This window comes from Cervus canadensis, chromosome 9, assembly GCF_019320065.1.
Source record: "Cervus canadensis isolate Bull #8, Minnesota chromosome 9, ASM1932006v1, whole genome shotgun sequence".
Taxonomy (NCBI): Eukaryota; Metazoa; Chordata; class Mammalia; order Artiodactyla; family Cervidae; genus Cervus; species Cervus canadensis.
This window is the reverse complement of record NC_057394.1, coordinates 63,412,127-63,484,215: the sequence shown is the minus strand read 5'-3', so window position 1 is coordinate 63,484,215 and position 72,089 is coordinate 63,412,127.

Sequence of the window (72,089 nt, the reverse complement as noted above, 5' to 3'; positions counted from 1 at the left end):
TGATGCAAAAACTGACTCAGTGGAAAAGACCCTGATGCTGGGAGGGACTGGGGGCAGGAGGAGAAGGGGATGACAGAGGATGAGATGGCTGGATGGCATCACCGACTCGATGGACATGGGTTTGGGTGGACTCTGAGAGTTGGTGATGGACAGGTAGGCCTGGCGTGCTGCGATTCATGGGGTCGCAAAGAGTCGGACACGACTGAGCTACTGAACTGACCTGAACTGAACACTCAGATAGGACTTTTCAGGTGGCTCGGTGGCAAAGAATCTGCCTGCCAATGCAGGAGACTCAGGTTCGATCCCTGTGTTGGGAAGATCCCCTGGAGAAAGAAATGGCAACCCACTCCAGTATTCTTGCCTGGGAGATCCCAAGGATAGAGGAGTCTGGTAGGCTATAGTCCATGGGGCCTCAAAGAGTTGAACATGCCTTAGCAGCTGAGCACGCACAACACTCAGATAAGGGCTTCCCTGGTGACTCTGTGGTAATGATCTGCCTGTCAATGCAGAAGACACAGGTTTGATACCTGATCCAGGAAGATCCCCTGGAGATGGAAATGGCAACCCACTCCAGTCTTCTTGCCTGGAAACCTCCATGGACAAAGGAGCCTGATGGGCTATAGTCCATAGCGTTGCAAAGAGTCAGACGCCACTGAGCAACTGAAGAAGAACGACACTTTGATAAAGCCCCTATCTGGTATTTTCCAAAAGTTTTCCTTAAGGAATAGAGGAATAAAACCCCTATTCAGACACGCTCCAAAAGTTGTATTCAACCCTATTATTTAAGGCTGTATTAAGGTTGTATTGCTCAACACAGCATTGAGAAAAGGGAGTGTCTGTTCTCAAAAATATTTAGTATTACGACGGAATCCTCTCTGAAACTCTGCTTGCGAAATCACCCCAGAATCTGCCTTCCCACCCAGACCTCGGTCATCTGAATTCTGACTGGTTTTGGTTTTCATTTTTCAGGATCTGTTCCTTGAGTGTAAATAAACAATCCACGGCTGGGCCTGTGGAGGCCTTCCCACGAAGGAGGGCACTCTCCCCGGGAGCTGGAGCGCAGACAAGGAGGCCCAGGGCGCCCGCCTGCGCCCCGCGCGCCTCAGAGCCTCGCGGGTTACCTCAGGGAGGCCGCCCGCGGACGGCGCGGCCCAAGACAAATAAACGCTGACCCTTCTCGCTCTGAAATTCGGGGCATGAGGCCTCAGGAGAGGAATGATTCCTCACAGGCTGGGAGGTCTCCTGAACGTGTCTGGTAGCTGGCTTCTGAGAGACGGGGAGAGAGGGAGAGAGAGAGATGGAGAGGTAGACACACAGAGACAGAGAGAAGAACGGGGCGGGGGGAGAATGGGGAAGAGAGGGCGGGAAGGACAGACAGACAGACAGACAGTGAGAGACAGGGAGGAATGGAGAGAGAGAGAGGAGACGGAGGGAAAGAGACAGACAGACAGAGGGAGGGAGAGATCTGTTAGTTCATCAGCCCCCACAGTTTTAGAGTCTGCACAGCATATCCTATAAAGAAAGAAAAGAAAGAAAGTGAAGTCGCTCAGTCGTGTCTGACTCTTTGTGACCCCATGGACTGTAGCCTAGCTGGCTCCTCCATCCATCCACAGAATTTTCCAGGCAAGAGTACTGGAGTGGGTTGCCATTTCCTTCTCCAGGGGATCTTCCCAGCCCAGGAATCGAACCTGGGTCTCCTGCATTGTAGGCAGACACTTTTATCATCTGAGACACCAGGGAAGTCCTTGCATATCCTATAGGAACTCATCAACTGTTACTTAATCAAAAGAATAGTGGAATTCTAATGATGGCCATGACTCTTCCTACCATTCTCTGTTAGTTAAGAACATGTCATCAGATTTTTTTTTTTTTTTTACTGTCACTGGTTATTTCTACTCAGGAGTAGAAACACAAATCTTATGTTTTAAGATGACAAAACTGCTCTCCATTCTCTCCAGCTAGTGGATGTAAATGAGCTGAGTCTCTGTTTCCCCATCAGGCAATTAATATCTCTATCTCACAGCACATCATTTAAAAAGCAGGATGCATGTATAGGATACTTCTGTCATTCTCGTCACGCGTGAAGAGGTTGGCACAGACCATTTTCCTGGTCCTGTTGGAAGTTAAGCCAATCAATTTGCTGCCTGACAAAGCCGTGTGCCCATCACCTTGTGTGGCAGGGGCAGAGATGACCCAACAGGCTGGCGTCTGATCAATTTTTTCCATTTGTGTGAGTAGGGGAAATGATTCGTAGCTAAGAAACCTGACCCGTCCCAGATGTAAGACAGGCTGGATTTCCTGGGCTACTTAAACCAGACCAGGACTCTGCTGACGGGGAGTACAATGGCTGGGGTAGAATCCTTACCTATCATGTGTCCTCGGGAAGGTCAAGCCCCTCTGCAGAGCCTGGGGTCCATTCTCCTCTTCATGCTTGGCCGCCCGGGTGCAATTTGAGGTCCCCTCGGTGACAGTTACCAACATTCATTGAGGAAAACAGACTCGTATCTGTCCCCTCCTTCTCCCACCGGCATCACTGGCTGAAAATTGTTCTTCAGGATTCCCGAAGCTGGGGTCAGCGCCCTCAGCACTAACAGTGGGGCTGCCAGGCACCAGGGGTTTCAGGAACACATCTGAAAACCCGTGGTGTTTTTATTCAGACAAGAGGTGGCCACTCCATTTTGGAAAAGCTGGCGGGCGGGGCGGGAGGGGGGTGCGTCTGAGAGCACACTTCCTATAACCTTCTTCAAGAGTACATCTTGGGGACTTTCTTGGCAGTCCAGTGGTTAAGACTCTTCAGTGCCAACACAGGGGGTGCAGGTTCGGTCCCTGGTGGGAGAACCAATATTCCCACATGCCGTGGGCCAGAGCCAAAAGATTAAAACAAACAAACAAAAAGACTAGAGCTTGAAGCAACACTGCGCCCTGAGATGCAGAGCCTCTGAATTGAGGAATAGGCCTTTCTCCTAATACTCCTGTTTGCACATCTGCCTTTAAGGAAGGAGCAGCTTTTCCAAGCCAGGAATTCGATTTTATGGTTGTCAGCAGTGGTCCTGGAGTGGAATGTGGAGGGGGAGGGAGGCTGGTGGGTGACAGTGAGCATGCTTGACTTTCCCCTTTGAATGGTGCAGCCTGGCCATTTCCTGTTCCGTCTTTATGTGGCCACAGGATGGCGATGTTTGGGAATGTTCTTTTTTTTTTTTTTTCCCCCACACTGTGCAGCATGTGAGATTTAGTTTCCCCAACCAGGGATCAAACCCACGACCCACCCCTCCCCCTTGCATTGGAAGTGCAGAGTCTTAACCACTGCACCACCAGGGAAGTCCCCTCAGGACGCACTATTACCTCTCAGCGGCTGTTCACATCATAAATTGGAGCCCCATCAGGGCACATGCAAGTGATGGATGATATGTGTAGGACCAGGAGCCTCCAAACCAGGAGCAAGAAGAAAAGAGGAAGGGTCATTTATTATGAGATTAAGCAAAAAAGCCAAATAAAAATATTGTGAACTGTATGCCAAAGTGTGTGTAAGTAAAAATGGAACATGGTTGAATCGACCAGGAAGCCATGCCCTGGGTACCCACTGTCATCCTCAACAATGGAGCTCATGCTGAACGCTGGCGGATGCAGTGGTTCTTTCTCCCAACCTGGGAAGCTCTCCTGCAACTTTGCTCACGAGGCTAGTTTAGAACTTCCACTGCAATATCACCAGGTCTGAGTCAGTAGGTTTCCTCACTAGACTGGAAGCCCACTGAGGGCAGGAGCCATGCTATCTTTTTTATTTTTATTTTAACTAAAACAATTTTGGCTGCCCTGAGTCTTTGTCACAGTTTGCAGTACACAGGCTTTACAGTGTGTGGACTCAATAGTTGGGGCACATGCTTAGTTGCCCGCAGCACGTGGGATCTTAGAACTTGAGCCACTACATTGGAAGGCGGATTCTCAACCACTGGACCAGCAGAGAAGTCCCCCAAGCCATGGTTTTGTTATCTGTTTCCTCAGTTTTGAGGACACAGTGTAAACAACCTGGGCACATTGCAAGTTAAATTAATGACTCTTTGAAGCAGTATCCCAGAAACAAAAATTCCAACAGATCAACTCGTCTGAGAATGAGCTCCAAAGGTGAGATTTGGCCTGAGTTTTGAAGAAGACTCAAAGGAGGGAGGGCTGAAGAAGGAGTGGTACACAAAGCCCCCTCCCCACTTACCCCACCCAGACCAGAGCATGAGGGGTCTGGGAGAAGTGGAAGCAAAGACACATGGACACATGAGAGGTGAGTTCAGGGCTGGTTGCCACATGAAAGGAAAAACAAGGGATTATGGTTAAGGAAATGGCAACTCATCCTAGTATTCTTGCCTGGAGAATCCCTTGAACAGAGGAGCCTGGTGGGCTAAGGTCTGTGGGGTCACACAGAGTCGGACCCGAGTGAATGACTGAGCACACACAACTGCAAAAGTGGATCAGAGCCTTGGATTTGAGGAGTTTTGAAAAAAATGTTAATAAGGCCTTTTTACTTGATTCTTATCATTTTTTTTTCCCACCAGTGACTGCCTGAACTTGGGGTTGAGAAGTGTGAAGTGGCTGTGTGCTTGAATCCCCCAGGAGACTGTGGAGATGAAGGAGACGAGGTGATCCTCAGGCCCCAAGTTCTGGAGGCAGGAACGGGTGTCCTGGCCTGCTCTGGCCACCCTCTTCTCTGCTCCTGTGGCTCCAACAAAGTCTCCTTCCAGCGCCACTGCCTGCTGCACCCTTTCCCCTCAACACCCCAGTCTCCATCATGGCTTCAGGGGGCTGGGAGGAGACCGCACAGATTTGTTACTTCAGAACAGGAAGGAGGGGGCGCCGGTAGGGGGACAGAGGGATGGAGCTATCCTGACCAGCAGGAGTTGGCTAGATCAGACAGGGCCCCTGGTGAGGCTGCAGCTGAGTATGGCTGAATCCAGAAGCCAGCAGCCCCCTGGGAAAGGTGCTGGGCCCAGATCAGACCTCTCACATACACATTCACAAAATGCTTTTACTTGGGTTTACAGCATAGACATCCCTTGGTGTTGTGCAAGTTCAGCGAATTACTGGGGATCTAGATGCCTCTTTTATTCCAGTTAATCAGATTATCTTGACTGATTAAATAGGATTTGTTAATAACATTCATGTATGAGCCGTGGAGAGCTTTATTAATAAGTCATTATGTTGGGGACTTTAAATACCTGGCCTTCAAAAGCAATTCCAAGTTGTTTTTGTCTCTTAGACTTCTGGACTCTCTAAGAAAATGGCTTATGCCTGGTGTATTACATTCCTGCAACACTCAAAGACCTCATTGAAAAAAAACCCAGGGCTATGTCCCAAGCCTTGACAAAGCAAACTATTGCTTTGCTCTGAAAGGTATGTTCTTCAGTTTTTCTTTGTGTTTTTTCCCCCTGATCTTTCTTTAGAAGACTTGGAATCCTGAGTGGTTCTTGGTGAAGAAATGCATAACAATACACAAGAGGCCCCTCTGGGTGATAATGGATATATGTGGTCCCTTCTTCTCATTTTAGAGACAGGATCCCATAAATTGCTTGCCTACTATGCTCCCTCATTTGGAGGGAGGAAGTGAATTAAGGAGCTGAGTGAGCAAGTGTTAGAGTCCAGAAGCCTCAACGTTCTTAGTTTAATTATCTCTGTAATTAACTCCACAGTTGATGGCGGCAAGTGAGCTGTGCTGTGACGATCCAATGGAGGCTTGAAGTGGAAGAGGTTGATGTCCTGGCTTTTCCACGTGGTAAACCTGGCCCAGCTGATGATTCAGTGCCTCGGTTTCCTCATCTATCCCCACCTGTGTGTTTTAGGATTAAATGAGTTATCATGTGTGAAGTGTTTAGGACAGGGCCTGGCACACCTTAGGATCTCACTGCACGGTGGCTTCTATAATGTCCGGCTGGTTCCTGTTACCGCTCTGATGGACACAGCCGCAGGCGGGCACCTGCCCTGAGCGCTCCCCCGCCTCTTCAACAGCTTCATTATGTGGTGGACAAAGGACACGGGAAACCATGCTTGGGGGGGTGGGGGCGCACACGGAATCAGGCAGATGTCACCTACTCACGGGCTTTCAAAAGCCAAGCAGGCCACTTCCGCTCTGAGAGAAGTGGAGGCTCAGACAAGGCACGTGGGAGCCGCAGGCGTTGAAAAGGGCAGATCTGTCTGAAGGCATTCAAGGGCAATGTTAAAGACACTCTGTTGGGGACTTCCAGGGGTCTAGTGGTTAAGTCTCTGCCCTCCCAGCATAGGGGCCTGGGTTCTACCACTGATCGGGGAACTAGATCCCACCTACTGCAACTAAAGTTTTTGCTTGCCACAACTAAGACCTGGCGCAGCCAAATAAATAAATATTTATAAAAATCATGAAAGAAACAAAAGCAGCAACAACAAAAAACATTCTGTGGGCTGTATAGCCTTTCACACACTATCCTGCCCAGAGCTGATGTAATTACAGTTGCCTCTCTGAATCCAGGAATGTGGAATTGTGTATAGGGAGGGCTGACTATATTCATTGTACGATACAATGTGATTCTACGAGAGACTTGAACATCAGTGGATTTTCATGTCCGAGGGGATACTGGGGCCAATCCCCGATGGATCCCAAGGGATGACTGTACTGAGTTTTGAAGTGAAAAGGCAGGTAGGATAGGTCAAAACCAATGAGAGAGGAACTGAGGAAACTATATTATGGCCAAAATGAAAGGTGGAAACTCCTGTCCTTTGGACCTGGGGTGGTCTATCCAGTCCTCGGGGAGGTGGGGGGAAACCGGATGTAGAGCCCTGGATAACACCGGGAGCCTCTCCCCATCAACTGGTTAGCTACGCTTACCCAGGATAACACTGGGAGCCTCTCCCCATCACCTGGTTCTCCATGCTTACCCAGGATAACACTGGGAGCCTCTCCCCATCACCTGGTTCTCCATGCTTACCCAGGATAACACTGGGAGCCTCTCCCCATCACCTGGTTAGCCACGCTTACCCAGGATAACACTGGGAGCTTCTCCCCATCACCTGGTTAGCACCCTTGTTTTATCTATTTCCTCTTCCTCCATTTCTTCCTGCCTCCCTTTTCATTTCTCTTTATCTTTTCTTCCCAAGTTTGTGTCCTTCCTTCTCCCCACCCAAGGCCTAGCATGGTGCTCAAGGCTGCCTAGGGCCATTGTGAAGAGTCAGCGGTAGCATTCTGAACTGGGGGAGGAGGCAGTGTGGGCTCATGAATCTTCTAAGGAACCACACTAATAGCAGAATATTAGTATCTTAAAATATTATTTCTGGGAAGAGGCATTAGCAAAGCAAGGAGGCCTGAGTAGCAAAATATGAAACCTCAAAGAAGAGTTGAAGAAAAAGTATAAAACCAGAGTGCCAATGAACTTAATTTCTGGTTCTTCCCAGCAGGCACCAGAAACTACTCAGGGACAAAAACTCATTTTCTGTGCTATAAATAATGCACAAAAAGAAGTCATTTCTTGTTCTTAGCTAGTAATCCATTGTATTTGGTTAAGTCATCCCCTGCCCTTATAATCTGCTAAATTTCTCAAAGCAAACCATAAAGCAGTCTTTGGATGAAGTTACATTAGCCACAAACATCAGCAAGAACCACACCCTGATCATCACATGGAAGAAATGGATCTTAACTAGCTGGAGAACAAGAAGTTAAAGGGAATAAACCAGCCTCCCAACAAAGGAAAGAAAGCAAATAGCCCAATAAGGAAAATAAGAAATATGAGACACATGACTGTGAGTGAGACTGAGGTTGTGAGGAAATGTGGGGAAAATATGGATGGCTGGTCCATTTTAAGTATAATATGAGAAATACAGTCTATGGGTATCACATTATGAATATGACCCCAGGACATAACTTTAGTGTCAGGATGCCATCTGAGTGCATGCTCAGTCATGTCCAACTCTTTGCAACTCCGTGGACTGCAGCCTGCCAGGCTCCTCTGTCCATGGGATTTTCCAGGCAAGAATACTGGAGTGGGTTGCCATTTCCTTCTCCAGGGGATCTTCCCGACCCAGGGACTGAACCTGAGTCTCTTGCATCTCTTGCAGTGTAGGTGAATTCTTTACCACTGAGCCACCTGGGAAGGCCAGTGTCAAGATGACTGGAACTCAAAGTCTGACTCTCTTTGTATCTCTATAATCTTAGATGTGCTAATTTACCTTCTTGCGCATTAGTTTCCTCATTTGGAAAATGAGTATGATAGCATCACGAAGATCACACGAGTTAATGTAAGTGATTTATCTAGACCAATACTAGGACTGAAGCAAATCTGAAAATGGTAGCTGTTTTTATTGGTTGGAGCCGATAAAATCACCTACCATAATAAAGTTTTCTCCAAATCTAATTACCTACCACGAGGTGTCCCCTCTTCCTCCGTGATTCAGCTGCATTCTGCTTCACTCTTTAGAAGAGAGAGCTAAGCGTGGAGCATCTTTCTTCATACTCTTACCCTCCTCTCAGTTTGTTGCCCTTTGAATTTTTGGTATAATAGTTGCTCTATCGCAATTTCTCTTCCTTAAAAGTACTCACTGCCTCTAGAAATATATGAATCTCTATTTCTCCCTTTGAGATCCCAATACAATGACAGTATTTAAAAAAAAAAAAACTGGAGGAGAACTGCTTTACAACGGTTAGTTTCTGGCATACAACAACATGAATCAGCCATAAATATACACATATCCTCTCCCTCCTGAACCTCCCTCTTGCCCTCCACCCCACCCTACCCCTCTAGGTTGTCACAGAGCACTGGGTTGAGCTCTCTGTGTTTACAGAAGCTCCCCGCTAGCTATCTATTTTATATATGATAGTGTGTATATGTCAATGCTACTCTCTCAATTTGCCCCCTCCACTCCTTCCCCAGCCTTGTCCACAAGTCTGCTCTCTATGTCTGCGTCTCTATTCCTGCCCTGCAGACAGGTTCATCAGGACCATTTTCCTAGATTACATCTATATGTGTTAATATATGATATTTGTTGTTCTCTTTCTGACTTACTTCGCTCTGTATAATGGGCTCTAGGTTCATCCACCTCACTAGAGCTGACTCAAATTCATTCCTTTTTATGGCTGAGTAATATTCCATTGTATATATGTACCACAGCTTCTTTATCCATCCATCTGAATGACCTATGTATTTCTATATGACATAACCCCAACAGAAATGAAAAGATGACAGCAACAGGTTTTGGAAGCTGGTAAGCACTTGGATGAATGTTGGCTAACTTGGCTGACCCAAGGTGGCAGAGTCCTAGGCCAATGGTGGGCAGAATAGAAAAGCAGCCCAATTTTTTAGAGGATAGTCAAAGGCTCAGGAATTCATGATACAGGTATTTAGAGAACTGGATTTGAAGGTGAGGCTAGAAACATGAATATTGATTAAAAGTTCATCTGAGTGGTAATTTGATTCCTAAACATCTTCTCTTGCCTATGTAGCCCAGGGATTATTCTATACCCATTCCTGAAGAAGATGAGTGTTATTTTCTTGAGATGGTAAAGCAGGGGGAAATGTCAGGCACAGCTGACAGTGGGGATCCTCTAGAAAGGGGGACTTGTTCCCAGCTCTTTTTTCTCACTAAGCTTCCGGAATATTGACAGGAGAGCAGATAATCCTTTTCTGGGAATTTTGATGTGCTTAAGAGAAAAGACCTAAAGATACTAATATTAGAGTTTTCCTAAGGTGATGGCCCAGTCAGACCTTCTTACACTGAAGCTCAAATCAAGTAAGCCCCATCCATGTGCTATGAGTTTATAAACAGAGCTGAAAGCTTTGCTCTTAAATATGAGTAGACAACTAAGGATTACTAGACAATTGAGGTAAGCATTTAAAAACAAAGGTGGAGACCAAAATAAACAAATGGCAAAAAAAAAAAAAAAACTTGGAGAGATAGAGACCATGTGAGAAAATACTTAATATTCTCAGAGAAAACATCCATGAAACAAGAAGTGGATGCTGTAAAAGATCAAAGAAATAAAAGAGAGTTTTTGAAAATTAAAACCATTATTGCTGAAATGGAAAACTCACTAGAGGGGTTGGAAGATAAAGCTGCAAAATATCTCAGAAAGTAGGCCACCAAGGTGGGAGAGAGGGAAAAGAGAGAAAAGATAATGGCTAGAAAAATAGACGGGATGAAATCATCATTAATTCAAGAAAAGTTCACAGAATGAAATGCCTAGGACAATGGGTGAAAATAATCCCACCTTAAGGTATATCATTACTAGGACTTCGCTGGTGGTCCAGTGGTTAAGAATCTGCCTTCCAATGCAGAGGACGCAGGTTTGACCCCTGGTCAAGGAACTGTTATAAGATTCCACCTACTGAGGGGCAACTAAGCCCCTGTGCCACAGTTACTGAGCTGGGGAGCCATAAGGAAGACCCAGCGCAGCACCCCACACCAAAAGCTCATCATTGTTGGTTTTCAGACTACTTCAAGGGAAGAGACCATAGGCTTCCAGAGAGGAAAACCAAGCCACAAAGGATTGGAAATCTGAGTGACTTTTTTCCTCCATAAGAATTCTGAAATATAATAATGGATTGATGCCATCAAAATTCTGAGGTACAGTTGCATCTAGAATAGGGCTCTATATATCTAGTCAAATCCCAACCGAGAGGGTAGTGTAAAAACATTTTCAGGCTCATAAAATGTTTAATTTCCAAGCACTCTTTGTTGAAAATCTCCCAGCAGAGTTAATCAAGATAAAGGGCGACCTGATTTTGGGAACAGGAGATCTGAGTGAAGGGCCTGCTTCTGGATGAGGCGGAAGCATCTTTATGAGGCATGAGGAAAACCAGATGGATTGGAGTAGTTGAGGTTTCCAGGAGAGAACTTTCAGATGAAAATGACACAGGAGTTGATACATCTGAATGTCTTGATTCAGACAACTGAATGTCTGTAGATAATTCTTGACTAAATTGGTGGACAGGTTCAGATTGACTCAATAGCAATACTGGCAAAATCAAGCAGAGAAAATAATGATGATCACTTGGTCAAACATTGTGCAGAAAATAATCAGAGAATAATATTATTATCCTCATGCAGTCACTGATTACTGATCTAACCAAAGTTACACATGCACATATAGACAGACTGATAGATAATATATTGAGAGGATATACGAGTGAATTTTTTCATATCTTTTTTTAAATTGATGCATAGTTGATTTGCAATGTTCTATTAATTTCTGCTGTACATCAAAGTGATTCAGTTATATATATATGTATTATATATAACTTTGATGTACAGCAGAAATTAACAGAACATTGCAAATCAACTATACTTCAATTTTTAAAAGATGTAAAAAAATTCACTCATATATATATATATATGTATACATTCTTTTTAACACTATTCTTTCCTGTTATGATTTATCATAGAATATTGAATAGAATTCCTTGTGCTATACAATAGGACCTTGTGGTTTATCCATTCTGTGTATAATAGGTTTGCATCTGCTAACCCAAATCCAGTATTCTTGCCTGGAAAATCCCAAGGACAGAGAAGCCTGGCAGGCTACAGTCCATGGGGTCGCAAGAGTCGGACACATCTGAGTGGCTAAACCACCACCACCACCAACCCCAAACTCCCATTCCATCCCTCCACCAGCCCCCTCCCCCTTGGCAACCACAAGCCTGTTAGATGTATGAGTGTATTGATGGAATATAAGAGAGCTAAATTCTCATCTTTCATAGTGGAAAGACAATGTAAGTGTTTTCATCTAAGAAAAAAGTAATCTTAGTAACTGGGCTGAATAAAAAGCTAGAAAAATATTAGATACATAATTAGAGAAATAAGCTATTAGGGATATGATGATGGCAAGAGAATCAGCTGAAAAAGTAAGAAAGTAGTTGCCTCTGGCAAGGAAAAAAAGTGAAGAGGATGGGTGTGACTGCTACGGTTTCTGTAGTAAGCCTTGTAAAATGATTTCACTCTTTAAATATATGTGTGCTCAACGTGGATAGAAAGAAACAAACAAAAACATAGATGTGACTGTCACATCCCCAACCATTTTATCTTTGACAATTTAATCTGTACGTATTGCTGCAGTTTTATGTATTACTCACTGGAAATAATGCATTGTTTCTGTTCTGAGTACCTGTGCCTTTCCTAACTGCGTTATACCTTCCCCATGGAATTTGCTTTTGGATGTGTTGGAAATTCAATTTGAAATTTGTGTTTCAAATTGTGTTTTGGTTACTCCTCTTGAATCTCCCCATTAGCATCAGCAGATAGCTCATTTTTTCTGGTTGGCTTTTCAGAAAATAGCTCATCTCTAGTCTGTCCTCTACAAGTTTCTTTAGCAAACAACTTTAAGGTTTGATGTCTCTGGGTCTGCGGGAGGCATGTTTATTCCTTTTGCCTTGTATCTACATTAGTGCTATTTTTTGGTGGTGAAATGACTGATAAACACATAAAATCAAAAGAAGAACTTGAAGATTGCCTATGATTAGAAGTATGTGTTTATGTTAGTGATAGGAATTACACTTTTAGGATTGTTCTAAGAACAACCAGAGATGAAGTTAAAGATGTTCCTATGAAGATATCCATCAAAGCCTTATTTATGACAGAAAAACATTGTAATGTACTTAACATCTAGCTTGAGGGGATTACAGTACATGCAAAGGACTGAGCTGAATGTAGCCATTAGGAAACATATTAAGGAGACTATTGTTATGGAAATATAATCTGTTGCTAAATGAAATAAATAGACCAGCAGACCAAAAGACCTTGTGTAGCAGTGCATAGTTTTTGTAAAAAATTTTCTATCTATGTAAATGTAAAAGAAAGGAAAGTCATATATCAAGATACTTACAGTGGTTGTTGCTGGCAAATGAGACCTTAAGTGACATTTACCTTATTGTGTTGTTCCCCAAGCTTTCTCCATGGAGCATGAATACATCTTGTAATTAGGGGGAAAATGCAGTTTAAAAACAAAGTCAAATGAAACATAGAGCCAGCCTTATTTTTCTTGCCACTGGGAAGAACTGGCTTTGCTGGCACTAAGATGATGGGGGAAAGAGAGTAGAAATCCTTTTGATCGATGCTATCTTTTCCAGGGCTTTGGATTTGGAAGGTTGACATATTTGGGGCCGGTCGTGTTATTTGTTCTGGCAGTGTGAGTAGACTTGTTTCTTATCTTACCCTGGATTCTTCGGATTACTGCCATTTTAAAGTAGTTTATAACAGTATGGCTACTCAAACCATTCGAAGGTATCAGATTTAATAGATTTGCTACTTAACTTAAATCAAAGGCTCTCTAATTGGAGAGTTGAGTAACCTGCCAGTTCCTAGGCAATTAAAAGATTAGCCTCCCTATATGTTTTTCCTCTACTTGCTTAGACAAGAGGCTTTTTGTTACTGTATAAATCTTTAATGCTACACTTGAAGCAGTGGTTACAAGAATACTGAAATTTAGTAAAACGCTCACACTAGGCCGTGGAGGGCAGGGTGCAGAAATGGTATCTATAACAGCAGTTGAAACGGTGCCATTAGAAGTGGATTTGAAATGACTGGTAACACCTGTAGAACTGCTTGCGTGATGCCCATGCCCCGAGTTGGCTGGAGAACAGTCCAGGGTGGCAGGCAGGCAGGAAGCTGATGGTGCCCTCCGTTGTTATCCCAGCCCCCAATTTTAGACAGATAACTCAGTGAGGTAGAGGATGGTAGCTGAATTTTAGAGCTAAGTCATCTGAGCCCATAAAAACAAATCCCTTTGAAACACAAGGCCATGTCTGTTCACCAAGCATCTGTGGAGACACCTATGGAGTGATATTGAATCAGTTGAGAACCTCACAGGACAGTGGTGTATCTGAAAGTTTAAAAACAATCCCAAGAGTGATTTTCCATCCACAATCTCATTGAAAGAGTTGGGTTTGTGAGGCCTTGGGAGAGGCGCTCAGCCACAGGTGAGCTCTCCAAGTGTGCAACACAAGGAAGAAGGCATAGATGTTGGACTGGAAAGTGAATCCACCAGGCCACAGGACAGACACCAAGAAGTGTTACATTGTGAAGGGACGCCCCTGGTGGCCCAGGGGCTCAGACCCCATGCTCCCGATGCAGGGGGTCTGGGTTTGATCCCTGCTGAGGGACTTAGATCCCACCTGCCACGAAAAATTCTGCAAGCCACAACTAAGACTTGGTAGCAGACAAATAAAACATTTTTTTAAAAAGCTACATCTTATAGCTACCAAGAGGATAAGTGCTTTCAAAGGGTGGTAAGTGAAAGAGCAACCAGTCACAGTAGAATGAAAAGGAAGTGCTGAACTTTTGGGAAATTTCTGAATATCTGTAGTGTTTCTGATTGGATTCACCCGACTCTTTAACTTAGTATCTCCTGATTCTTGGAAGGATTGAAGGCAAAAAGAGAAGAGGGCGGCAGAGGATGGGATGGTTGCATGGCACCATCCACTCAATGGACTTGAGTTTGAGCAAACTCTGGGAGATGGTGAAGGACAGGGAAGCTTGGTGTGCTGCAGTCCATGGGGTCACAAAGGGTTAGACATGACTTAGCGACTGAACAACAACAATTGGAATCTCTTTATCACTAAACATTGCTAAACTGCTTTTTATTTCTTCACACTGTGTAAAACATCATCTGCATTGTCTGTGAATGTTTTTTCTTTTGCTATCTAGATTCCAGATCCCTGATCTTGTTGCTCCAAATCCATGAAGGGGCATCATAAGATTCAAGAATTCCCTGGAAATTCACTGTCAGATTGTGTATTCATGGATGTGACTCTCAGAGGGATCCCTAACTCTAAAAGTACCAGAGCCACTGGCCACTCTGGGTTCTCTGCTTGGTGAGGGGAAGAACCTCATCTTTCGTTTGCTTTGTGCTAATATTTAATGTCCATTTGTTGGAAACTGACCCAGCACCATGCTTGGTGCTTTTGTATATACTCTAATTTAATCCCCACCCAACCTAAGGAGAGTTCACTAGTGCTTAGCCATGCCTGACTATTTGTGACCCCATGGACTGTGCCCTGCCAGGCTCCTCTGTCAATGGGATTCTCCAGGCAAGAATACTGGAGTAGATTGCCATGTCCTCCTCCAGGGTATCTTCCTGACCCAGGGATCAAACCCTAGTCTCTTATGTCTCCTGCACTGGCAAGCAGATTCTTGACTCACTAGTGCCACCTGGGAAGCCCTAATATCATCTTCATTTGATACCAAATGAAAATACCAAAGTCACAGTGGTGAAGTGACTCATCAAGGAGCTCACCAGTAACACATGTCAGAGCTGTGTGGTATGGTTGGGCCTCCCTCTCCCCTGGAAAGCAAGACCTGGTCTTCCTCAGAACTCAGTACGGAAGATGAGGCATGACCCAAGGCTCTCTACACCATCAGTGATCAACATGCATTAATTACCTGATGGCAGCATGTGACAGTGGATACTGAATACAAGTGATGGTAATATATCCATAAAAAGATTTAATCTCTGTAGGCTTTATGAAACTTCAAACCCTAAATGTCTTCCCCACCTAGCCTTTGTCGTTGCTCAGACGCTAAGTCTTGTCTGACTTCAACCCCATGGACTGCAGCACACCAGGCTTCCCTGTCCTTCACTATCTCCCAGACTTTGCTCAAACTCATGTCCATTGCATCAGTGATGCTATCGAACCATTTCATCCTCTGTCATCCCCTTCTTCTCCTGCCCTCAATCCTTCCCAGCATCAGGGTCTTTTCCAATGAGTTGGCCCTTGCTATCAGGTGGCCAAAAGCATTGGAGCTTTCGTTTCAGTATTAGTCCTTCCAATGCTCTCCCTCATATTGTAAGGATCCCTAAGAGGACTGTAATTAAAAAAGACAACTTATGGGACTTCCTTGGTGGTCCAGTGGTTAAGAAGCCAGGTTTGATCTCTGGTCCAGGAATCAAAATTCTACATGACTCAGGGCAACTAAGACCAAACTCTAGAGTCCATGGGCTGCAACTAGAGAAAGCCTATGTGAAGCAACAAAGAGCCCATGTGCTGCAATGAAGACCCAGCACAGCAAAAAAAAAAAAAAAGGCAACTTGTCATATCATTCAGGCTTAGAAAGGAAGAAATTATGACACAAGCTGCAACCTGGGTAAATCTTGAGAACATTAGGCTAAGTGAAATACACCAGTCACAAAAAGACAAATACTATATGATTCCACTTATATGAGGTATCTAGAGTAATCAAACTGATAGAGATAGAAAATTAAATGTTGGTTTTCAGGGGCTGGGGGAGGCAGAGATGGGAAGTTATTATTTAATAGGTATAGAGTTTCATCACTTTGCCAACAATGGTCTGTATAATCAAAGTTATGGTTTTTCCAGTAGTCATGTGCAGATGTGAGAGTTGGACCATAAAGAAGGCTGAGCACTGAAGAAATGATGCTTTTGAATTGTGGTGCTGGAGAAGACTCTTGAGAGTCTTTTGGACAGCAAGGAGATCAAAGCAGTCAATCCTAAAGGAAATCAACCTTGAATATTCATTGGAAGGACTGATTCTGAAACTGAAGCTCTAATATTTTGGTACACCTGATGCAAAGAGCCAACTCATTGGAAAAGTGAGTTTCTAATGCTGGGAAAGACTGAAGGCAAGAGGAGAAGGGGATGACAGAGATGAGATGGTTGGATGGCATCACAGATTCGATGAACAAGAGTTTGAGCAAACTCCAGGAGATACTGAAGGACAGGGAAACCTGGTGTGCTGCAGTCCACGGGATCACAAAGAGTTGGACATGACTTAGAGACTGAACAACAACAACAAATAGAGTTTCGGTTTTGCAAGATGAAAAGAGTTCTGGAGATTGGCTGCACAACAGTGTAAAAGTGTTAAACACGGCTGAACGACACATACGCTTAGAATGGTTAAGATGGTAAATTATATACGCATCTTACCACAGTTAGAAATAAAAAGGGAAATTTAAAAAATATATTTAAAAAGACAGCTCGTGAGCTCACTTGGAGTGAAGGTCTGTAGATTCATTATTCTGATCGTGCTGATTATTCACCCCTGTCCAAGGAAGAGAGTCGAAACAGTAATTCCCTGGGAGACATGGGTGTGATTGTGAGGCCCACGTGGATAACCTATCCACAGGCCAGTTCCTGGGTCTGTGCTTACAGCCTGAGAAGTTATAATGGCTTCCAGTATCCTTGCATTCAGGTTTGCAGTTCATCTGAAAAGAGTGAGGAACTCTGCTATGTTCAGTTGCTCGATTGTGTCCGACTCTTTGCGGCCCCGTGGACTGTAGCCCACCAGGCTCCTCTGTCCATGGGATTCTCCAGGCAAGGATACAGGAGTGGGGTGCCATGCCCTCTTCCAGGGGATCTTCCTGACCCAGGGATCGAACCCGCATCTCTTGTGTCTCCTGCATCGGCAGGTGAATTCTTTACCATTAGCGCCACCTGAATTCCTGTCTCAAACTCTGCTAAAAGTTCTACTCTTTTCCCTCTAACGACTTACAAAGCAAAAGCAGTGTCTTTCTCCTGGCACAGGCTCCAAGAGCAGGCACCAAGAGGAATCCTGCCAGGTCCCCTCACTTCCTACACCAAGGATGCTTGCTCCCGGAACCCAGAAATCCTCTCCAAAAGTCATCCGACCCCCTGGCAGGCCAGGGCCCCTGAGCCACCTCAACCCAGAGAGGAGCGAGGTCATCAAAATGAATTGCTGATTCTCAGGATTTGAAGCCGGCGGTGACCGGAGCCCCGTGGGCAGGGCCACTCTGAATGAATTCACAGCTGCGCCTGGCCAGCCCGGGAGCTTGGACTCATAACAGCAGTGAACTGGGGGTGCTCCAACCCAAGCAGATTTGTAGCAGTGGCACAGGCGTCCAGGACTGCCAGGGCAGCATTTGGGTCCGACAAATGAGGCCTCTGTTGGGACAAAGGGGGCTCTTAGGACTCAGTCTGTTTTGGCTGCTTTATACGCAATGAGAGCCAGGGGACTTCTTTTGTCCGGACAGGGAAAACAAAAGTGATTTATTTCATCCTGCGCCCGCGCCACGGTCTTTGTGGTCAACTAATGCAGGGATGCTTGGTGGCCAGCGACCCTTACAGACACTGCTTATTGAGGGCCTACTAAGAGCCAGGGACTATTCTGGGTACCAGCACGTGCTGCCTAACTTAATCCTCCCAACAATGCCGTGATGCAGGGATTATCCCCACTGGAGTCATGTGGGGACCGAGACATGGAGAGGTGAAGGTCACACAGCTAGTTAACCGTGGAAGAGCCAGAATTTGGACTCAGGCTCGGCTTCCTCCCAAATGTGGCCCTGTTCCAGGTGGCTGATAAGCGGAAGGTGGTCCTCTCCTCCCTGCTGGAATCTCTGGGAATGCTGATCCATCTGGAAGGCCTAGAACAATCTTGATGTTCCACAAATACTTACAGCAAATGGAGCCAAACCTAAAAAAGAGATGAGGGGGCCTTCCCTGGGGGTCCAGGGGTTAAGACTTCGGGCTTCCACTGCAGGGGGCATGGGTTTGACTCTCAGTCAGGGAACTAAGATCCCACTTGCTATACAGCAGCACAGACAAAAAATAATAAAAAAATTAGTCAATAAATAAAAAGATACGGGGAGGGGGGTTGAAAATCAGAGATTTTCTTTGGAAAGCCACAGAAAATGTCCCTGTTTCAATACAAGGAGGCTGATATAAGCTTTTTGTATTTATATAAACATGAAAATAAAGAGAGTGTTAGTCACTCAGTTGGGTCCAACTCTTTGCGACCCCATGGACTATAGCCCACCAGGCTCCTCTGTCCATGCGATTCTCCAGGCAAGAATACTGAAGTGGGTTGCCATTCCCTTCTCCAGGGGATCTTCCGACCCAAAGATTGAACCTGGGTCTCCCACACTGCAGGTGGAATCTTTACCATCTGAGCCACCGAGGATGAAGAGAAATGAAGGTGAAACTTGCTGTTCATAGTTGAGCCAGCAGCCCCCTGTCTCTCACATATGAGGACCAGAAGCTCCAGCTGAACACAGTCCTCTTGGTTTTCACTGCTGATTAGCTCCAATCCCTGGTAACAAACTTCATGTGTCCTAGTATTTAGTCCCCTTTCCCCATCCAGATGTACCAATTCAGCATTTGTGGCTTTTCCTAAAGAAGGGCCCAGGGCAATTGACCACTCCTTTATCATTTCATTATGGGCCTGGAAAATGAGACGGCCTTTCAGCACAGCTTGTCAGCACGTTAAAATGCCAAATGAGAACCTCTCTGGCACAGTGTACATGAATCCATAATTCCCCTCCGCAAGGCTGCTTTATTCTCTGTTGTGGCTTCTTCATGCCAGATGGGATGTACTGCTAATTTATCAGTTCGCTGACTTTCATCCACAGACGTCTCCCATCTCACCATCCACTTGTGTTGCATTTTTCCACTGACATTTTAGGCAGAATCCAAACACCGACTTGGGGAACTAGGTATATGAATGCTCCAAATTTTCAATTCTAGTTCTTTTCAGGGGTGGGGATGGGTAACTGTGTCTAGATCATTGTCCTCTCAGTTCTCTTTCCCTGGGGACTCTTGGGGACAAGATCATAAACCAAAGGTTGAAGAGGCAAAAAAATTGAAGAAAGGAGTGGAGGGCAAGAGTTACTGGGGAGAGAGTGAAGGGAGAGTAAAGTTATTCCCCCTTTGAAGCAGAATCTATTCCCCATCCATCATCCTCTTTTTTTTTTTCTGCCAACAAATTTTTACGGAGTATCTACTATTTTCCAAAATGTTAGATACTGGACATGCAGTAACATTTCCATCAGGGTCCCAGCAGAAAATCAAATGGTCCACTCGAAAGTTCATGAAGAAAATACTTGCAAAGTTGTAGGCAGAGCTAAAGGAATGGGTAGAAGATGAGGAAGATGCCAGTTTAGCAATAACAGGAAGTTATCACCACTGCCAGGGCTTCCCAGGTGGCTCAGCTGGTAAAGAACCCATCTGCCAATGCAGGAGGCATGGGTTTGATCCCTGAGTCGGGAAGATCTCCTAGAGGAGGAAATAGCAACCCACTCCAGTATTCTTGCCTGAGAAATTCCACAGACAGAGGAACCTGGCAGGCTACAGTCTGTGGAGCTGGGAAGAATTGGACACGACTGAGCACACACACACACACACACACAAACATATACACACACTACCACTGATAAGCCTAGAGAAGCAAGGGGAGGCAAAGCCTAAAGGGACTGGGTCAGAAGTATAACTGTAGGGGTAGGGCTTCCAGAAAGCGACTCTGGCCTTTGATGGAGGAAAGCATTTACTGATGTGTCTTGGCTCAGTGTTGAGGGATCCAGGGTAATAAATGGAAGCCAGAAGGTAGGAGGTCAAAGATGAAGTTCTTAGATTTCTTTCAGATTGGGATGTAGAGCAGGGTGGATAATGGATCAGGTTGGGCGTGGGGTTGGGAGGCAAGCAGAAAACATTCAGCATGAAGTAGTGAGCCAGACTGAGATGTTCGTGGTCAAGAGCTATGTATAGGAACCTGGGGCCAAGCCTACCAACACACCAAGTCAAGGGTTCTTCATTTTTATTGATTGATAGATCTTTTTAGAATTAATTTTACTGGAGTATAGTTGATTCACAGTGCCGTGTTAGTTTCTACTCTGCAGCAAAGTGAATCAGCTCTACATACACATATATCCCCTCTTTTTGGATTTCCGTCCCATTTAGGTCACTGCAGAGCACTGAATGGGCTTCCCAAGTGGCGCTAATGGTAAAGAACCTGCCTGCTAGTGCAAGAGACGTAAGAGATGCAAGTTCGATCCCTGGGTCGGGAAGATCCCCTGGAGAAGGGCGTGGGGCATCCCTTGGACAGAGGAGCCTCATGGGCCATAGTCCATAGGGTCGCAAAGAAACAGACACAACTGAAGTGACTTAGCAGGTACACAAGCTCACACAGAGCACTGACTAGAGCTCCCTGAGCTATACAGTAGCTCCGTATACAGTAGACAGTTAAAACAGTTAACAGTATACAGTTAAAACTTTGGTCTTAACAGCAAAGTCTACGTAAGTCAGGAACTCTTCTCTGAGGGCCTCATTTGCAGGAAGGCCTACAGATGAGCTTCTCTGGATCCAAGAATGTCAGGTCACCTGACTCTCTGGGCCTGGGGCCCTCCCTGGGCTAAACCTGATAGCTTTGACCCCTGCCCTCTGACTTTGGCTCAGACTGGCGGATTTTGCACCAGTGACCTTCCCTGAATTGAGGTTCTCTATAAGCACCATCATTCCAACAGGGTAAGCAAAACAATAGAGGGAAATTCTTTTCATGAATTAGAAAGCAACTACTTTCAAGCTCACATGGGGGATTTACTATAGACAACAGAAAGCTAATTTCAAAACATACTTATTTATTCATTAAAGTAGATCCCCTAAGGGTTCTCTCCCAAGCAATATTTTGTTGGCACACTTTGTATTTCATTTACACTTGAAAATCATAAAATCGCAACTTTAAGGACATCCTGTAAATCCTTGGTTTTTTCCATTTCTTCCTGACATTCTCTAGGTTCAGTCTAATTAGCTCAGATTTCCTTGAATACTTCTACAAAATAGGGAAGTATATGGGGCCGAGGTACCAGAGGGTAGGGACTGAGCTTTGTTAAGCGAGGACTCTGCCCCTCAGTTTTTCTTGCAACTCTGTGGGTCTCTTTTGGGAAACATAGAACAACTGAGAAACGTCAGAGGACAGGAAGGTTTTGAGGTTTGAACTATCTGCTCTTTCAAGGAAAGGGGGGAGGAATGAAATCATGGGAAAAGCTTTGGCTTTGGAGTTAGACATGGGTTTGAATTTCACCTCCGTCACTTACCCTGGGCAAGTATTTAATGTTTCTACGTGCTCATTTCTTTCTTTCTTCTTCTCCCCTAATACTCACTTATTTGGCTGCATCAGGCCTTAGCTGTGGGCCCGGGATCTTCACTGTGGCAGGTGAGATCTTTGGTTGCTGCACACAAACTCTCTAGTTGTGGTGCTCAGACTTCAGAGGGCTCAGACCAGTAGGCTCAGCAGTTGCGGTGTACAGCATGTGGGATCCTCGTTCTCAGATCAGGGATTGAACCCGAGTCCCCTGTATTGCAAGTGTGCATGTGTGCTGAGTCACTCAGTTGTGTCTGACTCTTTGAGACCCCATGGACTGTAGCCCGCCAGGCTCCTCTGTCCATGGAATTCTCCACGCACGAATACTGGAGTGGGGTGCCATTTCCTTCTCCAGGGGATCTTCCCAAATCCAGGGATTGAATCCATGTCTTCTGCATTGGCAGGCAGATTCTTCACCACTGAACCACCTGGGAAGCCCCTGTATTGCAAGGAGGATTCTTCACCACTGGATCACCAGGGAAGTCCCACTATGTGCTCATTTCTCAAATGAGGAGAGTAACGTATACCTCCTAGGGGCTGCCTGAAGGTTAACTGGGATGAGGAATGCAGAGCATCTAATACAGAGGCTGGTACTTTCACAAACTGTCAGTTCTTTTTCTTTTCCAAAAGTAGAGGGTACAGGGTCCTGGGAGATCTCTAGCAATACAGAGACCCCCTAGTTGGGAAAGATGTCTCGAGGGGCTGTTTTAGTTTCCTGGGGCTTCTGGAACAAAGGACCACAAACTGGGTGGCTCAAATGGCTCAACTCTGTTCTGAATGCTCAAACTACTGCACAATTGCACTCATCTCACATACTAGCAAAGTAATGCTCAAAATTCTCCAAGCCAGGCTTTAACAGTAGGTGAACTGTGAACTTCCAGATGTTCAAGCTGGATTTAGGAAAGGCAGAGGAACCAGAGATCAAATTGCCAACATCTGTTGGATCATCAAAAAAGCAAGAGAGTTTCAGAAAAACATTGGCTTTTGCTTTCTTGATTATGCCAAGGCCTTTGACTGTGTGGATCACAATAAACCGTGGGAAATTCTTAAAGAGATGGGAATACCAGACCACCTGACCTGCCTCCTGAGAAATCTGTATGCAAGTCAAGAAGCAACAGTTGCCCCAGACATGGAACAACAGAATGGTTCCAAATAGGGAAAGGAGCCAAGGCTGTATATTGTCACCCTGCTTATTTAACTTATATGCAGAGTACATCATGAGAAATGGCGGACTGGATGAACCACAAACCGGAATCAAGATTGCCGGGAGAAACATCAGTAAGCTCAGATATGCAGATGACATTACACTTATGGCAGAAAGCAAAGAAGAACTAAAGAGCCTCTTGATGAAGGTGAAAGAGGAGAGTGAAAAATTTGGCTTAAAACTCAATATTCAGAAAACTAAGATCATGGCATCTGGTCCCATAACTTCATGACAAATAGATGGGGAAACAATGGAAACAGTGGCAGACTTTATTTTTTGGGGCTCCAAAATCACTGCAGATGGTGACTGCAGTCATGAAATTAAAAGACGCTTGCTCCTTGGAAGAAAAGTTATGACCAACCTAGACAGCATATTAAAAAACAGAGACACTACTTTGCCAACAAAGGTCCATCAAGTTAGAGCTATGGTTTTTCCAGTAGTCTATGTATGGATGTGAGAGTTGGACTACAAAGAAAGCTGAGTGCTGAAGAATTGATGTTTTTGAACTGTGGTGTTGGAGAAGACTCTTGAGAGTCCCTTGGACTGCAAGGAGATCCAACCAGTCCATCCTAAAGGAGATCAGTCCTGAGCATTCATTGGAAGGACTGATGCTGAAGCTGAAACTCCAATACTTTGGCCACCTGATGTCAAGAACTGACTCATTAGAAAAGACTCTGATGCTGGGAAAGATTGAAGGTGGGAGGAGAAGGGGAAAACAGAGGATGAGATGGTTGGATGGTATCACTGACTCAATGGACATGAGTTTGGGTAAATTCCGGGATTTGTGATGGACAGGGAAGCCTGGTGTGCTGCAGTCCATGGGGTTGCAAAGAGTCAGACACGACTGATTGACTGAAGTGAACTGAACTGATGGTCACATAGCTCTGGAGGCTAGAAGTTCAAAAATCAAGGTGTCGGCAGGGTTGGTTCCTTCTGAAGCTGTGAGGGAGACTCTGCTCCTAGCTTTTGATGGCCTCAGGCAATCGTGGAAGCTGGTGGACAGACCTACCTGAGACTAGCTGTTGCCTATCATGAAATTGGGTCTGAAGGTCCCCAGAGGTCAGAGGCTGGAATCCGGAGGAAAAACTGAATAGAACCTAGGAAGGGGTAAGGGCGAATGGGAACCCATTAGTGAAAAATGAAACCTTTAGGAACAAAGTGGACCCCAGGAAGTGGTCACTTACCACTTCATGATCAGTGACAATGGTGGCCTGCAGAACAGGGGCCCTTTGCTTCCGAACTGCACATACACCTGGCCCTGAACTTGGAGAGGCTGAAAGATGGGAGCTGGCAGCAGCCGGGGCAGCAGGCCAGGCCAGTAGCCAGGAGATCCAGCTGTGAGCCTACAGTGGGGCCTACTTTGACCTTCAGAGCATAACAAATGGCTGCCTCCCCTTATCCTTCCAAATAAGATGCAAACTTCTCTTGTGGGAAACCCTAACCTGGACCCTCTGGGGAATGGAGTTGGGAAATGTGGTTCCAGATTAGCTGAGTCGACTCAGGAAAAATCCATCACAGGGTTGGACTGCAGAATTATAACTTTATCTATAGGCACTGGAAACATAGGCGGTTTTAATGACGGCATCTATTAGATAAAACTGATATTTCAAGGAAGATTAATCTTATATTGTATATTAGGGGTTAGAGGAAGATAAAAATGGAGACAGTGTAGATAAAAGTTTATTATAATGGTCTGGGTATGAGACTATAGAGGCCTGAACAAGAGCCGCAGGGGGAAAGATGGAAATTAAGTGCTAGACTCTAGAAACATTATAAAGAAGGAATTAATAGAGCTTGCTAAGTAGCTGAATTAGAGAGCAAAGGCCTAGAGATAGATTCCAGAATGCTTCTGAACTATTGAGCCTGGGTGATGAGGAAGATTGCGGTCTTTGAAAGGAAATTATTCGTTTTAAAGGCTATTCTAACAAACTAGACATTCTACTCTTTTTAAATGCAGTACTGTATTCAGGGGCTTCCCTCGTAACTCAGTCGATAAAGAATCTGCCTGCAATGCAGGAGACCCAGGTTCGATCCCTGGGTCAGGAAGATCCCCTGGAGAAGGAAATGGCAACCCACTCTAGTATTCTTGCCTGGAGAATCCCATGGACAGAGGAGCCTGGTGGGCTGTAGTCCATGGGGTCGCAAGAGTCAGACACATCTTAGTGACACCACCACCACTGTATTCAGGGTTTGGAACCATTAAACAGTTTAGAACTATAGGACAGCAAAGGAGTGAATGACTCTTTTGAAAGATTGATAAGGAGGAGAAGGAAGTTCTATTGCATTGTTAGTGAATTTGGTGGCCAAGTACTCCTGGAAATATAAGTACCCATTCTAGATATCACCAGGTAGCTTTTATCTAGGGTAATGACACTGTATAGAAATTTGAAAATAATATTACTTATGATAGTGTTTGAGAAGTAAAAATTTCTTAAACCAAACAATACTGTTTGCTATCCATGTTTCTAGACAGTTATTAAAATCTACCCCTTATGCATCATGTGACAGAGAATTCCAAACTATTTTCTGCAAGGGCTCCAATCTGTTTCTGGATTCTCTATGAAAAGAGTCACTCCTCAGAGAGCTCATATATTTACTTGAACTTTAGATATAAGAGGTTCATTGTATCTACATGTTCCCTTCTGTGGGAGAATGAGGAAGTGAGGAATTTGAGCTACTATATCAATTTTTAAAAATTAGGACAGACTTTGGAGTTAGAGAATGCTGGGGTCGAAATCTAATTTGCATCATCTTATTGGTTGTATTATCTTGGGTAAGGTATTAATTAATTTCTCTGAGCCCCAGTTGCTTTATCTGTAGTAAAAGTAGCTTCCTTATAGATGGTAGGGAGGACTCACTGAAGTCATGTTGTAAACGTCTAGTAGAGTGCTTGGTACATATTGGTACACAATGTCTATTGGTTCTGTTTCCATGTACAAAGAGTTTTAAAAACAATACCCAGTGGAAACGCAGACATAGTGAACAGACCTGTGGACACAGTGTGGGGAGAAGATGGGACGAATTGGGAGAGTAGCACTGAAACATATACATTACCACGTGTAAAATATTATAGCTAACTGGTGGGAATTTGCTGTATGGTGCTCTGTGACAACGTAGAGGGGTGGGATGGGGTGGGAGGTGGGAGGTGGGAGGGAGGTTCCAGACAGAGGGGACATATGAATACATATGGCTGATTCATGCTGATGTACTGCAGAAACCAAAACACAATATTGTAAAGCAATTATCCTCCAATTAAATATAAGTAGATTTTAAAAAAAAACCCAAGACTTAAGCAAGGATATTCTAACAAATATGGACCCCTCCATTTTACTACAGTACAAAGAAAACTAGCTCAGAGGCATCTAGTTTAGAAAAAAGAAATAAAGGACTTAAGCAAAGATAACACAAAACTGTTGGTCTCTGGGTAGAATTTGGTACAATGTGAAAATCTGTATCTGGAAAAAAAATGTGATCTCAAGTAAAGGACTAATCGTACAACCAAAGCTAATATTGACCAAGAAAGAGTAAAATTCAGATCATGATTCATATTTCCAAAAACTCTATAAAAATGATTAAAAAGCTAACTTTTCATTACCCAGAACTAAAAGTTGGGAACTATATGTTTTTGTTTGTTTGTTTGTTTTAATTTCATCCATCCTAGGTCTCACTGGCTGAGTAACTAGAGAAATTTCTTCCCTTTTCTGAACGTTCCTTCCCAAATGGGGGAATGAGGGATTTATTTTATTTTTCTGGGCAGTCAATGCCATGCGCTTGGTGATTCTTGGATGTTAGACTGAGTACATCTGAAATACTATTGTTGACGGATTTAAATCAAACTTCAAAACCTCCAATGCTCTGCTCATCACTTCCCCCCAAAAAAGCTGTGTAGGATGTTTCAGGTGAAATATAACACGTAACCTAATGCAGATTTCTTACAAATTATTTTCATAGGGTGAAATATTGTTTCGTTGTGACTGTCACTCCGATTTTAACATTTTCCTTGGAAGACAGCCTTCAAACCTACCAAGCAAAATACAATTCAGTTGCTCTCTTTGGGTAGTTAAAAAATAGAAGAAGCAGGAATAAAGACAAAAATGACCCAGGGAGAAAAACCACCGGCTACCTTCCCAGATCTCATTTGAACTCCCTGAGCTGCAAACAGCAAAGATTCCCAGAAATGCTGGGTCTTCATGGCATTTGTGGGGTGTGGTCAGATGGTTCTTTTTTCTGGAATTGGTTACTTCAAACATAAAACCTCACACACTTTTTACCAAAAAGCAGAGAAAATGAAAACAAGGAAGCTGTGGCTTCTCTTTCTCTACACCAGCCTCCACCTCCCACCCCACCCCAGCAGAGAAAGGCCTTGAAAGCCGAGAAGGCCATCTTGAACATGTCAATATGCACAGGGACGCGATATTGAGGCCACCCCACAGCCCCAGACCCTAGGCACTTAGGGCCAACGTCCACTTGGCAGAGCATCTCTCCAAGAAACATGTCCCGTTTATCAGGCCAACAACACGCTTCCCCAGCTGTGGAGCCCACCATGAAGACAGAAGACAAAACCACACATTGATCAAGGATGACCGGGCCAGCAAGCAGGGTACAAAGAAGCTGATGTCCAGGCGATGAAACAAAAGACATTAGACACAAAAACATCAGACTAGCCCTGACTACATCACACTGGGTGTCATCAACAAAGATACTACTGACACACCTGATTGGTCCTAAATATGATGCATTTTCCCCACTGGGAAAGTGGGGGAGATTACCGCCAACAGAGACTCCCACAGTAAGATAATGCTTCACAGGCTGGAAATTTCCCATTGCTGATCGAAGTGAGTGGCCAGAAATTTCAGGAGAAAACTGGCCTGGGCTCCCTTACATAGCTTCACTGCTATTTAGTTAACTGTAGAGAGACTATAGCTTTCAAAGTCAATGTCATTTGTCCAGAGCTGATTGAATGATAAGCTAGCTAAAAAGGCAGTGGAAAAAGCAGTCAATGTGATCTGGGGGCCAAAGCGGGGAAGGCCAGAGTTCCTGAAACTTTCTAGTCAAGTATGGCTAGTGACAAAGTGACCCAGAGTCACAGATCTGCCTTTCCATGTGTCTGCTCCTCCAGACATTCTTAGTCACTTCTTAGCACAGTGCTTTTCTCTTTTAGGGCTAATATTTCAAAGCTACCTGATTAAGTTTCAGGGCCCTAGAGGTATGCTTTATATGCGTGATCTCATTTAGTTGCCACGGTCACCTTGTGAAGTAGGTATTATAATTAATCTTATTTTAAAGATGAGGAAACTGAGGCTAAGAGGAAATAAGGCTCTCACTTAAAGTGGCCAACGTAAAGGGGATAGATCAGGGGCCCCAACCCAGATCTGTTGGTTTTTTTTTTTTCCCCAAAGCACATGCTTTCAACCTTAACTCTGTACTGCCTCCCACTCACTGCTCCTTAATTCTGAATTGAAATGTGATCCAAAGCCAATGAAAATAGAACAAAACAGCTGTGAGCGTGCATGTGGAGTTTAGGGTTGTTAGTGGGCTGAGGGGTGTGAGGGAAGAGGCAGGTGGTCTATGCGAGATGATGCCAGAGTGATTTTCCATGTCGACCCAGGAGGAATCACTGTCACGGTCAGCTGACATCAGAGAGCTGCTGGCCACTGCAGAGTGAGCTGTGAAAATCAGGGTCGGGACCTCAGATGCCAAGGGCCCTGAGAAGTGGTCCTTTTTTTTCTCACTGGGAGAATAATGTCTCCTTGGGCTGCCTTCTTCTCCAGTTTGAGCTTGGCAGTTCGGGCTTGCCCCCCAGCTCTGTTTGACCACATCCAATTTCTCAGTGATCATCTCCATGGCACACAAGTGGTCCAGGACTTGCAGGCATATGGTAGCTGCCTTTAGACCCATCCCTGCCACTTACCCAGCTGTGTGTCCTGGGGTTGGTGTCTGGATCTCTCTGAATTTGTCTCAGTATCTGTAAATGGCAACAATAATACCTACCTGCGGGGCTGGCTGTAAGGTCAAGTAATAAAATGAAGTGTTTGGAGCACAGTGCCTGGCACATAATTTATTCTGAACCAGGTAGCCATTCTTACCGTGTAGATTAAAAACAAGATTTACAGTTTGTAATATTTTTTTTTCTCTCCACCACAGAATTCCCTACTCAAGAATGGGTTGTGTGCCTTCTGATGAAAGAGGCACATCTATGCATCAGTTTTTCCAGGCCTGCGGTAACTCGGTGCCACAGACTGCGTGGCTTAAAAAAACAGAGGTTTATTTTCTCATAGCCCTGAAGACTGGAGGCCCAAGTTTAGGGTGTTGGCTGAGTTGCTTTCGACTGAGTCCTCTTTCCTTGGCTTACAATGGCCCTCTTCTGCTCTGTCTTCTCATGGTCTTTCCTCCGTACTGAGTCTGAGCCTAAATTTCCTCTTCTTATCTGCCTGCCAGTGCAGAGGACATAGATCCCAGGTTCCATCCCTGGTCAGGGAGCTAAGATCTCACATGCCTCAGGGCAACTACCGAAGCTTGCCCTAGAGCCCGCACTCCACACAAGGGAAGCCTCTGCAATGACAAGCCTGCGCACCGCAACAAGAGAAAGACCTCACCCGGCAATGAAGACCAAGTGCAGCCAAAATAAATAAATAAAATTAAAAAAAATCTCCTCCTCTTTTACACTTCTTAGTGGATTAGGGCCCATCCTTATGACCTCATTTTAACTTAGTGACCTTTTTGAAGACCTCCATCTTCAAATACAGTCAGTCACGTCCTGAGCTACTAGGGGCTAGGACTTCAACAAATTAACTGGGATGAGGGGCACAGTTGAGCCCATGTAAATTTACAAAGTGTTTTTTTTACCAAAAATCAAACCTCAAGTCAAGGAAATACAGGACACAGAGAAGCATGTTTAATAGGGAAGTTGTTAGCAAAGCCTAGGAAGGAAGAAACTCCAGACAACAGTCTGGTTTCTTTTTTAAATATCTTTTATTCAAGTATGGTTAATTCACAGTGTTTGAGGTATACAGCAAATTGATTCAGTTATAATACATACACACACACGTGTGTGTGTGTGTGTGTGTGTGTGTTGTTGCTGTGCAGTCATCCAGTCACGTCTAACTCTTTTGCGGCCCCGTAGACTGAAGCCTGCCAAGCTTCTCTGTCCATGGGATTTCCCAAGCAAGAAAATGGGAGTGGGTTGCCATTTCCTTCTCCAGGAGATCTTCCCGATCCAGGGAATGAACCCAAGTTTCCTGCACTGGCAGGCGAATTCTTTACCACTGAGCCACCAGGGAAGCCCATGTATGTGAATATGTGTGTGTGTGTACACACACATACATTCATACATACATACATATATACACATATATATTCATACATACATACATATATATACACACATATATTCATACATACATATATTTATATATATACACAGATATATTCATACATACATATATTCTTTTTCAGATTCATTTCCATTATAGGTTATTACAAGATATTGAATATAGTTCCCTGTGCTATACAGTAAGTCCTAACAGTCTGGTTTCTTGAGCAACTATTTGTAATAGCAAGAAAAAAAGAAAGGGAGGTAGAACCTAAAGACCAAAAGAAATTTGAGAGCTATCACTGAAGGTAAGTTATGGACTGTGCTTGGATCTTAATGGGAACAAATCCCTTTTTTGCTATTGATGATGTGTTAATCATTATACACAACTCTTTTATTTTTCATTTTTAAATTATTAAAATAAGATAAAACATTTACAGGTGACTTAGAAAATACAAAACAAGGTTACATACAGTTCTACTATATATTACAATTTTTTAGTTGATAAATTAAGATTTTTAATTGGAGTTTCAATATTAAACTCTCAAAAATTCATAGAATGAATATACAGAGAAGTAGAAGGATATAGTAGACCTGAAAAGCTCTGTGAACCAATTTAACATAATTAAGTTTTATACAATTTTCACACAACAGTAGAATATAAATTCTATTCAAGTTCCCATAGACTGTGAAGTAGGAGACACTGGAACATATCCCCAGGGACATAAAACCAGGTGCAAAAATTTCGTGGTCTAAACATATTGAAATCATACAGAGTATGTTCTCTTATCACTGTGGAACTGTGCTAGAAATCAATATCAAAAGATATTTGAAAATAACCCACATATTTTCAAGTGCAGTGTGACATTTACCGAGAGAGATCTTCAACTTAGCCATCGAAAGTTTCAATAAAACTCAACTGACAAAAACACCGAGGGTGATTGCAGTACACAACTCTATTTCTTTAGAATAGATTCCTCAAATTGAAACTACCGGGCCCAAAGTTAGGCTTATATTTAAGGCACTGGTTTCACGTTGCCAGAAGGTCCTTCATTGGTAATGACCCTTTGGTTTCTTTTTTGGTGACACAGTCCTGGGCCTCCTAGGTATGAAAGACGTACCCACCAGGCTCCAGAGTTGATCCTCCTATAAGGCTGTCCCAAGGCATCTCCTGAAGGTCCCCTGAAAATGTCCCACATTTGCTTGATTTTTTCTTGTCCTAAAATGTGCTATAAATGTGACTGATGGTGCTCTGGCTTTGATCTAAAACCTTCATCATGAGAATGGTAAATCAAACAACTACCTGTCAAGCCTCTCTTTTTGATATGACAAGAGGGTAGGGGGAAAGGTACAGAAGGGATGGTGCTTAATAAAGAGGTAGGGGGACTAGACAAGAAATTGTTCAACAAGAGCAGAAAGCACAAAACCTGGTGTCAGCCTAGAGAACAATAGGAATTGCAAACCCCAGCTGAGGGGGAAAAAAAAGCAAGAAGTGAAATATTGAAATAATCTATTCTCCAAGTCAGACAATGACTCAGCCCCATGACCCTGTTGGTTCACTCTGTTGGCTGAAGTGCCTTAAAGAGACAGATCTGAAACCTCCTTCATACACCTATACCTTTTTTATGTATATTTTTTCTCCTTTGTACTTATATGCTTTCCTTGGTGTTTCTTGATAGTGCAAAAACCCAGAAGAAAACCTAGATCATGAGAGTATGGGAAGCTGGAACCAACCATGGACCTGGGTGTCTTTCAGACCTAAACATGAGTCAATCTATGCTCCATTAATTAGCTTTGTGACCTTGGCCAAGCTATTTGACAACTTCAGGCTTCAGTTTACTTCTTTGCAAATATGAATAATAAAGCCTACTTCTTGTTGAGTGGTGGTGAGAATTAAATATGTATAAACTGCTTAGCACTGTGCTGGGCAAGTAGCAGATATCCTAAAAATGCTGACACTATGATGAACTATTTTAAATTAAGTTTGTCTCCTATGTTTCCATGAGCATTTTTCCAAACCGTCGTTAAAGCCCTGTGTGCATTGTTTTATAATTACTTGTTTTGGTGACATTGTCTCACTCATCTGTCCTCAGGGGCACATGCCTAGCAAAATTTTCTGCTGACTGAATAAATCTCAGATTCCAACATCCACAATAGTAAATATCTAGTTATTGCCAAGTGACCTAGATATTACAAGTGAGTTCAAAGAGTTCATTCATGTCCAGCTATTCAGCATCTAATTAATCAAGAAATGTTTGTTTGTTTTCTTTTAATTTGGGAAGCAATATCCAAAAATGGTGGAAAGCAGGGGGTCCAGGATCAGACAGACTGGGGTTTCAGTCTGGGTTTTGCCTTTTACCAGCTGTGTGATTTGGGACAAATTTTATAAATTTTGTAACTTTGTTTCCACATCTAACAAATAGGTCTAATAATAGTGCCTGCCTCATTTGGTTAATGTAAAGATTAAATGGGATAAATGCGTCAAAGCATTTAGCATATATTATCCTGGCATATCATCAGTGCTCAATGAATGTAACATAGTGCTATTTTGAAAATGTGCTTACTGAAATATTACTATGGGGGAGGAACTGAGCTAGATGTTCTGAGAGTTGTATGTGACATGATTTTTGTCCTCAAGAAGATGGCAGGTTTCTTTGGAAGATGAAACAAACATAAGTAACTAAATAATAAATCTAGTCAGTCTGTGGTTAAGTGCTTAACTAGTAGCATAGACAGAAGTTCTCAAGTCTGGGGCACTGATCAGTGAAGGGATCAAACCTTCGTCCCTTGCATTGCACGGTGAATTCCTAACCACTGGACCACCAGGGGAGTCCCTGTTTTTAATTTTTTAATGGACAGTTTTACAATGTTATATTAATTTCTGCTGTACAGCAAAGTGATTCAGTTATATCACACATATGTGTGCCCTTCAGGAGTGTCCAATTCTTTGCGACTCTGTGAACTGTAGCCCGCCAGGCTCCTCTGTCCATGGGATTCTCCAGGCAAGAATACTGGAGTGGCTTGCCATGCCCTCCTCCAGGGGATCTTCCCGACTCAGAAATTGAACCTGCATCTCTTATATTTCCTGCATTGGCAGGCAGGTTCTCTACCATTAGTGCCACCTGGGAAGCCCTCATATTACATAAATATATTCTTTTAAAAAATATTCTTTTCCATTATGGTTTATCACAGGATATTGAATGGGATTCTACTGAATCCCATTGTTTGTCCATTCTCTACATAATAGTTTGCAACTGCTAACCTCAAACTCCCAATTCATCCCTTCCCCACCCTCCCTTCCCCTTGGCAACCACACTTTTGTTCTCTACGTCTATGAGTCTATTTCTATTTTGTAGATAGATTCATCTGTGTCATATTTTAGATTCCACATATTACAGATATCAAATGGTATTTGTCTTTCTTTTTCCTATTTACTTCACTTAAAATGATAATCTCTAAGTCTATCCATGTTGTTGCAAATAGCGTTATTTTGTTCTTTTAAATTGCTGCATAGTATTCCACCATGGGCTTCCCTGGTAGCTCAGACGGTAAAGAATCTGCCTGCGATGCAGGAGACCTAGGTTAGATCCCCGAGTCGGGAAGATCCCCTGGAGAAGGGAATGGCAACCTACTCCAATATTCTTGCCTGGAGAATTCCATGGACAGACCATGGGTTCAAAAGAGTCAGACATGGCTGAGTGACTAACACTTTCACTCTTCACATTCTATTGTATATATCCTGGGCAAATATCTGAAAAAACTATAATTCAAAAAGATACATGCACCCCTATGTTCAGACAGGTATTTTTTATGGCAGCTTCCACATTTTTGACTATTCCACAATAATTGAATTTTGGTTAGGGAAGCTTTCAAGAAGATAGTAGGATGAGCTCCATGTTATTAAAAGAAGAACAGGGTAGGCAAAGAAAGACAGCTTTTCTATGTCACATTGTTCTTATCTATTTACAGGGTTTTTTTTTGGCAAGAAATAATCATTGCAATGTCCTTTAAAATTGCAATCAATTGAGGAGCTAATATTCTGGTTTCTTTTTCTGGCTGACTTTGCCTCAGTGAAATTAAAATATGTAATACAATAATAATGTCCTGAAAAAGAACAGAAGTGAGATGAATGTGGCCTTGCTTGAACCTTGCCATATGCATCCCAGGAGGATCCCAGGATAACTAACAAGCAGCGAATATTTTCTGATCTTTCGCTTCGTGAATATTCATGACACATTTTGCCAGAAGTCATGTAGGAAACTGCCACTGTCTTGGATGGAGCTTGGAACTGAATAGCTACCCATCTTCTGAGCTGGCTCAATAAAGTGTACAACTGTAGTATCTAGGTGCTTTCATAAAATTTCCAAGGAAATTTTGCTAAGACTTCTTACACTGAGGGGCTTCCCAGGTAGTGCTAGTGGTAAAGAACCTGCCTGCCAAAGCAGAAGATATAAGAGATGCAGGTTCGATGCCTGGGTTGAGAAGACCCCAGGAGGAGGAAATGACAAGTCACTCCAGTATTCTAACCTGGAGAATTCCATGGAGAGAGGAGCCTGGTGGGCTACAGTCAATGGGGTCACACAGAGTTCGACATGACTGAAGTGACTTAGGACTCACTCACTCTTATACTGAGAGTGGTATAAGCAAATGTTTTGTTTGAGTTTTCCAGGAGCATATTTCTACAAGGAAATGTGCAGCTTGGCTCATTCAGCTGGCACTCTGGTAAGCAGGGTACCAGAAAATCAACCAGCCTAACTAACCAGCAGGCATTTAAGCATGCATCAGATATACAAAGGTACGGTGAATTTAACAGGTTTCTGAGATTACAGCCTAGCCTCCCAAGGTGTTTTAGTCTAGCAAGGAAAGCTAATCAGATCTAACCATCCCTCTATTTATTTTTCTATCTGTGGAGCTACACACAAATAATAAACAATTGAAGAACAAGAGAGGACAATACATGATTAAGATTCTAAATCTTTATTCTTGATAATCACCCTAACCAATATTTTTAACAAGACAAACTTCTAAGACCCTTAAAACTACTTTGAAAATACTTTCTTCAGCAATTTACACACACACACACACACACACACAAATAAACTGCCAGGAGTATATTTGAACTCTTGTTCAAATCTTAAATATCTTAAACAGCATCTTAAAAATGCAGTGTGCTTATGTGAAGCTGCACATACAATAAAAGTGCACAGAACTATCTACAAACACACATAGAAGAGTACGGTGAAATGCAAATTAAAATGGGACTATTAGTGGAGGCTGGGTGAAGGGTGACCTTTCAGATATCCCTGAAAATTTTGCAGGTCATAATTTCTTATGAATCTACAATTTCCCCCAAAAAGTTAAAAAGAAAAAAAAAAAATCACACCAGAAAAAACTGGAGTTAGTCTCTACCCTCTGGTAAGGAAAAATCTCCAAGATGTTTGATAGGTTAAAAAAATCCAAATTATAGAAAAATATGTAGAGTATAAAACAATTTATGTGAAAATGTACAAAACAACTATATAGTCATATTTTTACAAACACATTATAAAAAGATCTCAAATGAAACCCATCAGACTGGTAATAATGGCAGTGGGGGCGGGGGATGTCAGAAGTAGAGGGTGGGGATTGGCTAAAGCGTAACTTTCACCTTACATGATTAACTTACCTAAATCTTGTATTTGAGTCAAAAGTCTTTGGACATAAAACATTGATCTTTGTCCCTAGCACTTTGGAACTCTACAGCAGTAGAGTTTTATTATAAAGTTTTTGTTCCCTCCATATCAAGTTAAAAACTTTGATTTGTGATTTGGATCTTATTGAAGAAAATGAAATTGTTGATCTTCTGAATATTCATAGTCAATGTGGGGGTTTGGAGTTTACTCCCCCTATAACTTCTTATAGGAAAAAAACATCTACTGTTCCATTCTATTTGGCTCCACTTGAAAGAGACCATCTGGTTGTCTGCTTCTCTGTGCCAACCTTCGCGAGAGTGGTCATTTCTAACTGGAAGTCTCTGTTGATAACTCTTTCTGATTTTCTTCTCAGTTTCCTTCTTCAGAGTACATACGTTTGGTTGTGGTTGTTGTTGTTGTCCTATATGGACCTTTGTTGGCAAAGTAACGTCTCTGCTTTTTAATATGCTGTCCAGGTTTGTCATAGCTTACCTTCCAAGGAGCAAGCGATATGTTTGGTTAGGACTACTAATTTAAGTGGTGCTAATGGTGGCTCCTGCTAATGCAGGAGACACAGAGATGTGAACTCAATCCCTGGGTCAGGAAGATCCCCTGAAGAAGGGTGTGATTTACCCACTCCAGTATTCTTGCCTGGAGAATCCCATGGACAGAGGAGCTTCATGGGCTATAGTCCACAGGGTCACAGAGTCGGACATGACTAAAGCAATTTAGCACATACTAATTTAGGATTATTAAATAATCCATGTAAGCTTCCAGATGTTTTGGGTGAGATCGCAATTGGGTTAGGACTTTTCATCATTTGAAAAATTTAAAGTACATTTAAGTGAACAGTTTCTAAATAGAACTTTAGATGTGGTTCTCTTGTTAGCTTTCTGACATGCAGTGCTTGCATGTGTATTTTGTGTGTGAAACTAACCACAGATACATGTGCTAGGTATCTCATAGTCTGATGTCAAGTGAAGTGAAGTGAAAGTCGCTCAGTCGTGTCCGACTCTGCAACTCCACAGACTATACAGTCCATGGAATTCTCAGACCAGAATACTGGAGTGGGTAGCCTTTCCTTTCTCTGGGGGATCTTCCCAACTCCAGGATCGAACCCAGGTCTCCTACATTGCAGGCGATTCTTTACCAGCTGAGCCCATAGTCTGATGTAGCCAAACTGAAAATAAACAAAACGAAAATCCTGGAGAAAGTTCTTTGATTTGGAAAATTCTGGCCTTTTCAGACTTATTTCTCATGGTTTTTTCATTGGCAGTGGTTAGAATTGTGATGGTCTTAATAGTTGCCTGCACTGAATTTCTTACTTTTTCTTTTTTCCATGTTCTACTTTCACAGTATTTATCAAGCCACAGTCTGCTTATATTGGGAGGAGAGTTCAATTTTTATATTCTGATGACAAAACCACTTCAGGCATTCCTGGGACTACTGACATTGGATGTGAGCTTCATCTCACTACATAAAAAGAATCTTTTCTTTTTTAAAAATATATGTGAATAAGGCACAAACTCAAAAGTAAAACAAGAGTTTCTTAAGTCTGTGCACAGACTCCCCAAATCAAGATGGAGTAATAGCTACTTCTGTAATTTCTGCCAATTAACCCACCCCCACACCACAAACCAAAGATTCCAAAGTAAGTTAAAGAGCAACACTGGTGACTCAGACAGCATGACTTCACCCACATGGCCCCTCTGCAGTGGTTTCTCAAGTGGCCACCGCGATTTCCCTTTGTACTAACACTGACATTTACCTGGGGAGATTGATGGGGGAATAGATGACATTACCTTCCCAGCAACCCCTCTGGTCAGAGTCCTTGGCCTCAGAAGTGAAGGAAGCAAACCATGCCTCAGGGGATTGGGACCCATGACCTCATGCTTTTCCTGGTTGAAGAGTTTCACTGGCTCCCCACAGGTACAGAGCAGTTCCTACAATAAAGCAGGACAGTTATGGCTTTTCTTGATGATCTGCCCTGGTCTGCCTTTCCAGCCTCCCCTTCGTTATTCTGTACCATAAGCTGAACAAACTGAATTATTCTAGTTACTCCCCAAATGTCACATCTTTTTTTTGGTGGGGGGAGCTTCCTTCTCTGGCTCATGTTATTGTCCCTGCCTAGACTGTCTTTCTCTTTCCCAGCTCCAGAAAAGCCAAGTCTTATTCATCTCTTAAGGCCTATGAACCCTTTCTTATTTTTCCAAAGATATGCCCCTCTTCAAAGTATTCACCCCTCTCTGCTTTGTAATCAGATTGTTTACATTTGTTATAAGCTCCAGCTGGCTCAGTGGTTAGGAATCCATCCACCTGCCAATGCAGGAGACACAGGAGATGTGGGTTTGATTCCTGGGTCAGGAAGATCCCCTGAGACGGAAATGGCAACCCATTCCAGTATCCCTGTCTGGAAAATTCCATGGACAGAGGAGCCCAGTGGGTAGCAAAGAGTTGGACGCGGCTGAGCACACACACACTCATACCTTAAAGGAGAGATCTATTGCTTATTTGTCTTGGTGTGCAGGACTCTGTTCAGCATTGTTTTTACAGGGATTCTGTGACTACTTCTTGACTTGAATCTCAAACTTAACGTGTCTGAGCTCAGCACCTCTCCTCTCTGCACTCACCCAATCTCATCCTCCTGAATTTCCTGCCCTGGTGATGGATACCCCATCCATTTCACTGCTTGTGCCGGAGTATTTATTTAACTGGAGGATAATGCTTTATTGTTGTGTTATATATATGTTATATATATGTTGTGTTATTTTCTGCTGTACCAAATGGTGGATCAGTATATGCACACACATATCCCCTCCCTCATGACCCTCCCTCCCACTGCCTCCATCCCTTCCCTCTCACCAGACTGTTTAATGTGTTCTTTCTACTTCGTGCCTCAGTCCTACAACCTCCATCTAATCAATCACTGGGTCCTGTTTACTCTGCCTTTGGAATAACTCTTAAATTAACACCCTTGTTCCTTCTGGTCAAAGTGCTGTGACTTTTGTTTTGGCCACCACAAGCCCTTGCCGGGACGACCACAGCACCTTCGCACTGCTCAATCATCTCTCTCCTTTCCCTCCCCTTTGCCTCCACCAAAATCCACTTTTCAAAGTCCACATTGAAGCCGGTGTGATCGCTTTAAAATACAGAGCTGATTATGTCATTGTCTTGTTCTTGAGTCTCAGAAGCTAGTTCAAACACTTAACCATGATAGAGAAAGTCTTTTATAATCTGACCTTTTCTTTCTCTTACCGTTCATATATCTCACTTCAGATGTGTCCGACTCTTTGCAACCCCATGGACTGTAGCCTGCCAGGAACCTCTGTCCATGGACTTCTCCAGGCAAGAATACTTGAATGAGTAGCCATTCCCTTCTCCAGGCGATCTTCCTGACCCAGGGATTGAACCCGGGTTTCCCACATTGCAGGCAGATTCTTTACAGTCTGAGTCACCAGGGAAGGCTCTTTAGGAGTTCTACTCATGTTTGATTCCAATGTGTGTTTTAAATCTATTTTCCTTATTTAAAATACTATAATTAGAAGTATTCCTAAACATGTATTCTATACCACAGTTCTATGTATTCAGTTCGGTTCCGTTCAGTTCAGTCGCTCAGTCATGTCCGACTCTTTGCGACGCCATGAGTTGCAGCACACCAGGCCTCCCTGTCCATCACCAACTCCCGGAGTTTGCTCAAACTCATGTCCATTGAGTCGGTGATGCCATCCAGCCATCTCATCCTCTGTCGTCCCCTTCTCCTCCTGCCCCCAATCCCTCCCAGCATCAGGGTCTTTTCCAGTGAGTCAACTCTTTGCATGAGGTGGCCAAAGTACTGGAGTTTCAGCTTCAACATCAGTCCTTCCAGTGAACACCCAGGACTGATCTTTAGGATGGACTGGTTGGATCTCCTTGCAGTCCAAGGGACTCTCAAGAGTCTTCTCCAACACCACAGTTCAAAAGCATCAGTTCTTCAGTGCCCAGCTTTCTTCACAGTCCAACTCTCACATCCATACATGACCACTGGAAAAACCATAGCCTTGACTAGACGGACCTTTGTTGGCAAAGTAATGTCTCTGCTTTTTAATATGCTATCTAGGTTGGTCATAACTTTCCTCCCAAGGAGTAAGCATCTTTTAATTTCATGGCTGCAATCACCATCTGCAGTGATTTTGGAGCCCAAGAAAATAAAGTCTGACACTGTTTCCAATGTTTCCCCATCTATTTCCCATGAAGTGATGGGACCAGATGCCATGATCTTAGTTTTCTGAATGTTGAGCTTTAAGCCAACTTTTTCACTCTCCTCTTTCACTTTCATCAAGAGGCTTTTTAGTTCCTCTTCACTTTCTGCGATAAGGGTGGTGTCATCTGAGTATCTGAGTTTATTGATATTTCTCCCGGCAATCCTGATTCCAGCTTGTTCTATGTATTAAGAACCATCAATTCGGATGATCAAGTTAATTCTGCGGTAAAAATTTCTACCTTTTTGGTGAACATACTTGAAGCTCTTGTGAGTGTGTCATTATTTTGAAAAGTTGGTAGTTTGCACACTTTTTTTTAATTAGGCACTCCTGATCTGCTTAAGTACAAATTGTTCATCATTACTACAAAGCTCAATTGAATAAGACACAAAGCTAAGGCTCATAGCTTTGGCACATGTATCAAAGCATCTTATTTTACTAGAGATATTTTAGCACTTACTTTATGGTTGGGGTGTTTGTTGCTGACTTTTATATCATGAGGGGACATGCAAGCCCTTGATAAATATTGCTGTGGTTATGTTTTTTTATTTATTTATTCATTTTGGTTATGTTTTTTTTAAACTGTGATTGTCAGCCATTAGATGCCTTCTCAGAAGAAGTTATGGGATGTTTTAAATTAAATTAAATTAATTTATTAAAAAATTGTTTGGGGCCATATCAAGCTAATATGTGTGATCTTAGTTCTCCAGCCAGGGATCAAACCCATGCCCCCTGCACTGAAAGCAGAGTCTTTACCACTGGACCACAAGGGAATGTCTGTTGTAACTTCATTTTGCAACTAAAATCTCTTCAATCACTTGCCTAAGTTTTTGGATTCATTCATTTGAAGCATATACCCTGAAAGGAGAGCTGTTAAAAACCCATACTTTCCACTTGCATCTACCTCTCTGTGTGAATTTGGATTTTCCAGTTACTTCAAAATGCATAAAAAATATTAAGGCCAAAGGCAATTGAAATAAATAATTTGGGTGCAGAAATCAAAATAAAGCTAAGCATAACACTTAATTTCAAGTATTTGTGTTCATCATAATGCTTAACAGCAGTTATCTTCTTATTATTGATTGATAAGTGTTAAAAATATAAATATTCAAAATAAATTTATATTAGTAAAATATCATATTTATCTGTTTTATAAAATTGAGCTCCGAGACAAATTTCTTTTAAAAAGACATGTTATAGTGCTTAAGAAAAGAAAAAAGTGAGAACCTTTGAGGTCTTAGCTCAGCCTCTGTCTCTCTCTTAGTCCTAGGAAGGCACTCATAGTGTGTCCACTTGATGTGGAAGAGAAAAGGACCACTCAATGCCCATGCCCACATTTTCTGTCCAAGCCTAGGATCAACTTTAAAAAAAAATTTATTATTTATTTGGCTGCACCAGGTCTTAGTTGTGGCATGAGGAATCTTAGATCTTTACCACAGCACTGGGGATCTTTAGTTGCAGCATTTGAACTCTTAGTTGCATGTGGAATATAGTTCCCGGACCAGGGATCGAACCTGTGGGACTGGGAGCTTGGGAGTCATAGCCACTGGATCACCAGGGAAGTCCTTAGGATCTGTAGCCTCTGGATCACCAGGGAAGTCCCTAGGATCAGCTCTGATTCCACTGGAGAACTGTCCCTTTCCCGTTGGCATGCATGTTCTCGGGGGAACATACTAAGGTTGACCTCCTGGTAGGATGTTCCTCTGTCTCCTCTCACCCCCTGCTTCTCATAGAGTTCTCCCTCTGGGAAACCTCTGGGCGTTGAGAGCATGGACACGCATGTTACTTCCTTTTGCTGTGCTTTCTCTGACCTCACATCTCATGATACACACACGTTTGTACTGGATCCAAACACTCCAAGTAACAGAACTTGCTCTGCAGAACTCATGAACTGCAACAGCGTCAGAAAATAACTTGCTGCGCGTGTTTTTTTCAATAAAGAAATCACCATACCTGCATGTGGGAATATATAATTTCTGGAATTTTAGACTTTTCCTTGGTCAGTAAGAAAGCGTGTTAGAGTTTATTTTTGCTGGATCTCGCCTCCCCAAGGAGTGCTAAGTTAGTGGCACAGTTGGTGCTTGTGATTGGTGAGCTAGATGCTAGCTGGACTGCTCATGGACTACTAAATTCCAGCTGAACCCATAAAGACGTGGGTGATGGCAATGCTAATTCCACTGGGTTAAATTCCAACAAGAGGACAGGTGCTCACAGCTGCCCAGAATGGCATTGAGAAATATGAGTTTGTCCTTGTCCTTTTGACCACTGGTTGGATTCCTGAGAGCTTTAATTATCCCTCTGTGAACAGAGCTGGTCGTTGCCGTGGTGTTTATCAGCTCCAGAGCTGAGGAAATTGGGCTTTATCTCTTTCAGATTAGATCGCTACAAGCCTCACTGGGTAAGGTTAGTGGAAGGAGCTGAGTAAAGCCCTTACTCCTTTTACACAAAATGCTTCTGCAAAGCCCCTACCCCTTGTGGACAAAGCCCCAGGACTTCCCCAACCCCCACCTCCCCTCCCCCCAGACCAGCTCGGACAACTGGGTGGAGGGTTGGGGTGTGTGTGTAATTATTTACTTCTTTGCAGGATCTTTTAATTGGTAAACCTTTCCTTTAACTAAAACGCTGATCTCTTTCAAGATAAGGTACTTTGGGCCTCAGGTTTCTACATCTCTTTTTTCCATTTCCTTCAGGTCTTATTAACTCTGTTGCCAGGCTGGGGGTGGCAGCTGCAGGATGGGGTACCTGGCTCACTAAGCAAATTGGTACCTAAACTGGTACCTACCCCTGCCTGCTAAGAGATTTCACTTGACCCCCTACTCCATTCTCTTCTTAAAAAAAAAAAAAATAGGAAAAAGAGAAAGATAAACAGGCTACCCTCCTCAAAGAATCTGCTTGCCAAGGCAGTGGATGCAAGAGACTGGGGTTCGATCCCTGGGTCAGGAAGATCCCCTGGGGCAGAAACTGGCAACCCACTCAGAATTCTTGCCTGGAGAATCCCAGGGACAGAGGAGCCTGGTTGGCTACAGTTTACAGAGTCGCAAAGAGTTTGACGTGACTGAGGGACTGAGCACATCCATACATTAACGGGAAAGCTTTCCTCAGGCTCGCAGTTGGCCTGGGTATTCCCTCGGGATGGAGAGTTGTGGCCCCCGGGGATGCTGCTTTGGGGACCTGCATTCCACAAAGTTTGCAGACGCTGTGGCTGCTTGGCTTTGACTGAGCGCCTCTCTGCGCCTCCTGAAAGGCTCTGACTCTGCTCACCACTCACCGTCCCTCCACCCTTCAGCTCTGTCCTTTGACCTCAGTAACAAAACTACTTTCTGATCATCAGTGCTGGGCCCCACTCTGGTAGTAACGAATCTGCCTGCCAGTGCAGGAGATGTAAGAGGTGAGAGTTCAATCCTTGGGTTAGAAAGAGACCCTGGAGGAGGAAATGGCAACCCACTCAGTATTCTTGTCTGGGAAACCCCATGGACAGATGAGCCTGGTGGGCTACAGTCCATGGGGTTATAGAGTCAGACATGGCTGAGCACGCACACATGTGCACACACTTCAGGCCCCACCTAACTCTCTAGCCAAGACCCCAGCCCCAAACTGCTCCCGCTTCATTAAAATTCAGGGGTCGATTCAACTGTGAGATTACCTCCCTGGACACATTTATCTTGAGGGCGAGCAGGCTACATTGGAGCGCCTGGTTATCTTTTGCCCTTTTTTTTTTTTTTCAAATCCATGCAAAGGTTGTGAAAGAAAAATTCAATCCTTGCTACTTTTATAGTAGCCAGTGGCAATGTGGGCCACATGTCTGACTCCTATACATTAGGGAAACCAGGGCCTTTAAAGGGAGGTGGCCAGTAGCTAGACATAGAGGAAAAAAAAGATCACAGGATCTCTGAAACTCAAGTCAGCTGCATTCAAGAGCAAATCGGCACTCTCCCGGTTCTTGACCTCCTTTGGGCATTGTGAGGGCTGGTGAGCTCACGCTTGTAAAGAGTGCAAGCCTTTAATTGAAGTATAATTAATAATCATCTGATAAGTGAATAACAATAATAACGATGATGTAATCCCCTTCCCCCACAGCCCCACCCCCGCTTCCTTGGGTAGCAGCATCATGAGATGACGTCCCTGTGGACTCAATTACGTGAACGGCCATAGGTAGAGACGGATCAGCGCAGCTATGGGCTTGCTGGCATGGCCCCGGGGTTGGCCTGCCACCGGGAACCTGTGGGCACAGAACAATGCCACAATGTTCTCTAAGTGTTGGGCTATTCAGGTGATGAGAAAGTTCAAGCTGTTTCTTGACTCAGGCACGAGGACAACCCGCCTGCTTCTTGCCAACCTTGTGGCCTCCCAGACAGAGGAGCTGAGCCTGGAAGCCTTGAGATTGACACTTACTTATTTTCCCTGCTCCTCTGCCTGCTTGTTTTTCCAGAGGGACCTCCTCCCAGTAGGATGAGTGAGTGTCTCCCAAGGATGATAGCAATGGATCAAGCCACAGCCTTTACACCACTGACCATCAGAGGGATGTGTGAACCAGTCAATGTGGTTAAGTGTTGAGGACCTAATGAACTGAATGAAGAAGCAATAGGTTTCTGAAAACAGACAGAATCTTGACAGAATTCTTGGGCTTCTCACCGTTTAATCTAGAAACAGTGTCTTCCGAGCAGACACCAAGCTAAAAAGAAGTGCCCAAATGGGAGAAGGAAAAAAAAAATTATGAAGGAGGCAGTTTATCATCCACTTTTGCCCTAAAGGCTTCTCAGGCCAAGAGGCTGAGATAGGCAGAATGGAATCCCCAGCTGGAAAAGATAATAACAGCTTTCATTCGCAAACAGTCTAGTTTACAAAGCACTTTCATATAGCATGACCTCATTCGGGCCTCTCTGTAAGGTTGGCTGAGTTTCTTATCCCCAGTTTACAGATGCGGAAACTGAGGTCCAAAGACATTAAGTGACTCACTCGCATAGAAAGAAAGTAGCAGAGTCAGTGTCAAACCCATGTTTCTAGTAAGATGCTAAGACTTGCTCCATGATTCCCCAATCTTCTCTACTGGGATGCTTAATATTCAATTTAGTCAACAAATAGGTTGAACAATCACTCTGTGTTGAGTACTGTGCTGGGTGCTGGGGAAGCAGCAGTGAACATGACATCCAGGGTTTGTTTCATAGCAGTCTCATCACTGTATTAGTTTTGGGCTGCTGGCATCTCTAGGCTGTGGGATCCTTCCCGAGAGAGTTCTAGTGAAGTTCTTTTGGCTGCAGCAGTAGAAGTCATGTGCTGGCTAGCTAACACACAAAAATGGGATTTATTAGAAAGATTATGGATGTTTCATGGAATCTAAGCAAACATTAGTCCATCCCAAGCTTTGGGAAGATCAAGAACCTATTGCCTCTCTAAGGCCCTTATCTCCTAATTTTTCTCTTTATAGTCTCAGTACTTCAGATATAAATTTCTGTTAAAAAAATTCAGTGAAAGAATCATTTATAAATATATTAAGAAATATTTATGAGTGAGGGATTTTTCTTTAAAATACTCCAGAAAGGACTTCCCTGGCAGTCCAGTGGTTAAGATTCTGTGCTTCCATTGCAGTGAGCATGGGTTCAATCCCTGGTCAGGGAACTAAGACCCCACATGCTGTGTGGCCAAAAAAAAAAAAAAAAAGCAACAACAAAAAAGCTCCAGGAAAGAAGAAGAATGGGTCCAGGCAAAATAAGAAAATCAGAAGGACATACCCTGATATTGCTTGAAGAAGCTGAGTGATAGGTACATAGTTGCGGGTGGGGAGACATTCTATTATTCTACTTTTGTCTATTTTTGAAAACGTCTGTTTAAAAAGTTAAAAAATACAAAGAGAATATTCTGTGTCATTATGCTCCTTCCTTGGACCTTTTGAAACTAATGTATTTTTTTCTGTATAGATTATTTTTGGTGATTCTCTATTTGCCTGGTCTCCCCCATTGTCCGGTGTTTCTTGAAGGGCTTAGTTGTTTCATCAGTTTTACAAGTACGGTGTATGCTTTGAGGGCTTCCTATGGCTTAGGCAGTGTTTGCTGCTTCCAGGTGAGCTAATAGTCCTGGCTGGTGTGTGTGCTTAGCCTCAGCCGTGTCTGATTCTTGGTGACCCCATGATACCACTGAACCAACTGGGAAGCCCCAAAGCCCTGGCAGTTTATGTATTTCCTTCACATGATACCAGCCCTTTGCACATGTCCCATAAAATGTCCTGGGGCCCCCCATTTCTATGGTCGCTGGGCTGTCCCTCTGTGATGGGACCCCAGCAGTCTGAGGAATGATTGGAGTGAGGGTTTCAGGGTTCCCCTGGGGCATTTCACTTGCAAGTGACATTTCTTCCCCAGCATCCAATATCCAGCAGACCTTCACACATCAGTCAATGACTCTGCGGTCAGGCCAGGTTCTGAAAACCACTTAGGAGCAACCTTTCTTCTGATGCAACGGGTAAGAAGAAAATAGAGAAACAACTCGTTTGGCCGCCGCTCAGGTGGGGAGAGCCAGGTCAGGCGGCTTGCGGCAGGTGCCCAGTTCTCTCCACTTCCAGCAGATCCATTAACGCTTGGCAGGTTGCACTCCCCTTCAGCGTGTGTAACATGCAATTGTTGACACAACTAACACTCCCTCAAGCTCTCTGGTCTTGATGTGTTCCCTTGCCCCTGTCGTCAGAACTCAGGGTCTGAAAGGGTTCCTCGTCTGAAAGTGCACGTTTGTTTATGGCAGGGACACAGCTCAGATCTCCTTCCTCAAGCTTCCCACCCAAAACACGGTGCCCTCATTTTTCCTCTCTGGATTGATGTTAAGCACTTAATGTAATTGCCTTGCAGGAAAAAAAAAATAGCCAAAGATGTACAGTCAGTTACACCATGGCCTCATATTTCAAAACCAGCCAGGCTTCTTTGTGAATGCTCCCTCCCAGGGTGTGAAATCAATCATGTCGTGGCTGGTCCCCTATGACCCTGGGGAGACCGCCATCTCGGCTTACTCTGGAAACACGCCCAATGACTTGATTCCCTCCCTGCCTGACCCCCCGCCCACCCCAGCCCTTCACCCCCCCAACTTCCCCGCTGGCTCCTCTCCAGTGAGCTTCCTCTTTGGATCTGGCAGCTTGCTCTGTGATTCTCATTTGCTTTGTATAAAGAAGCCATGAGCAAATGGTTAAGCGTCCACTCTCCTCCCTGGTGTCAACCTGTCCCTTGGCCTTGGCCCCTGCTTCAGATAAAGCCAGTGACGTTCCCTCCAGCTCAGTTCTCGGTGTGAGTCACTTTCTGAACCCTGGCCATTCTCTTTACCCTCCCCTTCAACTTTTCACCCTTGAGATGCGTCCCTCCTCCTTAGCATGGCCCAGGCTCCATGCAGACCCACATTCTCCTTCCCCCAGCTACACTCTCCCTCACCTCTGGGAAACCCCATTGTAGATGTGGAAAAGGGGAAAACTTTTGACAATCTGTTCTTGCAACTCTATTCTATGAGAGAGGCAACAATAGCTTCGAGGAACTCTGCTCAGTGTTATGAGGCAGCCTGGATGGGAGGGGAGTGTGGGGGAGAATGGTTACATGTGTATGCATGGCTGAGTCCCTTTGCTGTTCGCCTGAAACCGTCACATCACTGTTTGTGAACTGGTTATATCCCAATACAAAAGAAAAAGTTTACATAAATAAAATTTAAAAATCAACTTGGAAAAATGAAACCTGTATGTAATTAAGATGCTAATGACATTCTATCTTGAAGTAAGGGTTGGCAACTTTGTAGTTTATTTCTAATTGCTGCTTATCTACTGATGGAGAATGATCAAGGCTTATATTTAGAAAATGTAGGGTGGGGGAAGGAAGGTGAAGGGAGTGGATAATCTATAAACCAGACAGACAGTCCCTAGCTGTACTAAGTTTTGCAAATTTTCTGGCCCCGCTAAATAGTTTCACTGCTTCTCCGGGTGAGTCAGACCATGTTCTGAAAATCGTTCCTTGCCTCTGTCCTCTTTGGCGTTGGCTCTCCTCTTCTTATCACTTCTGGGATGTGTGTATTGTGATACCCTGGGAGTTAACGATATGGTTATTACTGTTCCCTAGCAACCCTGCTTTGTAGAGAAAAATCAGAACACACAAGTTTGCCCCTTCGCTTGACCAATTCAGACCAGCTTTAACTTGCCCCAGTTCTGTTCTATGTGTGCACTCTGATGATCTCTGTGTGTCTTATGGGTAATCACTTAAAATCTGGATGGGATGATTTTTTTCCATACGTCATGAATTAAGAATTTGTGATGGTTTGTCTTGTCAAGATGCTTATGGCTGTTTCAGAAAAATGACAACAAATAACGATTATGTCAGGACTTCCAGGGCAGTCCAGCAGTTAAGACTCTACAACTCTAATGAAGGGGATAAGAGTTCAATCCCTAGCCAGGGAACTAAGATCCCACATGCCATGTGGCATGGCCAAAAAATAAAAATAAGGTTATGCCACGAAGATCCACATACCAGGCTAAACAAATGAGATGACTGTTACTCCTTGGGGGAACTTTTGTTTTCCTAGAATAATAATCTTGCTTCTTTCATCTGTGCAGTTATTATCTGTTTCTTCATAGACTGTCTTATAGATGAGCTTTGCTCTTTGTCTACAGTTAAAATGATGGGAAGTTCAACTACGTTGAATGAAAGTGCAAGAAGAGGTACATAATCCAGATGCCCAAAATTCAGGTACCCTACTAATTATTTGCCTAATTATGGGCACAGTTGAGTAAAGATCTTTCTCTCTTTTTATTTTTTAATATTTATGTATTTATTTGGCTGTGCTGGATCTTAGTTGCAACGCACAAGATCGTCAATCTTTGTTGCAGCATGCGGGATCTTTAGTCGCGGCAGGCGAGATCTTAGTGGGTGCACGTGGGATCTAGTTCCCTGACCAGGGATGGAACCCAGGCCCCCTGTATTGGGAGCACAAAGGGAAGTGGATCATCAGGGAAGTCTCGAGTAGGGATATTTAACCATACATTCATCCATCTCCCAGGCCAGATATAGAGGGGGTGGAGATAGAAATAAATAAAGCAGACACTGTTCCTGCCCTCGTAAAGCGTACAGTCTAGTGGGGAGAGAGACCAATAAGAATAAACAGCACAAGGCTAATGATAGGAGAAATAAATGCTATGAAGAAAAATTGTGAAGTGCTGTGCTGGTATACAACACATTCCCAGGCTGAAGCACGTGGGATTATGGTGTTTAAGCATTGATGTCAAGGGTGTAGGGGAGATGGCAGGAAGTGGGTGGGAGGAAGAGTGAGGACAGCCTATAGGTGGCCAAAGCAAATAGTGACCATCAGTGTGGCAGTCTATAGCATTTATAATCTCCCTGGCAGAACTTTGACCTTTTTTTTTAGTTCCCTTGGGAGTGTGTCGTAAGCTAATTCATTTAATATGGGTCTAATTAATAGTGATAATACTGACAGCACTAACAATTATTAAATGCTTATTTATGCAACAGATATTACTCTTAGCGTCAAAGGTCATCTCAGTGAGGCTGTCCCTGGGCACTCGAGAGAGCAACCCCCAATCCTATTTCCTTTACTCTGTTTTCTTTCCTGGTACAATACTCACCATCATCTGACATTGTATACGCCCTTGCTGACTAGTTCATTGTCTGTCTTTCTGGTTGGAATGTACTCTTCATGAGGGGAGGTACTTCTGCCTATTTTATCCATTTCTGTTTTCCCCAGAACTTAACCCAGTGCCTGATACCTGCTTGGTGCTCAAGAAAAGCATTCAGAGGTCCCCAGGTATCTGCAGGGGTCTGGTTCCAGGACTCCCATGAACACCAAAATCCATGGATGCTCAAGTTCTTTATATGAAAGTCCTAGTATTTGCATGTAAACTATGCACATCCTCCTATATACTTTATTTCTAGATTATTGATAATACCTAACACAGTGCAGTCAGTCAGTTCAGTTGCTCAGTCGTGTCTGACTCTTTGCCACCCCATGAGTCACAGCACGCCAGGCCTCCCTGTCCATCACCAACTCCCGGAGTTTACTCAAACTCATGTCCATTGAGTCAGTGATGCCATCCAGCCACTCATCCTCTGTCGTCCCCTTCTCCTCCTGCCCCCAATCCTTCCCAGCATCAGGGTCTTTTCCAGTGAGTCAGCTCTTCACATGAGGTGACCAAAGTATTGAAGTTTCAGCTTCAACATCAGTCCTTCCAATGAACACCCAGGACTGATCTCCTTTAGGATGGACTAGTTGGATCTCCTTGCAGTCCAAGGGACTCTCAAGAGTCTTCTCCAACACCACAGTTCAAAAGCATCAGTTTTTCGGTGCCCAGCTTTCTTCACAGTCAACTCTCACATCCATACATGACCACTGGAAAAACCATAGCCTTGACTAGACGGACCTTTGTTGGCAAAGTAATGTCTCTGCTTTTTAATATGCTATCTAGGTTGGTCATAACTTTCCTTCCAAGGAGTAAGTGTCTTTTAATTTCATGGCTGCAGTCACCATCTGCAGTGATTTTGGAGCCCAAAGAAATAAAGTCTGACACTGTTTCCACTGTTTCCCCATCTATTTCCTATGAAGCGATGGGACCAGATTCCATGATCTTAGTTTTCTGAATATTGAGCTTTAAGCCAACTTTTTCACTCTCCTCTTTCACTTTCATCAAGAGTCTTTTTAGTTCCTCTTCACTTTCTGCCATAAGGGTGCTATCATCTGCATATCTGAGTTTATTGATATTTCTCCCGGCAATCTTGATTCCAACTTGTGCTTCTTCCAGCCCAGTGTTTCTCATGATGTACTCTGTATATAAGTTAATTAAGCAGGGTGACAATATACAGCATTGACATACTCCTTTTCCTGTTTGGAACCAGTCTGCAAGTGCTATGTAAATAGTTCAATAACTAATTCTCAGAATATTTAAATCTTGCTTTTTAGAACTTCCTGGTGTTTCTTTTAGAGTTTTTTTTTTTTTTTTTTTTTTTTTTTAATGTGGACCATTTCTAAGGTCTTTATTGAGTCTGTTACAATATTGCTTCTGCTTTATGTTTTGGTTTTTTTGGCTGTTAGGCATGTAGGAGTTTATCTCCCTGACCAGGTATTAAACCTGCACTCTCTGAGTTGGAAGGCAAAGTCTTAACCACTGGACCACCAGGGAAGTCCCCAGTAATTTTTTTTTTTTTTTTAACATTTTTGATCTATAGCTGGTTGAATCCTCAGGTGTGGAACCCATGGATAGGAAGAGCCAACGGTATTTGTTAAATAAATGAATGGATAGTATTAATTTAGTCCTTACAGTATCTCTATGAAATAGGTGCTATTTTCTCCTACTTTGGAGATGAGCACAATTGGCACAGAGAGGTTAGAAAAGGAACCTAAGGTCTCACAGCCAGCGGAGTGGTGGACTTGGGATCCACAGCCAGGAGGTCTGAGACCACAGGTTTGTACCACAGGAATAGCCACAAAGTAGAAACAGCTATGGAGGGAGTACATCAATTTGACTTACACCTTTTCTTTAGTTAAATGGCATTCTGTTTAAAGACCTCAGAAAGGTTATCCAATTCAGTATGTAAGTTCTAGACACTAGTGGACTACTGTTTTTTATAAAACATGTATCACTGAGCAAGTGGTATAAAGGACTATCTTGGTTATAAGAAGCCTGTGCCAACCTAGGGAATTTGCAATCCAGATAAGATAAGAAAGTCCTGAGTCATAAAACACTTTCAGATCCTATAATTTAATCTGTACCCAGAGTTCCTGGAATATTCCTTACCACCGACTTCTTAGTAACTCAGTCTGGTTACCAGTCTGGTTCCACATGAAATATGGAAGCATGATTTACTCTTGACTTGTTCACTTGAATTAAAAACTCAAAGTTTGTTTTTGCTGTGTGTTTAAAAAAATTAAGAGCTTGGAGTAAAGAAAATAAAACCTCTCTACCCCATTGGTCCCAGTGTTGACAACAAATTCAGTCTTGAGGACTTGCCTCTCCCCATATCTTCTTGTTTATCTGGTTAGATATTATTTCATCTTCTGGGATATAAAACTTGCTCCTGGAGCCATTTGGACAATTTTATCCTTCTGATCAATTATTTTTCAGGAATGTATGTCATACAATGCAATGGTTTTTTGTTTGTTTGTTTTGCTTTGCTTTTTTGTTTGTTTTTTGTTCTGCCATGAAGCTTGCAGGATCTTACTTCCCTGACCAGGGACTGAACCCATGCCCCCTACATTGGGAGTCCAGAGTCTTAACCATTGGACCACTGGGGAAGTCCAGTTTGCTTTTTCCTTCATAAGAATGATCTTCTGTTTGTGTATTCAATGGACATGAATTTGAGCAAACTCTGAGAGACGGTGGAGAACAGAGGAGCCTGGCATGCTGCAGTCCATGGGGTCGAAAAGAGCAGGACACAACTTAGTGACTGAACAACAACAAAATGTGTATGAGGTTGTCAAAGAAAGGAATTTACTTTTGATGTTAGAAACTTCAGCTTTTCCTTTCTGCCCACACATCTCGGGAGCACTCAGCAGCCCTGAATCTCTCTTTGACATTTATTTTGTTATTTCTTTGACCACTTACCATGTAAGAATTGGTGAACAGTTCTGATCCTTTTCACACATCTGTCTTCATGCTTTCTTTCCAGGTCTATCTTTTTGTGTCTCTGTTCCTTTCTGTCTCAAATACAACCTATAATCTCTTGCACACACACACAAATTAAGCTTTACAAGAAGTTATGTATTTACAAAGAGTATTTTTAATTGCCGAAACTCATTGAACTAAAAATTTGTACTTTTTAGTACATGTAAAATTTCCACCATCAATAAGAAAAAGAAGTTTCATGTTTGCAAATATGTCACTAGCTTTATGCCCTTATTGCTGGTTCTTGGCATCTGATGGTTCATGGTATGCATCCCTTAGTGCTGGAGAAGTCCTTGTGTGGATTCCCACATCTCAGTACCATGGAGATGCTTAGGATCTTCTTATATTCTCCCAGAGTCTAGTATTAATAGATAAGGCTCAATCACTGTGTGCTTAATCAGTTGTGTCTGACTCTTTGCAACCCCATGGACTGCAGCACACCAGGCTCCTCTGTCCGGTGGATTTTTCCAGCAAGAATACTGGAGTGAGTTGCTGTTTCCTCCTCCACGGGATCTTCCCGACGCAGGGATAGAACCCAAGTCTCCTGCATCTCTGGCATTGGCAAGCAGATTCTTTACCACTGAGTCACCTGGGAGGGCCTGATAGATGAGGACCACATAGCAAGTGTGGGGAAGGTGGGTAACTCTAGGATGAAAGGGAGTTTGATGTGTTACAAGGTGATGAAAGAACCCTGACCCACTCACTGAGCGGAGGGAAGCAATAACTTGAAAAGAGAATAAAACATGGTGGATGGTTTGAAATTCTCATTGACCTCCCACTACACCCCTTAAATGAAGGGTCCTGCATTCTAATTCCATTTATATGTTCTCTTTTCAAGCATCTCCGACATTATTGCTATTACGACATGTACAGAGATGTAGGTAGATTGGGGTTATACATCTGAGCTGTATTTCTAGTTTCATTGTTGTGTATTGGGAAGAACACTGGCTTTGGGTTCAGACAACACTGCCACGATCTAGATGGGACCACAGTGGCTTGTCACCTCACCTGTTTCTGCCTCAGGCTCCTAACATGGATCATCTCTTTGTTAACTATACAGCAATATTAACAGAAGAAAACCGAAGATTGGTATATGCATGTGTATGTCTTTGTGTAGTGGGGTGTTCTGTAAGGGAGGTGATTGGAAGCTTTCTTTTGAAGTTGGAGCCAGTGAGCAAATCTTCTAAGATGAGCTCCAGTTGCCAATATTTTCACCTTCTACCCCTTAGGCCATCCACATCCGTTCTGCTTCTTCAAGCAAGTGGAGGTTATGCTGGATCCTGGCTTCATCACGGGAGAGCGTGAAACTAGGTTTCTCTTGTCCTCACCTTTGGTTCAAAGGAGCACACTCTTAAAATCATCGGTCAGAGGAATCGCCTCCTTGTCAGTGAAAAGAGGCTTCCCTTAATTGTTTTAAAAAAGATATTCATTCATTCAAAAAAATTCATTAAAAACACCAATATTCATTGAGCCGTCACTATATCCCAAACACCATAGTAAGTGCTGGCACCAGCAAGAATGGACACTGTGCTTAATAACCTCAAGTCCACTCAAGTCCAGACCTTTTTTTTTTAACTTGTGATTGTTCCCATACAATTGTTTTAAGTTGATATGTTGTATTTTCATTTTTATTCAGTTCAAGAACTTTTTTTTTTTCCTTTGGCAGCATGGCATTCAGGGTCTTAATTCCCCCACCAGGGATCAAACCCATGCCTCCTGCAGTGGACGCACGAAGTTCTAACCACTGGACTGTCAGGGGAGTCCCTCAAGTCCAGTCTTGAAGTCCTCTTAAATAATTCTGCCAACACTGCTTTATTTTGTTGTTAGCTAGCCACAGCTGTGAAGATCTCTGGCGTCTGCATCAGCTGCATGCCTATCTCTCCTCCTCCAAGTGTCTGCCTCGTCTGTTGATCCCCTCTCCTTTCAGTTTTCACCTACTTTTAGAGTTTCATCCTCATGATGGTACAGGTAGCTGTCAATGGTTCAGAAGCGTTTTCTTCCTGGGGTACTTGCATTACAGCAGGGTTCAATATCCTCCCAACAGCACTTTTCCTGCTAAACCTGGATTTGGTCCTAGAATCCATCTGTCATTATCAGTCAAAGCTGGCAGTTACGTTGAAAACTATTCATCATGGTTTAAGCCAAGGCTGCAATTTCAGGAATTGGATAGTGAACAATAGTTTTCTTTTTTTTTGGAGGGGGGGAGCAGCATGGAATTTTCACATTTTTTTGTTGTTGTTTTTTGTTTCCAGGGCCCTGAAAAGTTAAGTGATATAGATAAGAGCCTACACCTACTATATATATATATATATATATATATATATATATACTTTCAACTTATGGAAAACATGGCCAGGCAGTTGTCATACAGTAATGTTCTTTACCAAAAAAGAAAACCAGAAATGATATTTTCTGTGCCTGAAAACTTTGTCTTTGTACAAAGCAAAGAGTGTGGCATTTACTGAGACACTCTTATCCCTGGGTTCCTCATGTGTGGATACCAGAGGGCTTATTGTATGTGCCATTTTATATAAGGGACTCAAATATCTTCAGATTTTGGTATCCTGGTACCAACTCCCCCTGATACCAAGGGGAAATCTGTATATCATTATAAAGTCACAGACACTCAAAATACCCATAGTAAAGGCAGAATTCAGAGTAGAAGCATTGTGGGTAAAGAGGGCTTAGAGGTGCTTTAAGGTACCTAAGTGAACAGTTTGCCTCAAGAAGAATATAATTTGAATGTTGTAGAACAATCTTATGAGGAGGTCTGTTCTAGGAAGTTCTAGCATCTGAAGTGCCTTGTTTGACAGCGGCTAAAGCCCAAAGAAGAAAAATGAACTTATTCATTAGTGAGGATTCAACTTGCTGTTGTAAGATCAAGGAGACTCAATAATTTAAATAATATTCTCTCGCTTTAATACTATCTGAATGTAAAAGTAGTCATTAAGTTTGGGTACCTGCTGGGTTATAGTAGATTGTAATAATTTCAGCGTAATTGCAGAATTTTTAATGCAATATTAAATACTCATAACTATAATAAAATGAGAGCTTAGTTTAAATAACTGCATTATTGGAGCTGACAAGAGAAGTATAAACACCTCCCTGACTAATAGGAGTGCTCGTGGCTCCTAGGTCCTGGTAGAAAGATAGAACCGTCTATGGTATTACTTTTGTTCTTGGCATATATGCCAACTTGGTACAGGCTAGGCTTTCTCAAGAAGCTCTCTTCCTGATGAATTAACTACAAATCCCTGAAACTCATCTCAAGTTGTGGAAAGTATTTGAAACACTTGTCTACAGACACGTGAGCGTGGTGACACAGCCACTTTAATAAACCACAGAAACCGGCATGTTTTAAATATGCACAGTTATATTTTTGCCTGACATCTCATTACCAATACAAGCATATCATCTACTACTTTTGTTATTTGCATTAACAATTAATTAGATGACTTTAAAATTCCCATTTTCTTCAAAGCTACTTTTTATAAATGCTTGATTTTTCTCTCTCAATAATTTCATGAGGGAGTTTTTAACAAATAAGTATTTTTCTATCTAACTTGTAAATGTACACGGAGATAAAAAGTATTAACAATTAATGGTTTGTAAGGTATTCATATTATTTTTATTTTTTTAAATCAGATTTTAAACACAGGCTTAACATCATGCATACACACATCCATGTGTTTGTCTTGATTAGTGAGGTTATCCTTAAACTATTCCTTCAAGGATATTGTATCATTAGATGATTGTCCCTATCACCTCAAAGAGAAAGAGCCCAAACTTCCTTCAACATTTGGAAAATATATTTTCCCCAGGTGCAATTGTAGTGGAGTAAATAAACAATGGATTTGGAGGCTGGTTTTATGCTTTAACCAGATTACCTGCTAATAAGAGGTAAGTTTTCAGAGCCTCAATTTTGCTATCCCTGTAAGGGGGATGTAATTCTTATTATGTAGCTCATTTAATTAAATAATATTTAATAATAAAATCTTAGAGAAAAGCACCTGGTAAAGACTTGAACATTTTATTATAAGACCTGCTGTTGCACTCTATCTCACCATGACTTTATTAGTCCCTCTCTATTTTAACAAAGCCCAAACATTAATGGTCACTGGCCACTTGCAGGCTCAGCTCTGCCCAAAACCAGGCCAGAGAGACCCTGCCTAAAAGAATATTAGTTAATCACTCATTGTAGTGGACATCTTTTGGTTTTGTCTTTCCCCCCAACCAGATCTTCTTCTGACAATAGAACACCGAATTTCCATAGTGAACCACTTCTTTTTAAAATTTATTTATTTTTAATTGGAGGATAATTGCGTTACAACATTGTGTTGGTTTCTGCCATACATCAACATGAATCAGCCATAGACATATGTCCCCTCCCTCTTAAACCTCCCTCCGCCCTCCCACCCCATCCTGCCCGTCTAAGTTGTCACAGAGCACCAGGTTTGAGCCCCCTGTGTCACACAGACAATTCCCACTGGTTTTTTATTTTACATATGGTAATGTATATTTTTCAAATTTATCCCACCCTCTCCTTCCCCCACTGTGTCCTCAAGTCTGTTGTCTCTGTCTGCGTCTCCATTGCTGCCCTGCAAATAGGCTCATCAGTACCATCTTTCTAGATTTCATATGTATGTGTTAATACCAATGTATATTTGTTTTTCTCTTTCCGACTGACTTCACTGTATACTAGGCTCTAGGTTCATCCACCTCATTAGAACTGACTCGTATGCATTTCTTTTTATAGCTGAGTAATATTCCATTGTATATATGAACCACAATTTCTTTATCCATCTGTTGATGGACATCTAGGTTGCTTCCATATCCTAGCTCTTGTAAATAATGCTGTGATGAACATTGGAGTACATGTGTCTTTTTCAGTTATGGTTTCCTCAGGGTATATGCCAGTAGTGAGATTGTCAAGTCACATGGTGGTTTTATTCCTAGTTTTTAAGGAACCTCCATACTGTTCTCCACAGTGGCTACATCAGTTTGCATTCCCACCGACAGTGTAGGAGGCTTCCTTTCTCCGCATCCTCTCCAGCATTTACTGTTTGCAGATTTTTTGATGATGGCCATTCTGACCAGTGTGAGGTGATACCTCATTGTAGTTTTGATTTGTATTTCTCTAATAACGAGTGATGTTGAGTATCTTTTCATGTGTTTATTAGCCACCTATATGTCTGCAAGGAGATCCAACCAGTCCATCCTAAAGGAGATCAGTCCTGGGTGTTCATTGGAAGGACTGATGCTGAGGCTGAAACTCCAATACTTTGGCCACCTCATGCGAAGAGTTGACTCATTGGAAAAGACCCTGATGCTGGGAGGGATTGGGGGCAGGAGGAGAAGGGGATGACTGAGGATGAGATGGCTGAATGGCATCACCGACTCTATGGACATGAGTTTGAGTAAACTCCAGGAGTTTGTGATGGACAGGGAGGCCTGGCATGCTGTGGTTCATGGGGTCTCAAAGAGTCGGACACGACTGAGTGACTGAACTGAACTGAACTGATATGTCTTCTTTGGAGAAATGTCTGTTTAGGTCTTCTGCCCACTTTTGGATTGGGTTGTTTGTTTTTCTGGTATTGAGCTGCATGAGCTACTTGTATATTTTGGAAATTAATCCTTTGTCAGTTGTTTCATTTGTTATTATTTTCTCTCATTCTGAGGGTTGTCTTTTCATCTTGTTTATAGTTTGCTGTGCAAAATCTTTCCAGTTTAATTAGGTCCCACTTGTTTATTTTTGTTATTTCCATTTCTCTAGGAGTTGGGTCATAGAGGACCTTGCTGTGATTTATGTCAAGGAGTGTACTGCCTCTTTTCTACTTCTTAACCCATGTGATTTGCTAGAACTTGCCTAATGTAATTAAGTGTAGCCAATCACAGTATCATTCTGAACATAGTGGTTGGTTCAGGCAAGATTCAAAGATCAAACCAGGCAATAAAAACTGTATTCTGGAATTTACTAGGGCCTCTGTTTCCATTAAAAGAGGGTGTAAGTAAGTTAAGAAGTAAGCCTGGCAGTGCTAATGGTCATCTTATCCATCTGAATTGTTGAAGCTAACTCTAAGCTAACTATTGAAACTAAAACAGAAGAAAGCAGGAGATGGAGAAGGTCATATCCTAGATTACATCATTTGAGTCCCTGGAGACAGTCATTCCTAAAGTTTTACTGATGTACCTTAGACTTTAGAGTTTAGTTTCTGTCCTTTGCAATGAGAGTAGCCCCAACTAATAGACTTAACTTCTTACCAAGAAAGAGGTGCTCTATAAGGCTACACTCTGACTTATGCTTGCATTGATGGAAACAGATCTAACTGCCAGTGATAGCGCTGTGTGGTGGCCTTCATCCTACCTTCCTGTGTGCGATTAGCCTGACAAATAGACCTTGAGCCTGGATCAATCCCTAAATCAATCCAGCCAACAGGTGAGTCTGCCCTTTTGTCAGGTTGATTTCCACTTTTTAAAAAGTGTATCTAAGGAAAGATCTGCCTTGAAAGTTGTAGATACCAGCTTTTAACCCCAGGGCTAGGATAAGCTTCTAATAAATACTCAGAATCTTTTCTGATGTGTCAACTCCTCCTTGGTCTATTCAAGATTCCTTATTGACTGCAGAACCTTAAATATTGCCCAGATTTGGCACTCCCACCAGCTTGTCTATCTTGGACTTTAGTATCTGCCAAGACTGGATTTGAGCTTGTTTTGAATAACTCCTGAGTATAACATTGAACTTGAATTTCTGACCATCATTCTCCTATACTCTGAATAGGATCTAGCCTTTCTTTCTCAGTTTCTCCTGGTTCCTACTCAGGCAATTCTTTTTTTTTGGTAACTTTTACTGGAATAGAGTTGATGCACAATGTTGGGTTGGTTTCAGGTGTAAAGCAATCTGAATCAGTTACACATATACATATATTAACACTTTCCTTTAGATTCTTTTCCCATACAGGCCTTTACAGAGTATTGAATAGAGTTCCCTGTGCTATCCAACAGGTTCTTATTAGTTATCTATTTTATATATATTAGGGTGAACATGTCAATCCCAATCTCTCAATTTATCCCTCTTACTTAGGCAATTCTTGTTTACCTTTCTACCATTCTTTGGGAGTGGTAAAAACAATTTCGTATATAAACTTCTGAATATCCTGAGTCTATATCAGGACCTTGGAAATGCATTTTGTAAAACTAAATGAGGTTCTCAATTTTCCATGTAGCCAGTGCCTCTTCCCTATCCGCAGCTCTGTAATCACTCTGGAGTTCTCTGATCAGACTCTACTTTGGAAACCAGCCAAAGGGAATCTCTGCTTCACATTGGTCCCATTCCGCTTACGGCAGGGCGGTTGGAGAAGACGTGACTCCAACAAGACATGGCCTGCCCAGAGTCATTCGGCATGTCCTCATTCTGGCCCTGCAGAAGCTGAAACAGTACAGCATGCTCACTGACACAGGAATGACTTGATGTTCCACTCCTGGAATTGCCTCTGAACTTGTCCTAAAAGTGAATAGTAGGTGCTGACCAAGAGAACTTTGATGATTGTTGGTAAAGCCAGGGCATCTGAATTCCTTAGTGGGATCCCTCCTCTCACTCTCAAGTTGGTGCAGGAGTCTTCCTGACATCTGAAGGGCTGAGTGATGGGTGCCCTGCTTGAAGGTAGGAAGCTGAAGACAGATATTACAGGTATCCCAGACCCTGTCTACTTATCCTGAGGAGCTCTGGGCAAACCACTCAGCCCAGACCACTGAGGCAGCCAAGACTTTCTTCTCTCCTGATGGCCTGCCATCATCTCCTTTCCCAATCAGGACCAACTTGTTGATCTCTTGCACATCAAAGGGCCAGTGGAGAGGATATAGGTTCAAGAGAGGAGTGCAGAATGTCCAACTCAAACTGCAATAAAAGATGTTTAGTCCCAAACCAGAAGTCCTACAGAGGCCCAAATACAAACACAAACACAAATTTTTTTCCTTAAGAGCTGACAGTATGGCTGAGCCCCCAAGGAGGAGCCAAGTTCAAAAAAGACATTGGAAGCCACAGGGTGATGCTGCCCTTCCCATCATTGTTCTGGGTTTTTCTACAGTTGGGAAAAGGGAGTGGGGTGGTGAGTCCCAGCAACTGAGCTATAAACTGAAACGTGGGAACACTTTCCATGTACACAATATGCTGCCTGGGCCCTAAGCTAGCTCACAAAATTCTATCATTAATAACATATAAAATAGGAAATAAAGATGCATGCCTGTAAGAAATTTATTCTGAGTTAAAAAAACAAAATGCAACCTACCAATGAACTTGGGCACATACCTTCTGTGCAAAGCTGGAGATAACTTGTACTGTGCTTAAGTAAACAGAGAGTGGTTTTGAACATATGGTAAGTGCTTAATGACCAGTTTATACTTAATAGGTTTCTTATTCTATTAAAGTTTACTCATGTTGTTTTGTTTGTTTTCTTTTTGTGTAACTCATTTGCAATCAACTTCAGTGTTTGACACTCAGAATCTTGCTAACAGAGACATCTTTAAAGGGGTACTATCCATACGTCAGTGTATCTTAAGTCTTCCTTTTCTTAGAATACACTTGCTGCTATATACAGAATACAAGGCAAAAATGTTTGGGGTTTTTGAGTGTTAACTAAAGGCTTGGCTTCTACCATTCATATAATAGAGTGCAGATTTTCCTTAAAAATGAGTTCTCTGTTTCAAAAAGGCTGGAGACAAGGGTAGCAGGTATAAAGAATTTCAACAATTTAAATTTAAGGTCCTAAGACAAGTCCTCATGGAGAATATTTTCTGATCATGGGAAGATAAACTTTTTATTTGATTGTTTTTTGTAGAGTCAGAAGAAACCCAGAGTATAGTCAGGGGGTTGAGAGGTGACGAGTTCTTGTTGTGTTTTTCCTGTGAAGTAGGTCAGGACACTGTCTCAAGACTCAAGGGCGTCATGTGACCAGCTGAGCTCGGCTCAGCTTTGGTGAGTCCCACGGATAGTCATCAGTCCCTGTTCTTGGGTTTCAGCTTCTTCTGTTTTTGAAAAGACGAAAACCAATCACTAATAGCTCTGCTGACCTCAGATGCGAGGTCCGTCTTAGTGAAAGTGAAAGTGTTAGTCACTCAGTCGTGTCTGACTCTTTGCGACCCTGTGGACTGCCTTTGCAACCTCATGGACTGCCAGGCTCCTCTGTGCATGGAATTCCCCGGGCAAAAATACTGGAGTGGATTACCATTCCCTTCTCCAGGGTATCTTCCCGACCCAGGGATCAAACTTGGGTCTCCAGCACTGCAGGCAGATTCTTTACCATCTGAGCCACCAGTGAAGCCCAGTCTATCTTAGTGAAATGGTCTTTTCCCACCATTGCCAGTTAAAGGTGACCCTGGACTTGTTGACATAAGATCAGTGAAAAAAAAATCACAATAACCATGAAACAGATATTTTCCCTGAGTTTCCTGTTTTCAATCACCAACGTGGGTTTTGATCCCATTCAAAAAGATCCCCTTTGGGACTTCCCTGGGGGCCCAGGGGTTAAGATTCCATGCATCCAAGGGGCATGGGCTCAAATTTCCCTTAGTTGGATAATTAAGATTCCACATAGTCATGTAGCTGAGCCAAGAAAATAAAAAATAAAATAAGATAAAATGCAAAAAAGAGCTGTTTGTTAAAAAAAAAAACAACAAAAGATCCCCTTTATCCTTTTTGCTGGCCTCATTCTCCCTTTCCAAGGCATACTTTATAAGACTACCTGACCTTCACTGGGTATACCTAGTAGAGGATTATTATACTTTCACAGTTTGCTCAGACCCACCTCCCTGTCTCCACCAAGGGGTCCTAAGGGGCCTGAGTCATACCTGGCTCACCTTCCCTGTTCAGGGGCCAGCAAGTGCTTTGAACTTATAGACTCTCAACACATACACTCTGGAATTTTGAAATGGAATGCCATCATCAGTTGATGATTAAAACAAGACTCAGATTAGGATTTGCTCCTTTCCAAGATCACCCCCCCTGACCCAACTCCCAGCTTCCTCTGAGAGTCCCTGGGGTCCCCCCCCCATCCCCTCTTTCCCAGATGCCCCCTCCTCCCCCTCAGATCCTTTCCCAGACAAGCAGCAGCAGCCACCCAGGCCTTCGCTCCTTCCCTCCACCCCCTTTGCCTGCTCAGTCTCTACTGCCCTGGCCTCTGGGCCCTGCTTTTAAGAAGAGTCAAAACCATTGAAGTCAGGACTTCTAATATTTCATGACATCTATAAATAATAGTCATTATAATAACTGTTCTTTATGAAGGATTGGCTGAGCTGGACATGTTTAAAGCCTGTGATTTATTTACCTAGCCTCAAGCCAGAAGAGTCATTCTCTTTGCTTATTCATTGGTTTGAAAAATATCTAATGAAGAGGACGGGGAAGATGACTGCTCCACCAGAACTTATATTGCTATGGCAGGAGAGAGACAGTAAGCAAGTGAGCAAGGGAATTTCGGGCAGTGACTTCATTCTGAAGGAATGACAGCTGGGTCATGATGCTGTGAGTACTGTTTTAAGTCTCAAGATCGGGGAAAACCTCTCTAAGAGGTGACATTAATGCTGAAACCTGAATGAAGTGAAGGAGACTGATGGGGCTCCCCTAGTGGTCCAGAGGTTAAGCATCTGCCCTGCAACCCAGGGGACACAGGTTCGATCCCTGCTCTCGAAAGATCCCACATCCCACATGCTCTGGAGCAACTAAGCCTGTGTACCACAACTACTGAACCTGTGTTCTAGAGCCTGGGAGCCATGACTACTGAGCCCCTGCACCTTAGAGCCTGCACTCCACAGCTAGAGAAAGCCCATGTGCAGCTAAAAGCAATTAAATAAAATAATTTTTAAAAAGGAGACTGATGATGTAAAGAACATTCCTGCACAGGGGCCAACATGGGCAAAGGCCCTGTGGAGGGTATGAGCTTATCACATCACTGAGTCATCCCGTGGGCCTGTTTTCTCTGCTAGAATCTGAGCAAAACCCTTGTTCTCTTACACACTAACTGCAGGAAGGACTAGCTTGTCCTTGCTGGTGATGGCGCTTTCCAACCTAGCATTCTCCTGGCTCAGCTGGGACACTCTATGATGCCCATACACATGTTCTCTACCCTTCATGATATAGCCAAAACCCCACCTCTCTCTGACTCATCTTGGTGTCCGGTAGATTCACTTTATATTTATTATCTCCTGGCTTATTTACTTTGCCATATGAAACACGGTTATCGCATTTGCCCAGGCAGCTCCTGGCACTTCTGAGGCTCAAATGAGATCATTCATTTAATAGATTCCGGAGCATCAACCTTGTGCCAGGCACTGGGTTAGGACTTGAGCCCTGAAGATGGGCAAGAGTTGATTGCTGCTCTTGAAGCTTATCTGTTATGATAACTGGACCTGTATTTTAGAGAGCTCTTTCCAATAAAATGGTGGAAAATTGCCAAAGAACAACCAGACAGGATACGGGGAAACTGACATGTATGTTTTGCATGTATGTGAAAGTGTGTGTCTGTCTATATTAAACAGCTGCTGTTTCTGAAAGGCTAGTACCCTTTTTTTTCCTGGGAAGAACACCTAAGTTTTCATTGATTAATCCCCTCCCACTCTTCTTCCATGTGATTGGGTAGGATTGATTCCATCCTTAGGTTTAAGAGTGGCCATGAAAGAGGTCCTGCCCAATCATACCAAGTGATCCTGAGATATTGCCAGAAGAAAAATGAAATGAGATCTCTTTCCTCTAGGGTAGTGGATAGCATAGGATGCCAGATGGCTTCTCTGATGGTTCAGAGGGTAAAGAATCTGTCTGCAATGCAGGAAACACAGGAGACACAGGAGACACAGGTTCAATCTCTGGGTCAGGAAGATCCCCTGGAGAAGGAAATGGCAACTCACTCCAGCATTCTTGCCTGGAAAATCCCATGGGCAGAGGGGCCTGGCTGGCTACAGTCCATGGGGTTGCAAAGAGTTGGACACGACTGAACGAATAAGCACACATGCAAAGACAATGCAAGACTGAGCCTGCAGAAGAGGCCCAGCCACCACAAGGAAGAAACCTAGGTAAGAGTGGAACTACAACGTGGAGGAAATCAGCCCAAAGAAATAAGCAGCAGCATGGTGAGCTCTGGGATCTAATTGGACACCCTTGGCCCCGTTAGATGAACCACAAAACTCTCTTTTTGTTGAAGCCACTTTGAGTTGGGTTTTCTGTTACATACAATCCAAATATTCCTAAATAATACACTAGAGAAGGCTGAGGCACATTTAAATTAGTTGCCCAAGGTCCTGCAGCTAGTAAGTAGCAGTGCTTATTTTATTTTTTTAAAAAACACTTATTTGGCAGCATTGGGTCTTAGTTGCGGCACTCAGAAGGTTGGTTGCGTCAGGCAGGCGTTTCCATTGCAGTGCTCGGGCTCTGTCTGTGGCATGTGGGCTCTGGAGTGCCTGGGCTCAGCAGTTGCAGCACGTGGGCTTAGGTGCCTCCTGGTGTGTGGTATCTTAGTTCCCCGATCAGGGATTGAACTCGTGCCCCCTGCACTGGGAGTGAGGAGTGTTAACCACTGGATGGCCAGGAAAGTCCTATTTTTCTTGATTTACACATAGACATTCACACAATGAAGTCACATTCTTTGCATGATGGCTTGACTGAAAGCTAGGAGAGGCAGATGGCATCTACTTCCACCATTCTTTCTCTGCCCACTCAGAACACTCTCAGATGTCTTCCATTTTTCTTACACAAAGCAATACCACATCCAAGGATTTACAAATGCTTTGGGCTTTCACTTTGGAGTCTATTAATTTCTTAGCATTCTGATTAAGGGCTATCTCTTCTCTAGTCTCTACTGGGGAGAGAGATGGTTTTACTTAGATATAGATAGACTATGGTTATAAATAAAAACATGTTTTTACACAAATATATGTATATAAATTGTTAGTTAAAAAATGACATTATGCTCTGTACTTTTTATGGCCTACTCTTTTTCCATTATAAATATACTTTAAGCATTTTCAGTGCCAATAAGTCGGAGTTAGAACATGCTTTTTAATGGTTATTTATTATTCCAGCTTATGGCTATAATGCAGTTTTCAGATGTAGTTTTGACATTTTTTTTTAATGTTTCACCAGCATAAATAATTCAGTGGAGTCTATATACTGTCATATCCCTGACACTTATGACAGTTTCTGGCACTTGGTAAATGCTCAATAAAATATTCGTTGAGTGATTGAGTGGATGTGTCCATTCAATTTCTGTTCTGAGCACTAGCATTTGTTTTCATACTCTGTATTATGTTTTTAATGTGTTTTTAATGACTGCAGTTATTAAAAATCAAGGTCACAGTTCCACTGTGCAGAGTTGCAGTTAACATGATGCTGTGCAAGGCAAAGACTGCTTTGTTTCCTGAATTCAAAAGCAATGCATGTTGACTGCAGAGGATTTGGGAAGCACATGTGAAGAAAGGAAGAAAGGTAAAATTACCTGTAATTACAACACAAGTCAGAGTTGACATTTTGATATACATCCCATTAGTCCTTTTTTCTGTGCAAATACATGCTTTTAATTTTTTTTTTAACAAAATGGGGGAATAATACTAAACATACTGTTTTGTTATCTGCTGTTTTTTATTAATAGATGTCTTGTGAACATTTCCTTATGCAATTACATGGTTTCTTTCTTTTTTCTATACTTTTTAATTTTAAATTGGAGAATAATTGCTTTACAATGTTTTGTTGGTTTTTGCCATACAACAACGTGAGTCAGTCTTAACTATATATATATATATATATCTCCTCCCTCTTGAGCATCCTTCCCTTCCCACACCTCTAAATTATCACCGAGCGCCAGGCTGGACTCCCTGTGTGATACGGTAGCTTCCCATTCTATCTGTTTTACACATGGTGGTGTATGTATATCAACGCTACTTTCTCAATCCGTCCCACTCTCTCCTTCCCCCGCTGTGTCCACAAGTTCATTCTCCACATCTGCGTCTCCATTTCTTCCCTACAGATAGGAGTATACATGGTTTTTATTGTGTTCTTAGGATTACATTTTATGGATGGACTGCAGTATTTTTAACCAAATCCCCCATTTGTTGGTGAAGTATGACATTTCTAATTTTCCTCATTATAAATACAGATATTAAAAATCCTATTAATTTAGATATTTTAGTAGTTTTCAAATCTTGTCCTATAAATATACACTAATTTATAAATTTTTAAAAACCAGGAATATACTCCATACAATAGTTTTGAAAAGTAAATTAGGGAAAACATAGGTGGGACTTTTTTATTCCTTACTTGATACAATTCTATACTGCTTGAAAATTTTTCCAACGATGTATATTAATTTTATAATGAAAAACACTAAAAAGTGTTTTTATTTATTTATTTTTGGTCTTGTCTTGTGGCTTGCAAAATCTTAGTACCCCAACCAGAGACTGAAGCCATGCCCTTGGCAGTGAAAGTGAGAAGTCCTAACCCATGGGTTGCCAAAGAATTCCTTAAAAAGTGTCTTGAAATTCTAAATAATTTTCATTCAATGACCAGACCTTGGTTTCGAATACCATTCTCCAACAAAACAAACCAGAGATCCTTGGGAAAATAGCCAATTCTAGGTTTGGGGCAAGGAAAATTCTAGATGAGCCTGGAGTATCTTGTGATGCTAGAAAATAAGAAAAAGTTCAAAAAATAAAAGGATAAAAAAAAATAAATAAAAGGATAGGGCAGAGGCTTCTCTGTGGTTCAGTGATAAGAAATATGCCTGCCAAGACAGGAGCCATGGGAGCTGTGGGTTCTACCCCTGGTTCCGGAAGATTCCTCGGAGGAGGAAGTGGCAACCCACTCCTGAAAAATCTCATGGATAGAGGAGCCTGGCAGGCTACAGTCCATGGGATCGCAAAGAGTTGGACAAGACTGAGTGACTGAGCATGTATCATCTGTGTGTCTATCTAGCTAGATATCTATTATTTATCTACATTAGTGTGTATATGTATTTGTCTATATAAATAAAATATATAGAACAAAATATATGAACTTTTTTGTTTTTAAAGAATAGGGCTTGTCAAAGTGATGCAAATGCCCATCTTAAAGAAATTCCAGTGACCAAAGCTGGAATACTATGAGTGACAAAAAAGACAGTAGTGGATTATAATCCAAATTATAAAATAAATAGACATGAATTTATTTTACTATAAATAAATGGTTGAAGAAATAAACAAATGAGGAAGAGGGAGAAGAGGCAATGCCCCCTTACAGATGAATTCCAAATAATTCACACAGCTACTCCCCTCTCCAGGAGGTGGAGCTTAAACCCCACCCCAACCCCTAAAACACATTACACTTTCAGTGTGGAGAGAGAGCTGTCTATAGTGACTTGATTCCAAAATATATAGCACAGAAAGAGAAGAAAAGTAACTTTATGGTGGAGAAGTCTAGCAAGTGCTACCTCCAGAAGGCAACCAGGGCTGATTGGCATAAACAATGATAAGTTGGGACTTCCCTGATGGCCCAGTGGCTAAGACTCTGTGCTCCTAATGCAGAGGGCCGGCTTCGAACCCTGGACAGGGAGCTGGATCCCACATGCTGCGACTAAGACCTGGTGCAGCCAAATAAATAAATATTTAAAAGCAAACAAACAATAAGAACTCATGTTGATAGCATGTACCCTTGACAGATGTGATGAAACTAGTCCTTCCCGTCTGTGGTCTTCCTCCCCAGACACCCTCATTAGATTATAGATTCCTATGATCCAGTCTAATCACGAGAAAACATCAGACAAACCCCACCTGAGGGACTTTCTATGAAACACCTGACCAGTCCTTCCCAAAACTATTAAGGTTGTCAAAAACAAGGAAAATCTGAAAAACTGTCATGGATCAGAAGAGACCAAAGAGATGTGACATCTAAACACAACATGGAATCCTGAATTAGATCTGGAGCAGAAAAAGGACATTCATGGAAAAACTGGTGGAATCTGAATAAAGTCCGGAGTTTAGTATTGAGCCAACATTGGTTTCTTACATTTGATAAATGTGGCCAAGTTTAGTAAGAATGATATTAGGGGCAAGCAGGTCAGGGGTCTACAGGAACCTCTGGACTGTTTTTGTAACTTTTCTATAAATATAAAACTGTCTTAAAATAAAATTTTATTTAAAAAAATGAAAAATGTTTCCATCAATAAAAATGCCTATCAGCAAATATCTTTACATATTAAAAAAATACTTTTAAGCCTTTAGATGATATTTAATCATGGTGTTATAAACACTACAAATTAGAATCAATTCTTTAGGTCTACATAGTCCAGAGCCTGCATGTTTAATACTATATTTTTTTCCTTTTTCAATAGGGTTGCCTCAGGCATGCCTGTGAGATCAAGGCTTTGTTTTTAATCCTGCCCTACAACCAGTTGAGACTTCTGTGCAGCATCTTTGCTGCCTTGACTCCCGAGGGCTAGAGTTAAGCCTAGTGGATTTTTAATGGACAAGCAGTGATACTCTGGATGTTTTGCATTTCAATCTACCTTCTCTCAGAGTCAATCAAGGTCTTGGTAAGGAAAAGAGCTAGTTCTGTTAAAGATCTTTGACTGTATTCTAAGAGCAACAGGAAACTTTTGAAGGTTTTAAGTGAGAGGGTTGCATTATCAGCAGAGTATGAGATGGAAGGGGAGGGAGGGAAGAACTTGTTTAGGAGGAAGTATTAGAGTCATCCAGGCAAGAGATACAGTCGCTCAGACTACGGTGCTGGCACCATGGGTAGGGACTTGTGATATTAATACAATGACAGCTAATAATTCTTGTACTTTCTTGCATGCTCAGTCATGTCTGACTCTTTGCAACCCCATGGACTGTAACCTGCCTCTGCCCGTGGGATTTTTTAGGCAAGAATATTGGAGTGGGTAGCCACTTTTTCCTGCAGGAGATCCTCCCAATCCAAGGATCAAACCTGTGTCACCTTCTTTGGCAAATGGATTCTTTACCACTATGCCACCTGGGAAACTCCATGATAATAATAAAAAACCATTTGTACCAATCCTGTAGAGTTTACTTTGCAAATGCTTTGACATTCTTTGTCTATTAATATTTATAGCTCAGGGTAGAATTTTCATTTTGCAAATGAAGAAAATTGGAGCTGTAAGAAATTAAGTGAATCACTCAAGGATAAGTAGCATAACTTTAGCCCAAGCATTTTGAGTCCAAATCTGATGTGCTTTACAGTGAAGTGAAGTGAAAGCCGCTCAGCTGTGTCTGTTTGCCACCCCATGGACTGTAGCCTGCCAGGCTACCCTGTCCGTGGGATTCTCCAGGACAGAATAGTGGAGTGGGTAGCCTTTCCCTTCTCCAGGAGATCTTCCCGACCCAGGGATTGAACTCAGGTCTCCCACATTGCAGGTAGATTCTTTACCAGCTGAGCCACCAGGGAAGCCCAAGAATACTGGAGTGGGTAGCCTACCCTTTCTGCAGCAGATCTTCCTGTCCCAGGAATCAAACCAGGGTCTCCTGCATTGCAGGCAGGTTCTTTACAAGCTGAGCTATGCCTGACTGCAAATTGCGTGTGGGGGTGGGGGAGTGATATATGTTAAGAATTTCTTTTTTTACCCTTTTGGATTAATGGTTTTCAAAATCACTTAAACAAACAAAAAAGACAGATTCCTGGGCCCTGCTCTCAGAGATTCTCAGTAGTTCTGAGCAGGGCCCAGAACTCTGTGGCACCCTGGAGTCAAGGGAAAAGCTTTGTGGACCACACTTTGAAAACCAGCACAGCTGTGGGTCTCTGCTTGTTTTCTCAATTCCCACACAAAAGCAACACTGAACCTGGGTAATTGTTCTCCAAGTACACGTTTTGATGATTTGAAAGTGGATGTCAGGCTTCCCTGGTGGCTCAGTGGTAAAGAATCCACCTGCCAATGCAGGAGACACAGGTTCCATCCTTGACACGGAAAGATCCCACATGCTCTGCAGCAGCCAGACCCGTGTGCCTGTGCTTCCGAACCCGGGAGCCGCAGCTGCTGAGTCCATGTGCCACATCTGGTAAAGTCTGGGGGCCCTAGAGCCCGTGCTCCATAACAAGACAAACCACAGCAATGAGAAACCCGCACACCTCAAATAGAGAGTGGCCCCTGCGTGCCACAACCAGAGAAAAGCCCGAGCAGCAGTGAAGACCCAACACACCCATAAATAAATAAATAAAAGTATTTTTTAAAAGTGGATGTCGATTTTGAAAAACTATTGTTTGAGCAGTCATCTTTGCTCATCTGGACAGCATTTGCAAACTTTGCTTTGAAACTATCTTTGCTGTTTCATAATTACCTTGTCCTTTTCGTTTCTGTCTTGTAGCAAGTCTCTCCCGCGGGCACTGTCCTCTTGGCCTTCCCTCTGAGGTTTCCGGGCAGCAGGCCTGTAACCCACAGGGCTGGCCGTGGCACCCAGGCCTCCCTAGCCTCAGCCCAGCATCACCTGCCCTGCAGTCATTTTTTCACAGCAGAAACCTCAGCCTGTAAGAGTCCGTGTTTGAGTCTTTCTGGTCACCACAGGGGAAAGGGGATGGGAAAGGCAGGTTTGGGTGTTCTCCCATCTTAAAGCCCTCCAGCCAAACCGCAGGTCATGACTTCTGTGTGTCTATCATTCCTCTTTTAATAAAAATAACTCTCCTGTCCATAATCACTCCCTCTTATTTTGCCTGAAAAATGGATTTCCTTTCTATTTTGTTTAGCTTTCCAGCACATCTAAAATCAAATGGAGTCCTTTATGTAATGACTTTTTCTTACTGCTCCACTGGAAGGGAGGCACGCAGGGCACCGTTGATGAATTTTATCTGCTTTTCCATCACTACGTGGAAATAAATTCCCATGCACTTGCACCTGAGGTTACAAAAAAGGGGCCTGGCTCATGCCGTTTAGATGCTTTGAAAGAACAAGACTGCAGTGACCGTCACTGTTTTATTCTCTCACCATTTGCCTCAGCCTCCATCAGCCCGCTTCCCCCATGTGGTCCGTAGGAATGTTTTCCTGGAAGGCAGAGTTGGGGAGAAGTAGGAACCCAGAGAAAACTATTCCATGTGGTGATGGCTTTTCAAAGTCACTCCCAGACCCATGGCCTCAGCAGGGGTGTAGAGGGGCACAGTTCCACCTTGCCCAGAGGAGCCCTGGGTGCCATATGCTGCATGTGCAAACTCAGGGGACGTTTCCCTCTTTCTACCGCAGCCCCTCGACTTCTGGTGGGTGGTAACTAT